We start from the raw sequence: 72,089 nt of genomic DNA, 5'->3' as shown, positions 1-72,089 counted from the left end.
CATGAACCACGTGCATTAATAAAACTGCATGTAGCTCAGACATGAAACCTGCATTGGAGTCCCATGGATCTTTTCAAAAATCTCCTGGGATGGTTGGGGGATATTGCTTCATTTGCATTCTGCTTCCTCATTTTTATATTTTTGCTGAAGTGGAAACCATCTTCTATTCATGGGTTTTCTGGCCTGTATTCATTAGTTATCCCTACTGTTTTATATGCCAAATAGGCTGTCTTCCTTCACGGCTTTCCTCATACCTTACTTTTGTAAAATACAAAATATATCCACTTAAGTTTGTGACTGTCCTGGTAACACTTCACAGTGACACGGAGACTGAAGTATCAGAAAAAAAGCTAGGTGATTTATTCCAAAGAGAAACAACCAGTGTCACTGACCATTCACGTTACAAAACAGCAAGGCCATTTGCAACAGAAATGCATGGACACTGGCCAAGTGTTGTGGTACCTTTCTCCATATCAATACCAAGAAATAACCAAGCAGTCCTGCCCTTGCCCTCTTTGAGTGTGTTTCTGTCTGAAGCATTGGTAGATGCACTGTGTTCAATAAGCGTTGCTGGCTTCTTGGCAGGCAGTCTTTGTAGGTACAGGGCTGATGTCTGATGCTAGGGAATTGGATTCATCTTCCAGGTGAATGATGGTGTGCTGCCAGGTGCCCACAGACCTCAGTGCATAACCTCTACCATTACCAATATATGATCACCTGGAGGTGAATTGAATAATTTGCATTCTCCATGTACTCTAAAATTTCTGGTTTAATTTAGGAAGAGAAGGGAGGGCTGTGAAAGAGTGAGCAGAGCCTTATCCTCTCTCCTCACCTTGCCTCAGCTCACTCCTCCTCTTTAAAATGCCTCTCATTTTGTATTGCAGGCTAATTCGTCCCAAGGTCTGCTGGTGCCTGGTTTTGCAGAAAGATGTTTTCTCTATTGATTAGGATAGCTTGATGAGGTGGAAGCAAACTCTGGAGAAATCTGTTAGAGTATAATAAGTACAGTCAGTGCCAGCAAGATCAGCAGGGGGAAAGAATAAATGCAAAGGAGGAAATCAATGTTTAGTGTAGGTGTTAAAATCACCTGATTACTAATGACACATGGCTAGTAATGTGAAAATTTCCTACTTGCAAAGGTAGCAATAAATGCATTAAATAAAACCAGATTTTTCTGAATGTTGTAGTTGTGATGTCAGAGCAGGTAGCTGAGGTAATATAAAGGAAAATAATAAATCTGAAGAATTCATAACAGATGAAATAAGACTGCTCTGATAAGCTTCAGCTCTCCTGAGTAACACAAGTAGAGTCACCAGATGGACCTTGGTTTTCTCATTACTAAATATGGTCAGATCTTTGTTTTGTGAGGATTGCATTATTGCCCAGCTTTACCACTTTTGATGATAAATAGTAGCATGAACATTGCAATTAATAGGCATTTGTGGGATTGCACATCAGAAATCAGTCTTTGCATTCATTTGTTTACTGTCCTACCACTTAGGTATGATTTTTAATGCACCCATTTCAGTGAGCTATATAGCACACATTGTGCGGTGTTCTGGCAGCTAACAGGATGTGGCCAAGGCTGGGAACAATGAGAATGCAACTTCAGTGGTGACAGGGGTTTTACAGCAATTCAGCCTCCCTTATGTCCTGTCCTGTAGAAGATTTGCAACACACATGGGAATAAGGAGGTACCAATGGAGCAGCTATATCCTATTTACCTCAGCTGACTTAGGAAAACTATCCTGTTAAGTGTGTAACAGCTTCTGCTGTATTCATAAAACTAAGCCTGTATCACAGAATAAAAATAGGAATACAGTGAGTTATTTTGTTTTGTTTTGGGTTTTTTAAAATGAAACTGGCTGTACTCTGTGGATTTTGATTCTCCCCTTCCCTTCAGATATGTTCCATGTATGTTGTTGGTTGTGTTATAGCAGTTGCGTTGCATTGTTAGACAAGCCAAATGATAGCTTGTGGGGGTTTTTTTATGTTCTGAGAAGAAAGTACATAGCTTTATAAGCAATGTTAAGTTTAACTGACAGTCAGTAGCATTCAAAGTGCAATATATCTGGATATAAAATGCTTCTTCAATTCAACTAGTTGCTGTAACAAAGTTTTATTAATAAAGACTAGTCCTAAATAACTATTCAGTTATACTCAGGAGCTTGCCTGGATTTGGAGTTGCTTCACTGGTCAGACAAGCATCTTAACGACGTTCAAAATAAGAATAGCTCAAAGCATATAGTGAGAGCTCTTCAGGAGACATTGATTTCCAACAGGTACTTGCTATGGCAGCTTTATGCAAACTGTTTTTGTCCTGTGTTTACAAGTTCTACCATCTGATTGCAGCAGGTTTATACACCCAATAAAGCATGCACACCACACACTCCAATAATGTACAGAACAAGAACAAGTAGAGGTGGAACAATAAGACTTAAGCTGCAAATGAGACTGATGTATGATAAACAAGTTTTGCATATAAAATGACAAAGCATGCACCAGATTTTTTTCAAGAGGGCTGTGTAGTTCATAAATAATCAGTAGACGAAAACTTAGATGAACATGTGTGCCTGAGATATGCATGTGTGTCACCTATTTCTGTGCTCCCAACTGGTGTGTAGAGCAGGAGGGCACGGTCTGCATCCCCTCCCCTGCTCCTTGCTGCACTGTAGCAAGCACCCAGATGTGACTTTGTTTCACCTTCCTCATATTCCTGCCCCACTTCTCACACATTGCTGTGGCACCTTACAGTACTTATCCTGCTTCTGAACCCATGTGAAAGGAAAACCAAGCTCTTTTCTAAATTAGACAGCTGCAGCAGCCAAAGCAACTGTCTTGCACACAAATTGAGAGGAGGCTGAGGAGGGAAGTCATGTGGGCAGCTGCAAGGTTTTAGGTTTGAATGCACACATTTGACATTGCCAGAGGAAGCTAATGTGGAGGTACCTATATGTACGTGTTTATGTGGGTGTTCGTGTGTGTTTGAGAGAAGACAAGCACAGTCAAAAGATGCAGAAACATCACAAAAGTCCACAGAGAAAGAACCCAGTGAGTAAAAGCTGAAAGTTTTGTGTGTGATACCATCCAGAAAAACACTTAGGACTTTGCAGAAAGAAACTGCTTTCTATTTTGACTTTCTAGTGCCCTGAAGGAAATTATACAATGTACAGCCTCTTTTCAAATAAATAAGGTTACAACCATACCTGATTCATTAATCAGTTCTCCTGGTGGAATGAATTTGCAAGATCTTGAACATCAAGAGCCTGGGATGTGCATTCAGACATTGATGAAAGCTTTGAATGTATCTGTTGATAAAATAGTGAAAATTCAATGGCTGGATTAATTTGGTTGAGAAAGTTGATTGCAAATCTCATGGGACAAGGCTTTCATGTGAAATTTCTCATAAATATTACAGCTGTTCATAAGGACTTTACATAGAAACTTTTTCAAGGCTTTGTATTTTGAAATGTCCTATCTTTTCATAAACTGGAGATAGTAAAATTACATAAAGCAATAATGTTTTTTATGTTCCTTGTTCTGATCTTGCCCTCCACCACCCCTGAAAAAACTTCTTTATATTTTTAGAGTCTTGTAAGTTTAGTTGCTTCTTTTTTTTCTCATGATTACTCTGTTCAGTCTTGCTTCATACAGCTCAAGCCTTCTGTTGTCCTCAGAGATGTAGATAACATATTCCAAAGTGGTATTTGGTTTTGCAGGCACCAGAGATATTTTTAAAAGAGAGGGAAATGTTTCAAGAGGCATACTTTTCAGGGCATGCTGTTAAATGCCACCAAATTGCTGAAGTATTGTTCTGAGCTATGTAATGTTGCCAGTAACAATAATTACATAAAACTTTCCATCTGACTGTGTTAATCACTTAGAGACTTCATGATGCTCCTACAGGTTTTGATTCCTGTGCCTCTATTTTACAAAAAGAAGGCTACTGTAGACATTCATGCCAATTGTCCAGACATTCATTACATTTTCTGTTCTCACTTTTCAGATCCTTAACTACAGAGGACTAGAACCTGATCTTTTGGAACAGGCAAGAATATGACACTTCAAAAAACCCACAATGGTTATTTAAGGACATTTCCTGCTCCTGCATACCCAAAGGTCCAAGCATTTTTAACTTTTTACTTTGGAGTTAAGTGATTTCATTTTGCATTATGGCTATAACCCTGATTTTGATTCTGGTATGTTCCCAACCACTTTTGCTCTGAGCTCTTTGGCAGAAGGAAAATACTTCAGTCTTTTTCCAATTATTATGTTGTCAACTCTTATGCTACTATTCGTTCTTTATGTAGAAGAACAGTTGTGTTCTGTGACTTCATAAAGTGTTGCATACTAATAAAATAATAAAGTGGAAAATAATTTCAGTAGGTGAGCCTCCAAGACAAATATTAAGACATAAAACTGTCTTTAGAGTTAACCACTCTTAATTTCTTAAGATTCTGTTTGCCCTCCTCTGAGAGCCTTTGTGTACTGGACTAACTACCAGAATAGAGGTATTTCATGTTAAACAGCATGGTAGTAGGCAAAAAATTGTGAAGGTGAAATGCACAAATCAGCCAGGAGAAGGATCAACCCAAATTGACAGTATATATTGAGATTCTATGAGATTAGTGTCAATGATTTAAACGCAATGGCATTTTCAAGCCTGGGAGCCAAATGAATACTTTGGAAGAATGTGTGTACACAGTTTGTGCTTACAGTCTACAAAAGGTTAATGTTCCCTGATGCATGTGAGTGCTGTGTGAAGGCTGGCTGAATCTACACTCCAAAGGCATTCCCATTATGGATGAAACAAAATGTTCCCATAGTCTGAAGTGAACTTTCTCCCTGGTTGGTGTGCTTCTGGGCAGAGCTTAATTGAGAGTCTGCTGCACATGAAATGTGTGCTTTGTAAGTGCACTGGTAATCTCACAGAGGCAAGTGTTAGGATCTTGAGCCAAGCATGATGTCAGGGTCATAATTTGAAACCCTCACCTCAGCTTTAGTAAATGCTACAATAACACCAGCACATGCTTTTACATGAAATATGCTGTAGCCCAAGTGAATGAATAAACTCTCAAGACAACATGATCTGCAGGCAGTGTGAAATTGAAGCATGGTATTTTCATGCAATGCCTGCAAAGGAACTTTCTTTACTGTATGTTGTAAACAGTTTTTCCTTAAACTGCCTAAAACATCTGTTGGAAAGGTTGGTGAGGAGCTCCTGGACCTCAAGGCTTGTTAATGCTCTTAAGGCTGTTAATACTTGTTAATACATAAGGAGATAAAAGTAAGCCATAGTGCACTGACTTTTCACAGGGAAATAAATGATGATGAATTAAAATTCCTGATTTAAAACTGATTGCAAACCCCATTGTTTTATAAAATATCCATCAGTCCATGTGATACTACTGATTTACCATTCTTTTTCTATAGGCTCTGTGTACCATGATGCCAGAAAAAAAGCTAAGCAAATCAAAACAAACCAGATCTGTTCCTCTAGATCAATGTGATCGGTGTGTTTGAATGTGTAGAAGGCAGCTAATGTCAAGAATATCCAAATATAGGGAATATTCAGTATAGAATACCCCAAGTCTGTATATACATATGTATATATGTGTATGCAATATGTAGATGTAGATGTATAAAGTGAACTAAATAAGTAAAGCAAAACCCTGTTGAATTAGAATAGCAAAATATCTGTGAAAGTAGAGTGAAGAACTACACTGGTAATTAAACAATAACAATTTTCTGTGGTGAGATTTCAAACTCCTTGTATCATTAGATTTTTTCAGTTCACATGAATATGGATGCTCAGTCATTTTTAAAGTCTTTGAGACAAGAAGTGGCTCAAGCTTCTCAGTAATTTAAGCAAAATGAATCATGAAGTGGTAGCAGGACAGCTGAGAAGGTCTAGGAGCTGAGTGTTAGTAAAGGAAGTGAAGAGCTGACAGGTGATGTGAAGAGCATTGAGGGCAGCAAAATGGGGAACTCACAGTGATCTTCGTGACCCTTTCAGTTTTCCTGACACTAGAAAATCTGTTTCTGTTGGTCTCACTATGTGGAAAATGTATCACACTATCTTTGTAAAGACAGTTTGAGAGACTGCTTTTTTTATTGGTCATGTTTGACTGAAGTTTCAGCAGTACTGGAAGGGTCTCAAAAATATTTTTGTGTAGATTTGTAAAATTGTCTCTCAAGGTTTATTGATATGAATATTGATATGCATGTGTCTACTTAGTTGCTTATGGGATATATCTCATGCTGTTGCATGTTTGCTGCTTTGATGGTATATCAAAAATATCCTGGAGTTGCCTGTTGTGTTTATACTGACAGCAGTTGCAAGCACAAATGTTTTCACTTCACAGTATTTTTATCATGAATCTAGCAATATGTGGTGTTTTCATCAGAGACTCAAAATCTTAAAGGTTTCTGGAAATCCTCTTTTGTTTTTGGCATATGTTCAAAAGAGACTGGAAAATACAGTTTTGCAGGAAGCTGAAACACTTAACACTTTCATACCAAAACTAATTTTATTTTTCAACTTGGTTAGAAGTCAGGGCCCTTACATGAAGGTTGATAAAGTCAATGCTGTTGGTAACCACATCATTTTACGCCGGCGTTCCCTCCTTCTCCAACTATTCCTGGCCATGGTTTTATCATGCTTTTGGGTCATTTATGGTATCTCTAGTCAGGGTTAGACCCCTAGCTTCGTGATTTTCTACGGAAATTTAATGGATTGTGAGGCATTGGTAAGGTCTAGTGAGATCTGGAAAAGTTTTTAGCTCATGGATCCTTACCTGATTTGAATGGTCCAAAATCTGGAGTTTTCAGGGGGTATGATATTTTGTATTATATCTAGCAGAGATCCACTCTGCTGCTTGCTGAAAAGGTACCTCTTGGTGGGAACAATTGTTGGGACACTGTCAAGAGGAATATTTTGTTTAAAAAAAAATATCCGAATTAGGCTATCAGTAGTTATAATGCCTTTCAAAAAGCCAAACAGTTTTGTCCCTAATAAAATTTAATAACTAGATATATAGGCTCATACTGTAGGCTCTACAGAGAGACCTGGACAGGCTGGAGCCATGGGCTGAGGCCAACTGGAGGAGTTTCCATAAGGGCAAATGCCGGGGGCTGCCCTTGGGCCACAACAACCCCCAGCAGCGCTACAGGCTTGGGGAGGAGTGGCTGGAGAGCCGCCAGTCAGAGAGGGACCTGGGGGTGCTGATTGACAGCCAGCTGAACAGGAGCCAGCAGTGTGCCCAGGGGGCCAAGAAGGCCAATGGCATCCTGGCTTGTGTCAGCAATAGCGTGGCCAGCAGGGACAGGGAAGGGATCTTGCCCCTGTACTCGGCACTGGTGAGGCCGCACCTCGATTCCTGTGTTCAGTTTTGGGCCCCTCACTACAAAAAGGACATTGAATGACTCGAGCATGTCCAGAGAAGGGCAACAAAGCTGGTGCAGGGTCTGGAGCACAGGTCGTACGGGGAGCGGCTGAGGGAACTGGGGGTGTTTAGTCTGGAGAAGAGGAGGCTGAGGGGAGACCTCATCGCCCTCTACAGCTCCCTGAAAGGAGGGTGCAGAGAGCTGGGGATGAGTCTCTTTAACCAAATAACAAGCGATAGGACAAGAGGGAATGGCCTCAATTTGCACCAGGGAAGGTTTAGACTGAATATTAGGAAGCATTTCTTTCCAGAAGGGTTTGTTAGGCGTTGGAATAGGCTGCCCAGGGAGGTGGTGGAGTCTCCATCCCTGGAAGTGTTTGAGAGTAGAGTTGACATAGCGCTGAGGGATCTGGTGTAGTTGGGAACTGTCAGTGTTAGGTTAATGGTTGGACTGGATGATCTTCAAGGTCTTTGTCAACCTTGATGATTCTGTGATTCTGTGTGAACATGGAACAGATGTCAGATTAGAAATTCAGTGCAGTTTTTAGCTGATTTGTGTTTGTAACACAGTCTTCAAGCACTCAAAGTTACTGACAATGCATGTTCACCTTATGACATTTTTAACACATTTTTGTGTTAAAAGATCTGTGTGTACTCTTCAAAATATCCCTATAACAAGCTTCTTCTTGCATATTACATGAAATTTATGACAACAGAACCCACAGACTTTTCCACGGGCTGAAATCTACAGTACAGCAGGCGTTCAGAAACTTCAGATCATATCAGGTTAGATTAGCAGAAGATAGGATGTAAAACATAGTCCTTAGCATACTTACCTCTTCATTTTGCACTTCCTGCATACTGCATATTACTTCTCTCGAGTGTCTTAAACTTAAAAAAATGGAAACACCAGCTATAGGTTACTGTCGTCAAAAAATGAGAGGGTTATTTCTGCAGGTCAGGAACAGTGATTTGTTATTAGTCAAAGCAGAAGGCACTCAAGGCTGAGTGAAATAGTTGAGGAAAAATAGATGTTACCTTCATGTTCTTGAAGGAGACTTGCAGGGGCTCAAATAGGCTGATAGAAAGTTGTAGGAAAAAGAAACTCCCTCTTTTACTGACGGTGACAGCTGCTACAGTCTCCTGCAGGTAGTCTATTTGTTTTACTGTTAATATCTGTGAACTTTGGCATGGCACATGAACTTCTCACACTTTATGTTGTACGAACACAGAATAAAACGTAGACTGCTGTGCCACAAACTTTGCAGATACTGGAAGGATTTACTAAGGGGTGAAGTGTGCTGTACCTCAGATAGAAGCATTACCTGGTGCAAGGTAAGGGTTTGTGCATCACAGGATGTACTGCTTAACTCTCTTAAACCTCTGCAGCTTACCTATTCATATGGGAAACCACTGGTCCTTTCTCAAAGGAACTGAATCTAGTAGGCATATAAAAAAATATTTAATACTCTGACTTTAAAAAAGCAGGGTTTATATAGAGAATGTAATGGTATAGTAAAAGAATAGTATGACCAAAAGATGAATTGGACACAAATAACCAGACTCGGCTATTTTAACTACTACAACAGCTGTAGCCAGAGGCATGGTGAGAAATGAATAGTGAACTTTATACATGTCCTAGAAAGGACAGTGCAGTGACACTTGCCTGTGAGGTTGCTGGGACTGTTTTGTCATCCCCTAAGACCTTAAAGAGCACTGTGGATTTTTATTCTTAAACATTTGACTTCTGATCATTTTGAAAGTATAGAAAGTCTTCGGTACTTTGCTAACTGGTCAGATGAGTATTATGAAGTTGACCAATGCTGGAAGACTGTATTGTGCATCCACCCTCACCGGGATGAATTTAATAATGACATGTTATGTGAAAAATAAAAAAACCTAGACCTCTAAGAAGTATCCCCCCTGTCTCTGATCAGCTCAGAGGAAATACTACATTTATCGCAGACAATGGATTATTATGGATACTTGTAAAGATGGACTTTGGTTAATGTTGGAAAAAAGCTCTTTTGAATGAAATTAAGCTTACAGAGAAAAACTGGATTGCTGTTATCCAGGTTGATTCTTTTCTCCCCCACCAGGGTATAGCACTTTGCATCTGACTGACGTGGCTTTGAACTTGTTTATTACATACATATTGCAAAGTCAAAGCCACTGAATGCAATATTTTAAAGGTAATGTTTCCTGTCCTTTTACAAAGGACCTTGCAAAATCTAGCACTGTAACAATGCCTAGCCAAGTCTTTAGCAATATAATGAGGGTTCAGCTATCTATTTCTTTGTATTTTAATAAGGATTCTGTTTGGTCAAACATTAAAGCATGGTGGCTGTAAAAAAAAAAAACCACAAATCTGTTAGAAAACTGCATATGGCAAAGTTAAGTATAGACCTTGAATATTAATGAAAAGTAAGTAATAGAAAAGAAACTGAAGGTACATACTTTGTTAAATTAGCTAGGAGAGACTTTCCATGTTTGTTAATGTGAATTTTTTTTACTTGCCTGGTATGTTTATGTGTTTATGGAATGTGTACTCATTTCCAAGGCAATAGTCAGGCAGAAATGAGGTGACAAATAATGGAGGTGTAGGTATTCATGTGCTGGAGAGGAGGACAAAAGTTTGAGATCTCCAGGCAAGTGTAGGTGTGGAGGGCTGAGCATCCCTGCCTGTGGAGCTATAGAGTTGCAGAGTCACTTGGGCCAGAAGTGGGGAATCACAAAAATCATCGAATGCTCTCCGGTAAGGGCATTCCCTGCACAGGATTCAGCAAACAGCGGTTTTGCATTCCGCTTCTTTAGTGCATTTATAGACTTGCAAAGCCTTAGCTTTCTCCCTTCAGACTTTTCATCTCCAGACTGCAAAGCTCTGGCCTTTCAAGTCTTCCCTCTCAGGGGAAATGCCCTTCCTTTTTACGTGGGCCAACAACTTACTACTTTGTCAAGCCAACATTTTATATAGGAGAGAAATGATACTCTGTCTTTCTTCGTACTTTTCCTAATGATGCCTAATATTTTATTGTCTGTTTTGACTGCCACTGCATGAAGAGCTGATCATTTCAGGGTCCTGTCAGCAGTGACCTCATCATCTCCTTTCTATGCCCTAGTTCAGGGTTCAACATGGATTTGGGGTCAACATGACTTAGGTTATTTTTGCCTAGATGCTTGATGTTTATTCAGACTAAAGCTCGTTTGACATTACTTTGGTACATTTTTTTAAAGTCTTTCCAGAGTTCCTTGCCAATGGGATGGCATTTCACTACTTCAAAGCGTTTAGTAGCTTGTTTAGAGATCACCCTCTTTATTGCCTTTTCTAGGTCTTTGCTGGAGGTGTTGAATAACCTGATCCCTGGTGGGATCCTGCTCCTGACATGTCTTCTCCAGGACAAGTTACCATTAAGCCCTGTGCTTTGTTATTTACCCTTTAGCTAGCCCAAAAGACTACTTCCTCCAAACCCCTGGCAGATATGCCCCTTAATGACCTTTTTTTGCCCCCTGCAGAAATCTATCTTGATCTCTTCAAACACATGCTGTTGTGATTTGACCCACCTTTACACAGGCAGGTGTGCTCTTTTATTTTCATTGCTTTGGATTCCCCAGGTGTGGATCACCCAAACACAGAGTAAGTCAGGGCAGAGCTGTCTAGCTAGCCTGGCTGCTGCTGGAATGTGTGTTCTGTTGTCTCTCCTTGACAATTCTTGGGAGTGTGACCTCAAATGCTCACAATATTTAACAGTGCCAGCTAATAAGTCTGACAGCATCTCAGGGTTTAACATTGCTGGAGGTGAAAGGACTAGGGTTATTATACTCTTCATGATTAGGTCCTCATAAAAATAAGTGGAGCAAACTCATGGTCCTTTTGATGTACAAAATTGTTTAGTTTCACCTATGACTATTTTTATCTTTCTCTTTTATTACCTTCTTTCAAGAATGAAGAAGCTGGACAGGTGATTTTTCCATGTCTATTATAGGTATATAATATAAAGTAAGCTTAGTAAACAATTGCTTTACAACACACTTTTCCTCCCATTTTCTACAAGATCGGTTCTCTGTGAGTGTGACAGCACAGGACTGCATAGAGAAGGAATCTCAGGTGAGCATTCACTGTGGAGTCTGAGGAGAATTTAGTTTTTTTTATTGTAAATGTAGCTCTGTGGATCCATGCACTTTTGCCCGTTGTACATCTGACAGGTTTTCTGCATGTGAATGTCATGTATGTGCACACTACTGGCACACCACCTGCAAGTCTGCTGACGGATGGATGCTGAATTGAACTGTACTTTGAAAAGAAACGACTGTAAATGTCTGTTCTAGTGTGAGCATCTGTAGTTGCTGGGATGCCTGCTTCTTCTTTGTGACTAACACCTTGACATCTAACATGGAAGTGGGTTTCTCTGGGGCCTGTCAAACTCCTTTCCTCAGTAGTGGTTCCAAAAGACCTTGCAGTGCTGGAAAAGGGTCAGACCTGGTGGGGGGATTAGGAATGAGTCCTCCATGGGCTCATTCAAGAGAAGTATCCTAGTTTCTGCACCTCATTTTACTCACTGGCAAAATAATTACAGAATCTGGTGGTGAGGGCTTTTCTTAGATGAAAGGCAAACTCTTGGATAGAGAACACAGAAATGCTTCTGTTGTAGAAGACATTGGCACAGAGGCTCCTATCCTGTTTCTCTGTTGACCGTATGACTCTTTCCACGCCAGCTTCTAGAAATGGCTTAGTACTGTTTTGAAATCGTTTTCAAAGAGTATTTTATGGAAGACTGTCAGTGAATGAAACATCCAGAGGCGGTATCTTATTTTTGGCTTCCTGCCATTTCTGGGTGTGTTGCTGTCATTGCCTGCTCGCTTCTTCGGGTGAATGTTGTGCAAGACAGTGCTGAAATGACAAAATAAAGCTTGCTGTGAATGGCTAACTTTTCTGCATTTATATTTATCTGGAATATTTTTCTCTGTTAATAAGAATTAGATTCCATATTTCCCTTCTCACTTTATTATGTAAATGCCAAGATAAGTTTTTATATCAGTACTAATACATATATTTAATCATCCATTTTTTAGTAATGAAAATTATAACTAGCCTACCTATCTTCAGGTCTTCATTCAGTTCCTAATGCTATGGTGTGTGAGTTCCCATTCATAAACTGAAAGTTTCAAAGAATGTCTATCTTTATTTCTACCAGCATCCTCCATCAACTATTAAGCACATTTTCCCCTTCTAGTTTGCATTACTGCTCTTTCAGTGGAAGATGATAAGATTTCTAATTCTTAGCAGGTGAAAACTGTATTTCAAGAATGAAAGACATGCATTTCTGCCTAATTAATGACTCTTTTTTATTACAGTAGGTAGAAAGGCTATAGAAGACAGTCTTCTGAATTTATTTTCCAAGGTGTGTGCTTTGGGTTAGACATTGACCGAAAGAAGGGGATATTCTTGACCATAGCACAAATCCTGCAACACTCAAAACTTCCGCACTGAAAGAAGATACAAGAATCCATTTACTTTGACTGTAAGCAAAAAAGTTACTAAGAATAAGATTTTCAGTCCCAGTGTGTGTCCTTCATGCAGATGATATGGCTGTGGTGCATGTGAGTAGATCTTAAGACTTATTTTGCAGTCTGGACTTGGGCATTGCTAGCAGACCTTTGAAGACTATTCACTCATAATCCTTCTGCAACTATTTTGTGACTGGTGCTGAAGCTGTGAGAGGCATGGAGTCATGGCAGTGAAGCAGGGAAGGGAGGGTCTGCGAAGCACATGGTTTAGAGAAGGTTCTGGGCATTAGTGTGGCCCATAGGATGGCTGCCATTAGGATGCCAATAGGATGGACCATTGTATTGAGACAGAAGCTTATCCAGGTTCAGAGGCAAAAGGATTATCCAGGAGCCACTTCAGTCATCCTTTGCCCCAGACTCTGAGTCTGTGCTAGGTCTCTGAAGACACTTGAGGTGTTTGAATGCAAATGCAAGCAGCAGAGGTGTGGAAAAGGTGGTGAGGAAGTACTTGAGGTGGGCATGCAAACAGCATAGTTTCTTTCACTGGCATTAATTCATTGAGAGTGTAAATAAGATATGATGGTTCAGTCATCATTTAGAAACTGAACTTGCAGCTCCCAACTTGGCATGTTCAGAATCACCAGCTGCCATTGCTTAGTTCAATCTCTTACTCTGCAAGTTTTTCCCATCCCTGTCTTCAGTTTAACTGCTTCCTCAAGAGATTTATGCAGTCAAGGTGTGTTAGACTTGCTGCATTCTTATTTACCTTATTAGACATATCAGGTTGGTCCGGCATGGTGAAACTTTGGCCTAATAATGTTTCATTTTTTCCCCATTTTCCATGCATCTTCACTTATTTAACTATTTTCACCTCAAAATGTAGCATGTCGGTGAACACGGAGCATGGCATTCTGAGATACAGGTTTACTTCATATTTTCAGGACATGTCACTAATAACACAAATAGATTTTTTTAAATGCTTGCAATTTTATTTAAGATTTTTTCCAGTGAAGACTTGTTAATACACTTTCCTTCTTTGCAGTGACTATACAAAAGTGCTCAAGCTCTTCATAGAGACCTGTTTTGGAATAGATTTAAGATAGAAATCTCTTCATTATGGCCTTTATGTACAGTTGCTCCTGCCATTTCAGTATATACATACTACTCATACATTACATACATACATGATGGTGTATGCATCCCTGCTCTTCATACTGGAGACATGGCAATTTATAATTTTCTAAAATTGATTAGGTTTATTGTGTGCTTTTCTTTTCTTTCACCTTTAGGATAAATATGCCTGCTACTGTGACAGAAATTTATTGAAAGTGACAGAGACACTAGAGACACTTAAGAGGTTGCAACTGTACTTTCACTAGACATAAGTAGAAAATATTCACCAAAAAAAAGGCAATTAGATCATAACTCGTATGTCAACTTATACTGCATATACTATGCCCAGCAGTTAGCTTTGCTGCCAGTACAAATCTGCTCGCTGCTGCACAGTTACACCGGCGCATTCTTGCTCTATGAAATTTTCAGGAGTCCTTTAAAAAACAGACATTCAAGTTAAAAATATTTTGAAGATTCCTTAGAAAGAAACATTATCCCATAAGAGCATCTTACAACGGACAGTTTCTTGTTGAATACTGCTCCACTCTAATGCAAAGAGCATCTTACAAGAGAGTTTCTTGTTGAATACTGTTCCACTCCAATGCAAAACCTTTCATTTGTCTTAGACCCACTTTCAAGCAGTGTTCACATTGCAATGAATGGGAAGGGGAGGAAAAAATACGTGTAGTGTTAGAGCTAATCACTTCCTCAGTCAGACCCTGCAAGAGTCTGCATATGTGGCAATCGTTAACAAGTTTGGGGAATAGTGCATTTCTGTGTTTCTCAGTGAATTTAAGTCCCAGTTGTGCTACAGTGCAAAGGTAGATTGTGGCTTGTCTTACCTGCAGGAGAATTAGGTGACCTCCTCCAGTTCCCATATACAGATTTCATGTGCACTGGGCCACAGGAGTGGGGAAAAACTGAAATAACTTTAGCCTACCTGTGCCACCATTGTCAGCATATCTTGCTTGGTCACTTGGGAGCTGCTACAGGGGGTTGTTGCTGCTGTAGGACCAGCAGGCCCAGAGCACACATCTGTAGAGCAGAAATTATTGGGTGCTTCTTAACTCTCCAGCTGTTTTCCCATTAAGTTAGAACAAAGTTTGATTTCCTCTTTATCTATGATCTGTGTTAACCATGTCATGGGTTGGATATGGTGTAATTAATAAGGTACCCAAGATGAAGCTGCTGTAAATATTTCTGTTAATCAGAAGAACACTCTTGTCCAAGCTATGAGATGACTCTGACAGTGTGTTTTCACACTTACTGCATGTGAAGCACCCTTTGTTACTGCCCACAGGAGGTCTGCACATGGAAGAGCTCTCTCTACTGTGATTTTGGGAACAGCTGAAAGAAGAATGTTGCCTTTTGAGGCTTCGGACATACAAGCCTTGCCACATGGGCCTGCTTATGAGAACAAACAATAAAAAATTTCTATGTGAGACTATCTGTAAATGTTAGTGCTTGATTTTTTTTTTTTTTCCTGGTCTTTTTTTCCCTTCTTCCATAGTGGGATGCATAACTTGAGTTTTGGGGCCATTTGGAGCCAGGAAGAAAACTGCCTCTGTTTTAGGAATCATTCTCTATTGCATTTCAGACCATTCTTAGCTTATTAAAGACTTAAAGGACATCTGGGCTGTCAAGGAGGGGGTGATAGGAGGAACAAGGAGATAAGTACAAGCTAAATGGCAGGAGAGACTTCTGCACAGGCTAGTAAACAGCCTGGGGGGGATCAGGATGGGTTTCTGTAGCATGATAATGGTGACCAGAGAGAGGTCTGCAAAAATGAGATTTACTCTGGAGCCCAGATAACATTATTGCTTCTGATAACAAAGATCAGATATTTCAACCACTTCCTGCTATATACTGTACAAGCACAACAAAAAGAAAGTGTAATTTGTGAATTGAATAATCTTGATTTCTTTTCTTCCAAAGCTGTTTAGGCCAAAGCTGCGTAAAACAGTCAGTTCTTATTTGAGAAACAAACCATATCAATTAAAAAGCCCATTCTCCAAATGACAAAATAGAATCCACTGAATCAACAAACTTGAAATATCAACACATCACTGGCTACTGATTTTGACTGCTATTATTAGACCGTGATTGTTACTGATGGGGTCTTTTTGCACTGTAGCTGTAAAGAAAAGTTGGTAGCCATACACACCCCGTGAAAACGTTGTGCTAAGTTTTTTGTTTGTTTGGTTTTTTTTTTTAATGCAAAATGTTAATAAATAAAACATTATAAAAGAAAGCTAGAATTAGACTTCATAGGCACCTACGGACACAACACTGGTAACCCCTGGTGTTTCATGTTCACACTGGTTGTCCCCAGCTTTCTGCAGTTAGCATGCTGTGGCTTAGCTAGTGTCTGAGGGATCAGGATTCCCATGATTTAATAATTGGCTGAGATTTTTATTCCTGTTTCAAACAAAAGGACAGAATTCTTGGAGTGTTTCAATCCAGATACTGTGACCTAGTAATTTCAAATCACTCAAATGGCTTGTTGTGAGGTAGTAAAAAAATGATCCACCTTTTCATTCTCACTGTTATGGGGCAATTTCCATCTTCCAAAAAGGAAATGAGCTGCCAGGACTGGGAGTTGTTCACTAGGGCAGAATGTATAAATACAAGACAAATTTAATTTATCTCTGTACCCTATTTCTCTGCTGTTCCGTAAGCATATGGGGGGAGGCAGGGCAGTGAGATATTACCAGGATCCAAACCTGCCCTACTTTGGGTTTTTCTTTCCAGATCTGGGTCATTTGTTCAAAACATTCTTAAAACCAAAAAACCAAATAAAGTCCAAACAAAAATCAATACCTAGGCTCAGCTCTAGTGTCTTCCTGTAAATGGTTAGGTTGAAATCCAGTAGCAAATTAAAGTGTTGGCATGGCAAGAACATGCTTCAAAAAGAGTTAAAGCCAACCATAGTGAAGGCAGAGCAGCACTCTGAATATGCAGCAGAGCTGAGAATATGACTGTATATGCAGAAACAGAGACAGCTCCTGTCATGCTGTTTCCATATGTTGATATCAGTATTTCATGGGGTTATGAAACATACAGAAGCTATTGATTTCAGAAGATGTTTCAAGGTACCTTGATCAAGTCCTTAAAGAAAAAAAAAATTAAAATAATATTTCTGAAAGAATAGACTTTGTTTAACAAAAGGCAGGGACTTTTCATCTACACTCACCTGGAGTGTGGCTGGGAAGGAAAGTGTTTCAGTGGCCTTGTGATACATAAATGTCCACCATCAAGACTGGTCTTGGCTTTGGCAGCTCTACTGCACCTTCACCTTTCAAAATCCCTGTCATGAGCGGAGCTGGGAGCCCAGAGAATTGCAACAGTTCTGTTGTTCCCTCAGGTTAAATTAAGGTGAAACAACACACTGGTTAAAATGTTTTACTTGCGGTAGAAACAACTTACACTTGGAAAAGGATGACGAGTAATGTGATCTCTTACAATCTGTAAGAAGGAAAGGGGAAAGGGGGTCAAAGAAATCCAGCCATCACTCATGGATTCAGCATTGTCTCAGGTCCGGTAATCTTGGGTGGTGGGTGCACACACAGCAAAATTTTCTGTCACCTTATGTTCATCTTATCAGATAATTAGCATAAGAGACAAAAAGAGGCAGGTATTCCACAAACTCATTTCCCTGAGAGATGAAGAAAGAGGTGGAGCATAGGTTCTGCACGTACACTGAGGGGGAATGGGGTGCACCAACCTCCTCATCCAATTGAGGTCATGCTCACCCTACCTTTGTTTTCTTCAGTTCTCACAGATTTTTGCTGACTTCTTGCTTCTTGAGCAACCATCGAGCTTCTGCATCAGAAATGCTCACCTCTCATCAGACCTTACCACCTCTTCAATGGTGAAGTAGTTAACAAGGTCTGCATGGTATTGGGTTTACACCATAGACCCACACGGTACTGAATGGAGCCAGTAATTAGCCATCCTTGTGCTTGATAAGAAACATTTTGTTTCACTCAGTCCACATTTCTCCCCTTTGAGGTTTATCTAAGGAGTTTGCCAATGCAACTGTGAGGGAGTGGGGGGTGCATCCTTCGAAATGCTCCCATGCTTCCTTAGGTGACATTCCTTAGACTAATCATAAAGGCCACAGCTTGTCTTTGAGATTTTCTGTGCTGATGAATGTTTGAGGCATTACTTCCTTCAGTTCCTTACAGTGATTTCCAATTCCCACTCAGAAAGCTTAATTCTTTGTCTCAGCAGCTGTGCCCTTGGGAAATTTTGTTTTTAAGTTCCTTTGGAGGCCTTGTGGTACAACCAGTATAGTGTGATTTTACATTTACTGAACAAGATAAGGAATACTTGAATTTGTGTCACATTTGTATTTTTATTTGCAGTAATTATATAATTTTTCTTGCCTTTTATCACCAAAGCTATTAAAATTTTTTGGTATTTACCACACTAAAGATGTAACACACAGGAAGATAAATGCAAGATTAGTTCAGAAGATTTTTGTCAGATCAACTCTCCTACTCTGTCTAAATTAGGAACCTCCTGTTTGATGCCGTAGGTAGCACTCAGCATCACTTTCCAAGGTGGGAAGCTAATCCTTTGCCCTCAAAAGGGGCACTGCATTTCCCCAGGATGGCATGCGTGTTCCTGTCAGGACTACCTGACAGAGAGTGACGCTGAGCTCAGCAAAAATTATTTCATTATAAAACTTGGTAATGAATTGTTAGAGTCTGTCTTTTTCCAACACACAAAACCTAGCCTTTGGCCAATTCTGGCAGATACAGGAGGAATTTGCCTTGAGCAGCCACAGGGGAAGCACACTTATTGCTGTTCCTGATTGGTGATATTAATATTTAAACAAATATAGTCAACAGAATAAACTGTCCTTTTTGGTTGTATATTGCTGGGAGGTGAATAATGTTGCCCTATTCTCTGGTGATTCCAAGATCCTGATTATTGAGTAGATAATACATCTGAGAGGCAAAATGAAGGAGGACATGTCCAACCTTTTGCCCCACCAAGGGGCTGCTTACCTCCAGAGCAGTCCAGGGCCCTGGCCTACAGACACAGGGATGTGTTTGGGCCCTGAAGACATCAGTGCTGTTACTTCACTTTCTCATCTTTCTTTATCAAGCTTAAGCCTCTGTATGTGGAGTAAGCTCCACGAATTTATGACCAATAAAATCTGCTGTAACATGAAATGGGAAGTGGCTTCAGATGAAAAGTGTATTACTGCCCTAAGCCTATTAAAGTTATTTGTATTATCTACTGAAGAAGGCATTTTAACTGACATCCTCAAATGCCTTTTATTGTCTAACTTCCCACCACTTTGAGGATCTAATCAAGATAACATGTGTGCTTCTTGGTATTTCAAGCTTCAGTCTACTTGTTGAAGGTGCGAACAGAAAAGAGCTGCTTTAATACTTCAAATTGGCTTTAAAACATAGGCTGTTAAATAAAAGTATGTCTGAGAATGCTTTTCCAAACTATTGAATCTGCCTTTAACCAAGATTTAACAAACCTGGTTCAAAAATCTTAGGATATGTTAGGAACAGCCTGAACAGATGTTACAGAAAAACTAGAGCCAGTGTAACACACCAGGTATGAAAAAATAATATTTAGCTAAGTGTCCTAGAAACACACCTCACCAACCGAGTTGTCCTACTTTTTTAAAAAGGCCTTTAAAAAAGCATAATGATGAAAATGTGACAGCACTTGACAGTACTTGAGAAAGCAAAGTAGAAAGGTCACAGGCACTTAGCTTTTAATGATGTAAATATTTTATTCTTGCAAATATTTAGCAGATTCTGTTTATCCATTGAGCTAGAGTGAAAAACTGTCAGGATGGCCGGGCCCAAAGAGTTGTGGTGAATGGAGTTAAATCCAGTTGGTGGCCGGTCACAAGTGGTGTCCCCCAGGGCTGGGTTTTGGGGCCACTCCTGTTTAACATCTTTATTGATGATCTAGACGAGGGGATCGAGTGCACCCTCAGTGAGTTTGCAGATGACCCCAGGTTGGGTGGGAGTGTTGATCTGCTCGAGGGTAGGGAGGCTCTGCAGAGAGACCTGGACAGGCTGGAGCCATGGGCTGAGGCCAACTGCAGGAGTTTCCATAAGGGCAAATGCCGGGGGCTGCCCTTGGGCCACAACAACCCCCAGCAGCGCTACAGGCTTGGGGAGGAGTGGCTGGAGAGCTGCCAGTCAGAGAGGGACCTGGGGGTGCTGATTGACAGCCGGCTGAACAGGAGCCAGCAGTGTGCCCAGGTGGCCAAGAAGGCCAATGGCATCCTGGCTTGTGTCAGCAATAGCGTGTTCTGCTGATTAAGGATACCAATTAAACTCAGACACCAGAGTGAAAGGAGTAGGCGTATTTTACTAGTGATAACCAATGTAACAGTGTAATACAGAAAACATGCAGTAAGAAAAAGCAGAACAGTGCACTTAAAGCAACAAACAGGAAAAAACAGGGTAATGCATTAAATCATTACTACACGAGAGAGAGAATGGAGATTAAGGAAAATACATCACCACTTGCACACGTTCCCATCACCCAGACCCGCAGTGGCTGGGCAGCCCCGGTTACAGCGAGGGTTTGCAGAGCCTGTCCCGGCAAGGGGGAAATCCTACGGGGTGCGTCCACCCATGGGTGAGGCTGCCAAAGTCGCTGTGAGCGGGTCCAGCCTTAACTACCAGAGATCGACAAGCCAGAATAGCTGGCACCTTTGTTTTGAGCGGAAAATTTCTGGTTTCATTCTCCTGTTGGATTCCACCCAAAGCCTGGCCAGGGCTCAGGGGGAGAAACCAAGGGAGTTTCTAACAAGGCCAGATACGTGGGTTCTCAGCCTTGAACAAGGCTGAACAAGGGAAGCTGGATACATTCTCTCCTCACTACTGATTATATTTTGTCTAAGCTGCGTCTCTCAGTAGCGAGTTTACATACTTTGTTAATGATTACATAACAAGTTAGCAGCTGCAGCTTGGGGCCTGTTGTTCAGACTGCAGTACTTCAATTCTTTAGCACTTTTTTACATCAGCATAAGTGTGTTGTTATAGCACAATGGTTTCAGTTATAAAATGTACAGGATTCATCTATAGATCAACTCTGGCTTGGGCCGGTTGTCCAAGCCTTAGCACTTCATAGCCAGCAGGGACAGGGAAGGGATCTTGCCCCTGTACTCGGCACTGGGGAGGCCGCCGCTCGATTCCTGTGTTCAGTTTTGGGCCCCTCACTACAAAAAGGACATTGAATGACTCGAGCGTGTCCAGAGAAGGGCAACGAAGCTGGTACAGGGTCTGGAGCACAGCTCGTACGGGGAGCGGCTGGGGGAACTGGGGGTGTTTAGTCTGGAGAAGAGGAGGCTGAGGGGAGACCTCATCGCCCTCTACAGCTCCCTGAAAGGAGGGTGCAGAGAGCTGGGGATGAGTCTCTTTAAGGAAGTGAGAAGTGATAGGGCAAGAGGGAATGGCCTCAAGTTGCGCCGGGGAAGGTTTAGACTGGATATTAGGAAGCATTTCTTTCCAGGATGGGTTGTTGGGCATTGGAATGGGCTGCCCAGGGAGGTGGTGGAGTCCCCATCCCTGGAGGTGTTTAGGAGTCAGGTCAACATAGCGCTGAGGGATCTGGTGTAGTTGGGAAGTGTCAGTGTTGGGTTAATGGTTGGACTGGATGATCTTCAGGGTCTTTTCCAACCTAGACAATTTTGTGATTCTGTGATTAATTCTGTGAAATGAAAAGGTGGGGATATGAACACAACAGTGTGTGTGGAGCAACAAAACAGAATAAAAAATGCTCTCTATCTCAGTCAAATACCTAAGAACATCAAAGCAAATCTGCAATGTATTACAGGGAAGGAAGCAGACTAGCTGCCTGTTAGTGCAGCAGAGGCATCTCTTAAGTCTCCCTTTTTATTGTGCTGGCAGACATCTATTCTTCCTTAGATTTACCTTATTTTAGATGAATATAAAGAACCCAGAACAAATGTCTTTGAGAATAAGTGGGGTAAACTGGTACAGGTTTTCTCTCCCTCTTTCTGTAAGTTGTGGGTTGCAACAAATCACCTTTCTGATGCAATAAGGCACTCAGATGAAAAGCCCTTATAGAAGGTGACCAAAGGAAAAAACAAAACACCTTTTCTTTGTGCTGTTGTTACAGAAGTGGTGGGAATACGACCAATACTTCCACCCCAGATCTGACTGTTGACAAAAGCATGAAATAGAAGGGCCCCAGGGAGGTCTGTGCCATCCCAAAGTCTACCCCAGTCATCTTGATGTGGCCATCAGATGGTCAGGGGATGTCTATCCCTGAGGCAGGTCTATCTGTATCACAGGTGACTCACAGGCTTTCCTGCAGCTGAAATATCTCTGTAGCCCAAAGAAGGAATGGAAACCTGGCAACCATCTGAGAGGGACTGGTGGCTCTGCCACCAAAAATGAGACAAAATGAACTCATAGGGACCTCTGAGCTTTGCAGAAACTTTCAGTAAGATTCAGAGGTTGTGTGTGTAAGCCTCAGATGCATAACTGGTACGGTTATGCTGTGCAGCCTCAGGATATCAGTTGAATTCAACACATCTTGCTGATGATCAAGAGAGTTTTTGCTGGAAATGTTGTAGCCATTTTTGGTGTATTCTCAAAGTATTTCATGCTATAAGAAAAAGCAAACACTAACTTGCTTTCTTCTCTCCTATTTTTTGTACTTCTCTATCTTGGTGTGAAGATAGCATTATCCTGAGTTTTGATTTTCCTCATATCACTGACATCTTCTGTGATAAATAAAAATAATATGTTATGGGTAAATGCTTGCAAAATGGTGATGAGAATTCAAGTTAAAGAACAAGAAACACCTATTTTGGGACTCTAATTCTAAAGATGTCAGCACAGGCAAGATCTCTATATGTTTCAAAGAATATTTTGTTGCTATTTCCTGCTACTTTGTATCAGTTGAGTTATCTACGTAGTTTACTTACAAATGAAATACTGAGTGGCAGTCACAACTATTGGACAGTCATGGCTGGATAGAACATGTATCTCCAGAAATGTCGGTGGAATTATTCTACTTTTATATCTGAAAGGGCAGCCTGTTCGTAAGCAGGTAGAGAAAGGGAAACAGAAGAGGGTGGAAAGTGAGCACAACAGATCTAAAAATCCTGCTGTTAGAGCTCAAGTTTGTGTCAGGTACAAAAGCTGCTGGGTGGGATGCCAAGAGATGTCGGGTGTGAGCTGCACACAGTGGGCCCTGGGACAGGGCTTCCGAGCAATGCAGGTACAGCTGGATTTGGTTCCTGAGGAAGAGCACAGAGTAACTCCTGCCTTCATCAGAGCAGCAAAGTTAGCTTTGCGTCATCAGAAGGAAGGAGGCTGGCAGGGTCGGCAGGGGCTGAAGTGCTGACCTGAGCGTAAGAGAGTGTCTCTCAAATAATCCCAGACAAATTTATTCTCCAGCCCACATAATTGCCCTTCCCATCCTTGCTGGAAATTGCCCTCCTTCTGCTTCTGTTTACCACCTTGTTCCTCGCACAGGTGCACTGACCTCCCAACTCCCTGGATCTCTCAGGTGGCTGCTACAAGTGCTGGTTGGAAGGAAGCTGCTACCTCCAGATTTGCACTGGGAAAGGAACAAGGCAGTGCTGAGCTGGCATGGAATGTGGCATGCATGCTACAGGAGAGGGGAAAAAAAGCAGGGCGGTAGCTGGACTTCACGTGTGCTCTGTCATCCCATGCCCCTGCACTCTACCTTGGCCAAGGGACAGAGGCCTTGAGGTTGTGAGAAAAATCATCAGGACTGGTTTCCCCAGTGTCACACACACACACACACACATGCACTGCTGAGGCGGCTCTGCCAGATCCAGCTTCAGTGCTGGCATTTCTTCTCCTCCGCTTGGAAAGGACCCATCTTTGGCAGATGCTCAGCAGATGGACACTGGGTTTGTCTAGTTTGGTTAGCCAAGGAGGCTGAGGGGTGACCTCATTGCTCTCTACAGCTTCCCGAGGAGGGCAAGTGGAGAGGGAGGTGCTGGTGTCTTCTCCCTGAGATCCAGCAACAGGACCTGTGAGGATGGTTCAAAGCTGCATCAGGGAACTTGACATTAGGAAGCCTTTCTTTACTGAGAGGGTGGTCAAACACTGGAACAGGCTTCTTAGAGAGGTGGTTGATGCCCCATGCCTGTCAGTGCCCTAAAAAGAGGTATTTGTACAGTGCCCATCATACCAGGCTTTAATTTTTTGTCAGCCCTGGAGCGGTCAGGCAGCTGGACTAGATGATTGCTGTAGGTCCCTTCTAATTGAACTGTTCTATCCTATCCTATGCAAATGTCACAGGCTTCATCTAAAATACCACTTTTGGTTTCCTGAATATCTATTTGGACAATAGCATTATGAAGTTCTTTATGTCTAAGATACTCAGCTTGCCTTCTCATAAAATGTTCTACTACTGGCATTGTACATTTCGGCAGCTTAGCTTTTTACCCCACCATGTGTTGTAGAGTAATTCCCAAGAATGGAAGTACAGTGCAAAATGAAAGACATATAATGTTCTCAAGGCTTTATCTTGACCTGCATGTTCATGTTGACTTACATGATGCAAGTTTCAAGTAATTAATCTTCCTTTAACAAAGTGAACACTAGGGTCAATGAAAGAATCCAATGTAAATATTGTGATCATCACAAGTGACTGCCCCTAGTTAATGCAGCTTCATTTTTCATTATGTCAGGAAGGTTAGAAATAATTTGTTCTCAGGTCAGAGAAGGAGGTGCTGTTGGACTATTAAAAAAACCCAAAAAACTAAACAACTCCCTGGGAAACTAGTAGTAGAAGGCATATGAATCCCTAACCTTCAGATCAGCCTCAGATGAGGCACTGCAGGTTTTCCCAGCCTAGAAATTCCTCATGGGAAAATTCTTTCCACAGCCTTAACTTCCTACTGCTGCCCCATTTCAGTCTCACTCACAGTGTGGCTTTCAGTTTTTTGCTTTTTCTCATGCTAGCTGAGGTGTGCAGGTCAAACACTGGCAAAGGTTGCCTGGAGAGGTTGTGGACCCTCCATTCCTAGAGGTATTTAAAACTCAACTGAACATGGCCCTCAGCCACATGAGGTACTTTTGCCTTGGTCTGAAGAGATATCTGACCAGGGTGCCTTCAAAAACCCCTTCCAGCCTGAGGTATTTTCTGATTCTCTGTCTTGTAGAGGTGATGTACCATCTTCTTGACACAGAAAGGACATTAATGGATACAGGGCATGAGGAAAGGAAACAACTTCTGATGCCATTTTGAGGATGAAATATAGGAAAAATCAGAAATGAAAGTGAGGGGAAAATCAGTTTGAGTGAGATACATCATTACAAACAGAGATTTGTCCCTTCCATCAACCATATTCAGATATCCTTGTTCCTGTGGTTGCTCTGGACTGGTGGGGGAAAAAAAAAAAAAAAAAAAAAAAGTGAATTTGTTAAGAGAGGATAATTTTTTCTCATGATTATGTTTGCCAGAATAAAGCAATTTTAAGATTTATGAATTAGGACCTTCACATTGACTTCTTGTTTCATGTTTGGGTAAGTTTTTGGATCATTTAACTGTAGATATCCTTAAACTGTGATGCATGAGAGTCCTCAGTTTTCAGTTTACACAATTAATACTTTCTCAAGTCTACCAGGAACTCATGAAATGGTAGAATAATTTTAAGTATAATAAAAACTCTTTTCACCTTATCCCTGTGTGAGATGGGGAGTCTAAACAATCTTAGACTGATGGTGCAAGACTGGGGAACTTACCCAAAGACAAAAGGAGGCTATGGGGCTGTTCGCAAAGACATACCAGGTGCTGATAACGTTGCTAGGCTACTGTCTCCTAGCTCAAAGAGAAGCCTCCTCTGGTCCTTGAAGTTGTGGGTATCAGCAACAGACTATCCCAAACACCAGCACAAACTGGCCTGGTAGTCTGGTCAGAAGCCAGAGAACAATTGAGGCTGTGCAGAGCGACAGGGTAAAAAGTTCATCAGCAAGGAAGAAGAGGTACTTCATCTGTACGACCCCTGCCCAGAACTTGAAGAGCTCATTGCACAGGCGCAAGGGGAGGAGACCTGATTACCATGAGAAGTGAGGGGAGGCGGGGATAGGCTATGTATATGTATAGGCGTTCTATGAATATGCACTACTTTGTAACATATAAGCCAGACCGGAGCTGCAAACAGCACGCATGCTTGTGGTGGAGCGATCCCCCATGCGCCCAGCGCTGAATAAACATACCCACTTTATAACTCCAAAGTTATAGAGGGATTTCTCCGCAAGTCATATGTACCTATACAAAGTCCCCGTCAAGGGAGGCTGAAAACAGCTTTGTTGAGTGAATCTGTTTCTCTTATGAAAGTGGATTACTGTCTGGAGACAAGAATAGTTTCTCTGAGCTAATGGGAATCTCTTTGAGACTGGCCTGAGCTTCTGTGTGTTTCTTTCCTGCAGGGAAATAAAACAAAACCACACATGCAAACTGGCATAACTCCAGCTTTTTGAAAGATCCTTTGTCCCTTTCAGCATCAAAACCAGGATTGTGCTGACAGTATCACTGTGAGTTTTTGCCTATTTATTAGCTAAGTGTGATCATACTTGTCTATGTCACCAAAGTCAGGCACATTATTTTCTGTAGACCTGCCTGTTTAGTTTTCTTAGGCTATACTAAATTAGCAAATAATGTACATATACATAAGAAAACAAAGTGAGAGAAATTACAAAAATGAAGATGAATATGTGCCAGGAGAACGTGCTGTCAACCTGCTAAGGCAGATTAGCAGCTGTTTTGCCTTCTCCTCCCCCACAGCCCTTGGGGGATGTACATTACATCTTTGAAACCAGTTTCTTTCCCCACCGGCGAGGTTGCTGACCTGACCCAGCTTTCACCAGGGCATGCTCAAAACATTAAACATTTAACAAGGTGATAAGAGCCCGGGGGATGAGCATTTGGGGGAAAAGGGTATGACCTCTATAACTGAGTTCTTATTTAATAAAAATGGGCATAAGGGATCTATTTTGTAGTCTCTAGAAGGGAGGGGGTAGAGCAGGCTGTATTTGCTTTTGTAGAAAGAAGAGCATGATGGGACCTGTAGTTGGATGGAAGTGATAGGTCTCTGGGGGTTGGTGTTAACAGTAAGGAGAAGTAAGGGAAATTTTTTATTAACTGGAAGCTACTTAACTACAGATTAACTCAGCTACCTGCCAGCCCCTCTCCCCACTGCTGCAAACAGTTTAATGGCAGGCCTTTCCTAATAGATATTCTTTTCCAGACCTTTTGTAAGAGACAGGTTTCCTGCACATGTACATCTACTTGTAGAGATATGAGCACTTTTCTCTTAGACTGAATTTCACAGTATTTAATTGTCCTTCTTAGAATTTGGGGAGTTTTACTGAGTCTCAGTATCTAAATCAGTGCAAATGCTTGTGGGTTGTTAGAAATTTTAATCATATTTTTAGTAAAATTTTGGGTGAGTGTGATCTAAAACAGTGTTGGAAAGAACATGCTTGCTTTTATCTATATACACACCATATTTGCAAAATAGATACCTATACATGTAACAAGTACATTGGAATTCTTTTAAAAATATTTATTAGTTACTTAGATTTTGCACTATGGTGTTTTGAGGGTTTATCATTGTTTTGCTGATTAGGGATACCAATTAAACTCAGACACCAGAGTGAGAAGAGCAGGCGTATTTTACTAGAAATAACAATAATATTACACAATAATACAGAAAACATACAGTAAGAAAAGACAGAACAGCACACTTAAACAAATAGGAAAATACCGTGTAATGCATCAAATCATTACTACTTGAGAAAGAGAGCAGTGATGAAGAAAGATCCCTCGCCCCTTGCACACGTTCCCATCACCCAGACCCGCAGTGGCGGGGCAGCCCCGGTTACAGCGAGGGTTTGCAGAGCCTGTCCCGGCAAGGGGGAAATCCTACGCGGTTCGTCCACCCGTGGGTGAGGCTTCCAAAGTCGCTGTGAGCGGGTCCAGCCTTATATACCCAAAAATCAGCAAGCCAGAATAGCTGGCACCTTTGTTTTGAGCAGAAATACCTGGTTTCAGTCTCACATTAGGTTCCCCCAGAGCCTGGCCAGGGCTCAAGGGAGAAGCTAAGGGAGTTTCTCTGCTTATCTGATGGGATTATGCACAAGGTCTCACATCAGGTCTCGGGGACAGACACCTGCTTCCATGACTCTGTTGTTCTATTCACATGCAAAGGAAGGGGAAGACACATTGCAGATAGCTACATCCTCCATGCAAATTTCATTAAGGATTCCATCCCGGGTTAACAGTTTCAGTTCAGGGCCTGTTGCTCAGGCTTCAACACTTCCACTTTTTACATCAGGATAGGTGGTTTATTGTAACTTAGTATAATACCTGTTGGCATAATGGTTACCAGTTATGAAATATACAGGATTCATCTATAGGTCAGCTCTGGCTTGGGCCTATTGTCCAAGCCTTAGCACTTCAATCATCTATAGCTCAAGTTTTCAAGTCTACAAAAAAAGACCCTCTCACTCTATTTCTGTGAATATTTATGTAATTCTCATCAAAATAAAACAATGCATTAGCTACGTGTTCCCCGAAGAGAATGTGTGCAATTCAATTACCGTTAGAAACAGGGTAACCCTTTTTCTGATTATGCTGACATAACTGGGTTCTCTGTCAGTTTTTTGAGACTTGCATATGCATCAGCTGCTGCTGCCATCCCAGTTCCTCTGCAGTGATGATGACAAGGCATGTTGACTGACTGGGAGGTGCAGGACACACTGATGTGCCCCTGGTCTGGCTGATGGTGTGAACAGGGGCATGCCGTGGCATCGCTCTGCAGCAGTTACAGCAGACTTTTTGACCCTCTGAAGCTTTTTCCCCCCCCCTTCAGTGCTTGCGGTACCTGCTTGAAACACCTTGCATGCAGCTGTAAGAGATCAAAATTCAATTTTTTCCCTTTCCTTTTCTGAAATGAAAATAGGGAGTATTGGGCATTCATGGGGCACAGGCACAGACAGGACACCTGATGTTTGTAGTGCAGAGCATGCACTAAATCATGCAAAAACTAGGCCCTTGTATGTGTTTATTGGTACTTAGGAAGGGTGTAAGCTTGTTTCCATGGCTGTTTGCTTGGTTTTGTTTTTTAATTCTCCACTTTGGCAGCTATTTTGGTGCAACTAGGAGTGTTTGGAAACCCCTTCCTTTACCAGCAACTTTAACACCAAAATTTTTGTACCTGGAAGTTTTAACTTCCTATTGGCTGCCAGTTTCTGTAAGTTTTTATCTCAAATCCTGTGTATACTATGCATTACAGTTTAATGACTTCCTTTTATGACCTGTCTTCACAAAACAAACCCCTGTTTTTAGTAATGTCTGTGATCAGTTTCCCCACTGAGTAATTTAACAGGACGTTACAAAAAAAAAATGAAGATAGTCGTAAACACAACAAAGTGAAAAAAGCTTGCATTATTTAGATCCAGACATGAGATTCTTATTGCTGCTTTGACTGTTTTGGCTAGAGAGAACTGCTAAATTCAGCTTTTACTGATTTTATTTGGAAAGTACTTAATGGTTTGGGCTGGTGGGAATGAATTTGAAATAAAACTAGTATAATTTGAAAGCAGTAAAATTGCCTAATGTACACATGGTTAATGTAAATTTACAGAGAAACTCTGCTTAAAATAAAGTTTTGTTTCAAATCAGGTTAACGCATGAAACATTTGAGGAGCAATTTTAATTGCAGTAAATATTTTTTCTGCAAAACCCCCTGCATTTATAAGATGTTTCCAAGTATATACATACATGCTCTTAATTTTGTGCTATAATATCTTTCAAAGTATTTCTTTCAAATCAAAGAAAGACACTGTTAAAAATGAGATAACTTTCATAGAAAAGATAACAAACATTTCAGGGAAAATAGCCATTCAGGAATAAACAGCTGGAAGCAACTGGAAGATGACAGACTCCTCAGTTTGTCATTTGGGATCAAGTCATTGGGGCCTGTGGGTAGGCTGGGGCTTCTGTGGCCGAGTCAATGATTTTTTATCATGGGCTAGGAACAAGAGTGACATTTACTTCAGAGGATTTTCATCAATGAAGTATCTCTAAGGGCAGTTGCTGCTGGTAAAAGATCAAAGGTAAAATCCAATGATGCATAAAAATAGCAGTAATGGACAAAATTCCTAGGAGAGAAAGGAAAAATTATGCCACACAGGTCTATGTACAGTCAAGTGCCATCAGTTCTCTTTCTGCTGGGAGCTACAACTTTTCTGAGCCAGTAACACTGATGCTGACAGAAATGACTGCTTGGGCCAGCCATGGATGTGGGAAGTCAGAGGTTGACATGCAGTAGCAGTATAGCTGCAGAATGAGACCTCAGGCAAAGCAGGAGGCCAACTAGACAGTGCAGAAGTTTGAATCACATGTGTTTAATTAGTCCATTGTGTCTGACCAAAGCAATCAACAATCATAAGTGTGTCTATTATTTTGCTGTCATGTTGCTACAATGCATCTTCTAGCTAGCTGTGAAGGTGTGGCACATCCTTGGCATTTGATTGCCAGCAAGAAGTCTATGCTGCCTTACACGTCCATTTAAGTATTAGACTAACTGACCTGTAACTTTTTACAATGAGGGTGGTAAAACACTGGAACATATTGCCTAGGGAGGTGATAGATACCGCATCCTTGGAAACATTCAAGGTTACTTTGGATAGGGCTCTGAGCAACTTGGTCTAGTTGAAGATCATTGTTCATTGCAGGTGGGTTGGACTAGGTGACCTTTGAAGATCCCTTCCAACCCAAATCAATCCATCATTCTGTGATTCCTGTCACTAGAGAACAGTTAGGCTCATCCCAGCTACACACCCAGCTGAGCTTACGTGGGGAGAAAAGAATAAAAAGATGGGCCAGGGGCTGTGATCACACACTGGCCTGGCACTGTTGTGCCTGATGTTTTAGGCCTGAGATAAGGACTGTTTTTGTGAAGCCATGAAAAAGGCATTAGAATGTCTTAAATCTAATCTAGTTTGGAAAAAGCAAGATTAGCAGCAGGGCATGTCTTTAAGTTGAAGCATGAAAGCTTGAAACTGACAGACCCTTTTGACTCTCCCAGTTGGGCTTACTACTGCCGGCCACTATGTCCAAACACAGCCTCTGATCAGCTCGGAGTCATGTCCATCTGTTGGGATAATAGTGGCATTAACTCACTTTCTGCGTGTTTGAATAATACGCAAACACGTTGTGCTCCTCCATGCAGGTGGCATACGCCAGGGCAAGAGGTGCCTTTTATGGGCAGCCAGGATAGCCCTGCATGGGACATCTGTTCTCCAAGAGGTCCGCTGGGTCTAACACAGAGCTTTGTTCATTTTGGCCACCACATCAGGGAAGGGGCGAAGCCTGCACACATGTCTGGCTGCTAACAACAGTGATTGTTTAGGGAGCATCTCAGTGTGCCAAAATACATATTGTAGTAAAATACTGCCTACAAATCTTGCAGTGTGCAAGCTGTACAGTATATGAACAAAGTGAGTCACAGAAAGAGGCATGTGGCAGATAGCCAGGAAAGCCTTGTGCATTGGTCAACCAGAATTCAGATAAACTTGCAAAGTAATTTGTGCCCGCTAATATGGAGCAAAATGGAAAATAAATACTTGAGCCAGGGTGCAAACAGCACAGGTTTTGTGAAAGGTGTGTCAGAAGTGTTCCCTGTCTGCTTGTGAGAATGATTATTGTGCTAGCAGTGGGATTGCAAATGGGTCACAGTATCCTTACTGTCCAAATTTAGTGCAGCCAAGAAAGCATGAATAGCATCACCAGGCATCCCCAACATGCATATATGCAAGAGACTACAAACGGAGTGGTATAGTGTAGTAGGAAATGTGAGGTCTTGTGGCATGCACCAAGAAGGTTTTCTACAGTAATTGAAGTGACGTTCATCTATAAACTTGCTTACCAGATAGCCGGTCATTCATTTGCCTATAGTCTGCCTCTGCTAGCCAAATTCATGGATGTTGCTGGATGACTTTATGGCTTCTGTTCCAGATCTGCTTAAAGCTGATATGTGTATTAATCTAAATAAACCAGACAACATATTCAAGTCCTTATTAGATTATGTAGGTGGTGTTTTTAAAGTATAGCAACTATTCTTCTATAATAATTCTTTAAACCTCTTTAAGTTTTAGGAAAAAAAGAAAGACTGGTGTTTTTTATTGCCTGGAAGAAGCAAAACACTGTATTTTCACTGTAGCCATGAGTTTCCTAGATTTATTTTGTTGTCATTAAAAAAAAAAAAATCGCAAATGCGTTTTCTCCTGGACATTTGAAAAGTGAGGCACAGCATGTAGATGAAAGTGTAGGCCTAATTTTCAGGCACTTGTTTCTTAAAATCTTGATCTACTGTTTGGACTGTTTTGTATCACTTACTGGGCTTGCAGTCAGCAAAGCTTAAAGAAGAAAAAAACCAGAAGGACGAATTTTGAGACTGAAGAAACAGCTGCATCGGTTGTCTACTGTGGCAAAGCTAAGCAAAATACCAGAGAGGACCAGGTAATTGAATAAGGCAAATGCATATGAGGCTTAAGCTAAATGTACCAGACACACATGAATGATGCTATTGTATTATGCTGCTGGTCTGCTAGGAAAACATAATTTAAAAGACTGTGGAATTCTAAGGTTTAATTTTGGTGTAAAAAAACCCCTCAATACATGAAAGTTACTATGATTTGATTTAGAGGATTTAATACATATTCCTCCAGAGCAAGTCAACTAATTTTTAAGAGCACACTTAATTATTCTTTACTTCAGCACCCCCAGTGATGTTTTCAAACAGGGGTAATATCTTGGGTGTTCAGTGTGAAGGTTTGCTCCAGTAGGTCCAAGGTAGTAACATCTCTCTTAAACAAATACCCCTTCTAATAGTCTACATTGATGGCTTCAGAGACTGCAGCATTTAAGTTGTAGAATTTTGTGTCCATACTATGCATCAGAGTGAATTTACTAAAGTGAATTCTGGTGTGAGACCTGTGTTTGTTTTTACAAATCTTGTTAATGAAATGATTTATGCATAGTTAACTCCGAAAGGATGGAAAACTTCAGCTGAGTTTTACTCAAGTTCTAATGTGAAAGAAAAGTTTAGGAAAATCCAAGAGAAGATCAAAGATGATGGGTTTTGTCAGGGAATATAGGCCAATGCGTCAAGCAATCATAACACTTTTGGTCCAGGTCTTATGTTTTATCCACAGCTAATGCCTTAGACTACTGCAGACTAAAAGGAGCAAATATGCCACCAAAGGCAAGAAATAGCTTTGCAAGTAAACAGCTTTCAGATGAAGAGAGCAATAGAAGTGCTCTCATTTTGGGGCTTTGTAAAAGAGTCTCCAGCACTTACACACTTGAGTTTTAGCACATCTGTTAGACTTCCGTGGTGCAAACATTTTATGCAGCAAGTATAAAGAATGTATGAGAAGTTTATCTCAGAATTCATAGATTTTGTTTGCCCTAGAGTTAGGAGACTGGACTGCTGTGCCTTGAAAAGAGCACATCATCACTCCAGACTTGAAGAGCAGGGCTCCCTGGACTCTTTAAACATGTGAAGGTACTTCACTAGCCTTATAGCACTTCAGTTTATATCATATATCATATGATATTCAGTTTATATCATATATCATATCCTTACTGTAGGACTGCTGGACAAGCTCATGAAAGGGAGTCCCCTGAAGGTTACTAAATATATAGAAAACATCTCTATTTCAATAAATGTGTAAGCTACGCAGTGTTGGGTGCTGGGAGAGTATGTGGGGAATGCCTCATATACTCTTTGTCTGCTCTTCCTTTCGCCATAGGCATCATGTTCTGACCATTGTCAAAGACCAGGTTCCTCTGGCCTCTCCTGCTGTGGCACACTTGCAGCCTTAAACTAACAGACACTTTGACTTTCTTCCTTACGGAATAATCAGAGTGTGGTACAGGGTATGAAAGAAAAAATGGTGAAGGAGTTTGGCTCTAAAGTAGGTCACCCATGGGCAAAGCTGGATACCTTAGAAAGGGGTTCTCAAGGTCCAGCAAGGTCATTAAGGATTTACTAAAGCTAATGAAGGATGGATAGCTTGAAGCTCCCTGGAGATGGTTCACGTTTGTCATCATGGGATCCACAGACCTGAGCCTTCTCCTGTGGGAGATGATTTTAATCAACTGAGCAGAAGTCACTGTTTCTTTGTCAAACAAAGTGGGAAAGCATTAGTCAATATTTACAGAATAGCCTTACAGTTAAAACATTTGGTTTGAAAGTGGGAGACCTGAGTTCATTTCCTCATTGCAGCCAAAGCATTTAAAAAACACATTGATCTCTCCAGCCACGATAGTGTTTAAACTATTAGTTGATGGGACATTTTTGTTTGGAGAGATCCTTGCTACTGAAATAATGCCCTTCTGCAGCAAGAACGCAAGATTAACTGGGCTGGAAAGTGAGAGCATGATTATTTCTGCCCGATGGTTATGCTGTTTATCTGGGGCAAAGGAGTTTGGCAAGTAATCTGAATATTAATTATAAGATCAGAATCACATAATCTCTATTTTTTCTGGAAAATCTCACTCTATTTTGTGAGGAGTGCAGGTTGATGGGTATGTGGGAGGTATGTTTAAGGCTTACCTGGAAGCCTTAAAGGATGTCTGTTTGGGGGTTTGGTTCTCCATTGGAGTTGAACCGGAGATCACAAAGAGCTGCTCACAGCAGTTTTTCTCTTCAGATGTACTTGGTGCCTGAGGAATTTCGAGTCAAACAGATAAATGTGCCCAGCATTGGGGAACAGTAGAGGCTAGGTTTTCAGGATCAAAATTTCAGCCCTTAAGACCTATATTCCTCCCTGTCTACATCAGGGTAGAAACATGGAAAATCAAATGCCCTGCAGATGGTTTTACATGCAGGTCTGATTCCTTTCATGGTATCAGAGACACTGATAAGCTGAAAAAGGTCTTGTGGTTGTACAGAGGTTGCTCAGATCTAGAAGCAGGGTAGCTGTGTTCACACAGTCCTTTCTGTGGAGCCTGTTGACTTGGGCATCACGTACCTTAAGCACAGCTTCTTCGCATCTGGACCCATGTTGACAGGCTTGCAGAGCTATGCATGCACAGCCTGTGTTTATCAGTCTGCACCACTTTCATTGTGCAGTGTAGGCACAGTCACAGACTTGTGTCAGATTTAGTTATTACTTTGAATTTCCAAAGGCATTTAGGTGCCTAATGACCACTGAAAACAACATTTCAATTATGTATGTATTACTCTAATAAGCGCTAGTAATGCTGTAAGAGAAAAAGCCTGCAGAAAGCATAGCTGACGAGGAAATTAGGGCATGCAATAACTCTAGACAAATGTAATATTTATCAGAAAAGAAAATGAAATTGAATGAGTGAAACAAACTAAAGAACCAGTCCCATATTTCTCAAACTACCTTTAAAAATTCTTCATGAGTATTGAGGTAGCTGCTCTTGCATGAAAGAACTACCATCTTCTATTCCCCAAAGGATCAGAAACAGGAAAATTTGTCATACAGCTTTTTCTGTCTGCACCATTTACTAGTACAGACTATGAACATTACAGAAAAATAATATCAGAATATTACCAACAATTCTTACTAAAAAGTATGGCTGACCTCCTTTTTAGTGCACTTGAGTAAATGGCAAATGAGGTAGCTTCGTACTGCAAAATACATGAAAGTTAAATTACTCATTGTAAGGAGATTGGGGTGTACATTTACAATTTATTAGTTCAATTCCATGTGAAGCAAATTTTTGATGCCGTATCTATTATCTGTTCTACTGATGATATTAAGGTCAAGGGAAAGAACATACAATACCCTTTTTTTGAACAATACGTCAAAATTTAAAGCTAAATAGGTTTCCATGGAACTTACTAAGAAAGTAGATGCAAGAGTCCACAGGATACAAATGAGATTTTGATAACCACAAAACTCATTTCTTAATGTACCTTGGGAGAATACATAGAAAATAACCTTTTCTTCTGAATAGGCCTTCAACTTTCAGGTCACAGATGTCATAAGCATACTCTGCCACCCCATACACAATAGCATCTTAGAATGGCATCATGCCCTGTAGCATGAAGGACGCTGCTCTTTCTCCTTCGACTGAAGCATCCAGCCAGAAGTTTTAGCTTATGATCAAAAAATTATTAATTTAGACATTTCTCAGGAAAAACTGCTTCTTTAAACAGCTGAGCATGTCTTCCAGAATACAAAATGCAGGACTGGCCTTGGCAAGCTGCGTGAACAAAGAAAAGTGGCTTTCATCCCTCTACAATGTTCTGTTATTTATTTATTCTGCGTTTGCCACTGTTTCACCTCTTTACACACAGGTACTGTAAGTGTAAATTGGCTATTTGCCACTGGGAATCTGTGAAAATCTTGTTTATTTTTCCAGAATTTTTCTTCTATTTTCTTTACTTTTGCACATAGTTTTCTGAGTTCCTTTTGTTCTTTAAACATGTATTAATACTTTTTGTGTGCATGTAAAGAACCATTGTTTAAGTTAAAAAGGAAAGGTACAGATACATAACATTTCCCCCATAATTTTCTAATAGTGCTCCTCAGTCTTGAACATCTATGCATCTAAGAGACAAAGACTGTGGTGAGTTGATGGGTGAATCCTGAACACATTATCCTTCAGGAAGAACTCACTGAAGCAGAAATGCAGTAATACTCTGTTAGCAGCCTAAATCCCTGCTGCTGGTCTAAGGCTAGACCCAGTGCTGGCACACTGAGAACTGCTGCCCACTGAACTGTTTTCCTAGGCTCTTGTCCCCTCATTGTCAGCCTAGCAGTGAGTGGTGAGACCACAGCTGAGTTAGGTTATGTGGCAGAAAACAAAGAACTGAAAATAAATGTCCACTGACCTCATACAATGAAATACCTTGTTTCTGCATGCAGGGCATATTCAGCATACTCAGAGGGCTTTTTAGCCATCTTTCTGTATTGGTCTGTGTAGAGTAAAAGACTGCTCCTGCTGGTCCCTGTTGTGCATGTGCTGGGCAGAGTGGTGGGGTCCCCCACTGTTTCCTCTTACCCCACCTTTGAGGAAGATCGCTTTCCCTGTTCTTCACCATCTCCTCTGTGCACTCTCTCTGCATCACTCTGGCTACTGGTAAAAATGCTTCCAAGTGTTTTCTTTAACTCAGCTTTCTTTCTATTCTTCTTTGAGCTCTGTTTGTCTGAGTTCTGGGGGCTGATGATTAGCCCAGGTAAATCTTGACTTCCCCACTGCATTTTGAGACATAGAACAAATTGTGCAGGCACTGGTGTCAGTCATTGGACAAGCTGGGGCTGCTCTATTGCTCCATGTGTGACAGTATGCACATGTGGAGAAACGGGACAGCTTCTGCTCCTTCCTTGTGATTTCCACCATCACTTACTCCAAACAGACATGGATTTGCTGGGAATCGGTAAAGCTGTTTCCTGACACCTTGAATTTGTAGCTCACAACCATGACAGAGAAAGGATTATGTGTCCTCATAAGGAGTGCCTGGCTGGCAGTGTTTAATGACTTCATGTTTAGCCTCTCATACCACCCTGCTGAGTCACTCATGGCAGCAGCCTATGGTGGCTGAATGGGAGCTTCTGCAGAGGGAAGGATATGCATCTCAGAGGTGGTTGGAGCAGAGATGACACAGGCCAAAACAACATTTTTAGGGACCTGGAGGGAGCAGCTAGAATTGGGGTGGGGGCAGATAGGATTGAAGAAGGGGGCAGCTCATAAAAGACTACAGAGAAACCCACTCCCAGTCCCTTCGCACCTCACTGATCTTTTCTAGTTCCTTACTGTATTTGAAGCTCCACACTTCTCAGAGCCCCCAAACCTGAGCTTAATACTATGTCCCCATTTTCAATTCTTAAATCATTACTGACTGTTTCCACCCACCAGCATCTCAAACCCCTTGAAACCCATTTCCTTCCTTGCAGAACCAGCAGCTCCGCTATTCTGGTAAATCTAGATTTTGCTACTGTAAAGAAAACTTACTTTGCCCTCAGCCTCGGTGTAGAAAATGTGATATTGTCTATTGTATTGGGAGGTTTGGGCAGTGCTTGGCGGAGGTCTCTAGCATGCATGCTAGCAATCCCATGCCGTACTCAGAGTCCCTGGAACATTTTTGTGCATTCCGTTTTGCAATCCAGCATGCAACATAGTTAGGGTCCCGTAGTGGTTTTTGGCCCTCCACCAGACTGTTTTAATCATGTCTCTGACACTAAACCAATGATCATACAAGTCTCAGCAGATGCAGGATCAGTTCTGGTACTTTTCAGGTTAAATACTATGAAGTAGAAACCCTCTGCTCTGAAATTCTGATGTTGCTTCACTGTCTTCTGTTTGGGGCTTGATGCTGATACAATGGTATTTTTGTCATACCACTGTCTGAGCTGAGACACAGGGGACTTAAGCCATACCACAGTTGAATGATGTTTAATTAAACTTGGGATAAGGAACACTGAAAGATAACATTCTTGTATGTTTCAGTTGTGGTGAGAAGGCCTTTTATGCCAACCAACACTTGATCCCCACCTTCAAAGGAGTATTTGGAACAATTCCTGTCCCCTAAAAATGAAGAATATCCTCAGATGTCTTTTATTCCCACATTTCTTCCCTCTCCCAACACCAATCCTTATCATTCAACTTGAATGCATTTTGGTTTTGAATTTGATCCTAGCTTGGACTGTAAAAGCAAGTCTTCTGCTACGGAAATTATTTAACTGATCAGATTACTTTCAATCAATGTAGGCTGCACCATTGTTTTCCTCATATTCAGTTAGTGTCTTTAGTAAAATGTTAGTAGCATGACAATAATATTAATTACCAATCTGCTATCTAAATGTTACGATTTAAAGACAAGTGCCTGCACATCAGTGTTGAAATGAAGCAGCTACTTTTTCAAGCACTAGTTTTTACATTGTTGAAAGGCCTGGTGTCAGGGTTTGTTTTGAAACACCAAGTAAGAGACCAACAGAAAAAGCCTGCTCATCTCTATCCCTTTTCCTAACTGGCTGGGCTTGAAAAAATATGTGCAGAATACACAGTACACGTTTAATACTCTCCCTCCCTCTGCAGGGACTGTTCATGGGCTCAATGGTATAGCTTTACCAAATGGGATTTACAGACCTAATTCCTCACAGATTCAGGCTCCCCATCACATTTGCAGTAGATACTGCATTTGTAGCAGCTCTTCTTCCAAGAACGTGGAGAACAGTGGGGTCTGAGAAAGGAATTGGAGAGGGGAAATTAGGGAGATTGCTGTCTCATGCTAATGAGTCAAGATACTTCCTATTCACCTGGCTTGAAGGACAGCATTTTCTGGGCTAAATGACTTTTAAACAGGAAGCTGCTCCAAATGATCCACTCATTTCTAGCTTTGCCTGCTGTGCAGTGTGATGGCAGTAAGAAATAAAGTTATAGTTTGGCTTGGTTAGGCTGCAGTCCAGCTGTGGATTAGTCTTCATGAACATTTTATTGATTTGTAAATCTGAGTGCTGTGCACTAGTCCTTGTAATATGTATATAGAATGTTGTACTGTGTTACTTATATCTCACCATGATCCCAGCACTGATAGATGCTGTAACTGCCATTGGGGAAGACTTCAGTACAAAGGACATCTCCAATTTCAAACACATTCAGCCTTTAGTCAATAAACTTCTTCAGCTTTAGCTTAAAAAATGTTTGTAGTAGCATATTTTGGCATCACTGCTTTTAAGAAAAAAAGGTCCTTCTGCTTCTTGCATGGCACCGCTTGTCTCTTGAGAAACATTGCTCCAGAAGGAAAATAATTTTCAACAGATAAGCACTCCCAGAAGTATTTATTAGCTATCAGCTTACATAAACCTACATGTAAAGGACACAGAAATCCCACTTCCCACCTTGCCTCTCTCGTTTGTTTATGGGTTCCCAGGCATACTAATTATACTTCATTTGGCTTTGCCCCAGAGACTCCTGAACAAGAGGGGCAGAGGCTGCTCAGTTCAATTGCTGTGGCTTATATTTTGTACCCCTGAGAGCATCTTTAATTAATGTGATTGTTAACCTCAAGCAAACATGTCAACTTCTCCATCCCAGAGCCATTTATGAGTGACACTGCCACACATGTATCACTAACGGAGATACAGTTTGCTGGCTTTATGTAAATAAAGCTTTGTAGTTGTGAGAACTTAGTTGTGGGACTTGAGTGATTAAATATAAAGACACACTGGCACGGTGATGAGCTGCTAAATATGACATACTTCTGTTTCTTTTATCTGTTTGCAAAGCTGAAACCCTGTGGAGTGGTTTTTGTGAAGGCTGTAGTGATGGGAGCCGGAGAAATTGCTGAAGCTTGCCTGAGAAGAGCAGTTTGGAATGATTTTTGAGATTTTCACGTTAGCTTTTGTTCTAGTTTTCAATAAAACAGTTCAGGCACATGCTTTTTTTTTTTTTTTTTTTTTTTTTTTTTTCCCCCCTCTTTCCCCATGGAAATTACATCCTGGAGTCAGAAAAATGTTTCACTGACCATCAATATTGATACAGGATTGCAAAGCCTCCTTGTGTTAAGAAAATGACGTATCTTAAAGAAAAATATATTTGAATAAAGTATATATACGTGACTGAGAAATGGAGAAAGAAGGGGAAAAGTAGGTTTTCCAAGGAGCTTTTGGGAAGCCAGTTTAGAGAAATTTGTGACAGAATTCCCTAACGTGTATGGCTTTTAAGACGTCAGAGAAAACTTCTGTTTAGTACTGCTTTCTATAAAGTTCTTACAGATTCATCAGCTCTTTTTGGGCCAACGGTTCAAAAACTCTCCTTAAAATTATATCCTATGTGGTGTTGTGTGGCTGATGACTAACCTGGTTTGTAAATGGTAGCTATACATACAACACTGACAGGAATACCTACTATGTGTCATGTGTGCGTGGAAAGCAAATGCTCTAATATTCTTATGCTTGTATTTACAAATGTGGAGGGCTTTTTAAGCGTCAAGGTAAATTTAAAAATTTGGTCTTAAGAACTTCTATTCAAAAAGCGATCTGAAAATTGCAGTGGAAAAAAGCTTCAGCCCAGCTGCTCAGCAAGACTGCCTTGTATGAATGGCACAACACTGGAGGCCAAGAGGGCAAAGCCAAAAATACAGGCAGCACCATAGAGGTAAGATAGAAGGCAAGGCAGCTTAGAGAAGTAACATTGCTAATCACTGCCTCTCAAAACTTTTTGAAAAAACATTCTGGTTTATGTGGTGAGATCTGAGCTGGCTGAAACTGTTTCTTCATGGCAAGAGAGCAAGGACTGGGTGTAATCACTGACTGGAGGTATAAACACTTATGTCTCAGCCCTGCCAGCATGCAAAGCCTGCTAGCAATTCCCTGCCTCTTGTAACTACTTACAGTCCATAATTATACCCATTTCTCACTCTCCTACCCCTGAGGGACAAACCTGCTGCCAGCTACCTGATTCTTATATTACTTTTGCAACCTGAGTTTTTTGTGACAACCTGGAGTGTGTGAGATGTTATCTTAAAAACCCCACTACGAAGATAGAATTAGTGCCAGATGCCACCTTTTGGGGCTATGGCGTGTGTTAATTTGTCCTGTGTTAGCCAGCTGGCAGCTCTGCTGGCTCGGTGACATCCAGGGATGAAGGACAGGACATGTGGCTCTCTTTCCAGAAAACAACGAACATTTTGGCTGTGTGGGTTGTGGGTTTTCAGAATCCCATCCTCATGTTTTGGACAACTTTAAATGTGGCAAAGGAGAAGGTAACTTGTTTTTCCCAGATTTTTTTTCTCTTGAGTGCAGGGGTGCTTACAAAGCATGGCCTCTTGAAGAATGAAGCAGCTCTGATAAAATAAAAGCAGTATGGCAAGAGTGAGCCACACAGTGGTAAAGAGCATAGGCATGCAGGCCTTCCATGCACCACTGTCCCCTGTCCTCCTGAGACCCTGTCCCAAGCCCTGCTGCTGAGGCACCCTCTTACCTGCCTTCATCGCACAGCCATGCCTCCCTCCACTGAAAAACTGCTCTCCTGTCTTCACTGCCTGGCTTCTCTGCTTCTTGGGAAGAGGGAAGGCTCTGGAGCCTCCTAAGCTGCCAGAGAGACATTTGTTAATGCTGTTTAGAGAATCGACATGCAGGATGAGGCTGGGAGAGGGCAGAGGCATTGTGTCCCATATTGAACCCAGGATGGTTGTAGTGGGCAAGAGATGTTCATGTCCTGTGGTGTCATATACCAATGGTCAGAAGATGTTATTTAATGATGTTGCCACTGACTCACTACAGCTGCTGTTGACTGATTGACTGTACATTTTCTTTTCAATTTCTTAGATATTAATTCCTTGCTATTTTCTTCTTAGATTTCTTCTCTATTCATATGAATGATTCCTCACAAATGAATGCTGTACAACACAGTAAAGGGTATGGAGTGGTTATATATATGGTATTCTGATAGCACAGTAATCCAGCAGAGTCCATGGGTTGGATCCATCCATGCAGCATCCTGCTGTTCACCAGTGAAAACAGAATAGCTATGCAGGTAGCGACCACTGCCTAAACCAGCAAACGCTTCTTCTCATGATCCCCCAGGAAATCCCAAACAGATCCAGTACATAGCTGGTGTGCCTGTGTCACCCTACTATTGAACGGCACACTGTCATTGCTTCTGTTGAAAACAATCTCTGTGAACACTTTAACAGAAGGATGTTTGCCAGGATGTAAATAGGAAGATAGAAATCCTCTGGACCAGAGAGTCTCCAGCTCTGTTGAAGGTGTCAGACTGTTCAGTGGGTCTGATGGTTCATAGCATGGTCCTCGTTTCACGTGTATTCCCTCTGATGCATTTGGAGAGAGCAATGCAGACAACCCCTTTCAACTTCTGTTTCACTAACATGCAAAGCCAGTCTTGTCTAGGGTCAGGTCATAACAGAGTCTCCTAATTTCTCTCATTATCCTATTTCACTCCCTCTGAGCATGAATGACTCAGATATGCATTGTACCCCACATAAGGAATTGTAAACTGGCATGACCTTCCCCGTTTCTGGTGGAAATGCTACATCTAGCACATCCTGGTGCTGCCTTTGGTTTGTCTGTGACTGTGTTACGCCTGTGACTCACTGCAGTCCTCCCATGGGCTAAGATGTACCTACGGCCTTCTCTTTCTGAATCACTTCCAAAAAAAGGTCTTTACCTTGTAGCAGAACGCTGTCATTAATCCCCTGTATATGACTTCCTGTTTTCAACTATTAATTTTCATCCTACTTTTATAATTTTTTCTTCTCAGAGTTCTTTCTGTATGATATCCCAGTTCTCACCTGCCTTGGCAATGCCTTCCATCTCTGTTGTCATTACAGCATACCTCTTTACATCAACTTACGCTGTCATCAGGTTTCCTCCACACAGTCCTAATTTTTGTAAATGATCACTATTGAAAGTTTCATACAAGGTGCCAAGATCCTTAAGGAATTCCAGCACTGCCATTCTCCTTCAAACCTTCCCCATTGCTGTATCTTCTAAAACCAGCTGCTTTTGTGACTTTATAGTAACTTCTGTAATTTTCATCATTCCTAGCTTCAATGCTTTCCTGCATAGACCTATTCTGAGTGTTGCTGATGTCTAGTATAGATTTTGCACGCCTTTTTTTTATTAGCAAATCTAATAATTTATCAAAATACATGTTGAGTCTGTCATAATGTCTCATTGGTAAACATTTATTACTTGTACAAATCTGGTCTGTTAGAGGAATGGTACCTTACCTTGGAGACCTGGCCAAGTCACACCAAAAGTGCAAATAAAAGCGACTTTTTTTCTGCTTCTTCCATACTGCCATATTGCGGGCACATGACTTGGCAGAAATAATGTGTGGATCTAGAAAGCTCTCAGAACAGAATAAAGGGGTTTTCATTAACATGGCAGAAAATTTCCATGAATATTTGATCACATAAAAATAGGCTTGTTTTGCTGTGTTTGCCTTCCTTTTGTGTAATATCATTGCAAATATTCTAACAAACAAATTTGCCGGCAGCAGTAAGAATGCATTCTAAACAAATTTGAGAATATTCACATTAACACGTTTTGGACATGTAAACATGTATTCTTGCCATGAGTCTGAGTCCAATCTTATTTTTAGCAACAAGACTGTAATAGTCTCTTTAGAGTTATGTTCACTGGAATATGAAAACAGTATCATGGCTTTTGTCCATGGAAAATTAACAACTTTTGTATTAAGAATATAGCTTATACAACAGGGAAGTCAATGTGTATGTGGCAAGTGCTGCTTGCCAAGAATTATTTATGTAGAGTCACAGCTGTGGTCCAGAAGAGTTCTGGAAAAAGAATTAATATAAAAAGATCAGAAACTAGGTAAATACAGCCTTGGGGAAAAAAGATGCTAATTATAATAAATTATTCTGTCCGCTGTGATTCTAAGCACTGATATGTTCAGTAGGGGAAAATTGTGCTGGGAAGAGAGTTCAGATTCTGTTTATGTCTGCACAAGCCAACATTATTTCTCCCTTTGCAACAAAGTGAGTCCAGAATATGCAAAGGAAGTAAGTCCTTTGTTGCAATTTCTGTTGCTCAGTTCCTCAGAGGGTATCTCTGATAAAGTCCTTCATAGGTACACCACAGAATTATTGTAACTATCAACTCTGCTATCAGAATGTTTTTAGTACAAGTAGCAATATTCTCTGATAGTAGTTTTTAGCAGCTTGAACTCTGGAGACCGCAGCATACCATCAAAAATACAGTGTTTTGGGCTAGCAGTCAGAATAGAAATCTTGGAACACCATTTTGCGTTAAGTTCATCTTTTCTGTGGGTGTCCATTCCATTTCTTCAGATTAAGAAGAAACTTAGTATAGATACTTACATAGATTTTATTAAAATAATTGTATCAGTTCTATGCTTATGTTTAAATTTAAACTACATTGACTGTTTTCTGGTGTATCAAATTAATGATCACTAGATTCTGCGAGTTGACTGCTAAAAAGAAAACCAAAAATGCCTCTTCAAAATATCTGAAATAGTTTGGTAAGTATTTGCTAAATAAAAACAAATATAGGACTTGAAATTCTTTTGTCATAATTTTGAAAATTTTTGTCCCCACTTAGTGGGGCATGTAAAGTGTTGGGGGGCAGAGAACATATCTCTGTAATGAACAATTAGGCTGGATTCTCTCTTTTGATGGTTTGCAGTTTTGCCTGTTCAGATGAATGGATTGATATTTTTGTCAGTATTAGTGTAACCCTGTTAAGAAAGCAGTAAAACACATACAGTATAACTTTATGCCAGCTTTTCACCCTGTTATACAGTAAAAGAATGCCTGTTGTTAACAGTCTAAGAACAATGTTGGCCACTGTTTGAAGTTTAGTCACTCTACCGGTGGCATGACCCCACCAGAATCATGGAGAGATGCCCAGCGCACACCCAAACGCTTTTGCTCGGGCACTGGGAAGTATTTCTGCACTGGGTGGTTTCTTTCCTTCCTTCTTGCCTGTCCTCACGCCCCAAAGGGAGACACAGGAGTCTGCGATGGCTGGATAGGCAGTCTCCTCCTCTGCAGAGGGAATGCAACAGTGTGGTTTTGTGGTCACAGGGTGTACCCCTAAGTGCGTCCTGGTATAACTCTGGGTTACTGTGAAGTGCACATAACCACAGAAACACAGATGTTAAAAGCAGATAAAACTCTTTAAGGTTGAATAGTGATATATATTTTAGCAATACTTCAAAAAGCAGAAAGTAGTTGTAACTGAAAATCAGAAAAACTGACTGAAAGCAAGCCTGTACTGTCCCAGTTCCAATTTAGAAACGCTGTCATTGCACACTGCTTAACAAAATATTCACCTGCTTGGAAATCACATCTCTTAGGGCTAGTTTTGGGCTTCCAGCACTTCTCCACAAACTCACAGGACTGGCGGAGGTATGTGTGACCTTGTCACTGTTTTGTTCCTAAGCATATGCCACGCACATGGTGTTCCCTATGCTTCCACCTTTACCATGGGGCTGCTAGCTGTGTCAGGGCACCCTTGGTCGCCGGGGCAGCCGGCAGCACCAGGGTCCCCATGAACAGCGGCGGCGCCTCTGACGGGTGGGAATCCCTTCCCCAGCCTCCGTTGCCTCCAGCTCCAATGCCGGCAAATGCATCCTGGCAATTTTTTAAAATACTGAAACATTCCCCTCGTGAGACCTCTTTCAGGATGGGTTTGTTTAAAGCTAACCTGTCTTCACCATCAAATCTCCCTTAAGCTTCAGCGACTAAATTCTGTCTTCGCGCCGCTCGGCGTTCTGCAGTGTCTGTCTTTGGTGGCGGCGGCTTTCCCCTCTCCCCGGGGCGCCGAGTCTTGCTGTGCTTGCGGAGGCAGGTGTCGCCGTGCCCCGCTGACAGTTGTCTCTCCCCCCGTCGCCGTTCTCTTGGTGCTGCTCTCCCTGACATAGGCGGGGTTGATACAGACGGGTCAAGCTATTGCAATTCAGCTATTCGGGGATCTCCCTCCAGGGTTGCTTTCTCTCCTTCCGCCTGCCGATTCAGCTTTGTGATTAATACTATTCCTTCTGAATTTCTCGGGGAGATTGAACCGGACGAACCGGCCTGCGCCCGACGCTCCCAGCGCCTCCTTTCTCCTCGCAGGCCCCCTCCTCATTCCTGCCCTCCTCGCCCCGCCGAAGCGGCCCCTCCCGAATCCGTCGAGGGCTGGCGGCGGGCGGCCGCCTGCCCCGGCCAGGACGCGCCCTTCGGAGAAGCCGGGCGGCCTCTGCGCAGAAACCCCGGCCCGCTCGGCCGCCTGCCGCCGCGCAGGACTTCCTGCCAGTAAAGCCAACCCGAGAAACCCCGCCGCGCCGCCGGGGCAGGGGGCTTCCCGCCGCCGGCGTGTCCCTGCCGCGCTGCCCCCGGGCGCCTCCCGCCGCTGCCCGCACAGGCGCCGCGGGAGCCGGCAGCTGGCAGGCCCGGCGGCGGCGGGGCAGGGAGGGCCGGCGGGGGACTGGGGGATGTGGCAGAGCCGGCGGGGGGGCTGGCGGGGCCGGCAGGCCCGGCGGGGGACTGGGGGATGTGGCAGAGCCGGCGGGGGGGCGCCGCCAGGATCACGAGGGGAGAGTCCCGCGGGAAGGAGTCGTACCTGCCCCCCCCGCCCCCCAATGGAGGGTGATACAGCACCCTTGAGCTTGGATGTTTTAATTTTAATTCTTTGCTCGAGCTCAGTTTGGAGATGTTTTCTGTTATCGCAGGGTGATAGAGCAATTCTGGCTGCAATGTTCTGTTCTGCTCTACCCCTGCCCTTGAATGACAGTTCTAAGCAAAATGGATTTCCTTTGTGCTGCTAGTAGTGACTGCACGTTCTTACACATCATTTATTTACACCACTTTTACACTACTATAAGGCCCTTCATTTTGATGGCTTATTGCTCTTTTAAACCAATTTAAGATAGGGAAGAACTGAGCTGCTCTCTATTCCTCCAGCAAATCTCCAGATAATTGCCAGTACTAGTACAATATCCTCTTGTACTGGTGTAACTTATGGGTATAATAATCGATTTTAAAGAACATTTTAAATGACAGCGTAGCTCTGTTCATCCAGATGGCCTGCAAAGACAAATTACTATGTTCTTGCACATCTATTGAAAATGTACTCTTCACTTACACTAAAGGCAGCTGGGAACAGGCCACACACTAAATCCAGGCTCTTAGTTACTCAGATATACAGCCTGCCTCAGCCATCCACTTCCCACTTACCTGAGACCAGTTTTCCCTGGGAGCTGGCATGTCAGAGCATACCTGAACGTTGGAGCTATTTAAGGAATTGGTTATTCCATAGGAAAATGAAATCATAGATGTATATGAATTATCATATATATCTGTGAGTTTATACTTTCTGTCCCCACTCTTTTTTATGTCTTGTTATGCATGCCTGGCTTACACACTTCAGGAAAGAAATACATAATTGTAATTATATGTAATGAATATAATTGTCACTTGTCTGATTTGTGTCAAGATTCAAGTATTCTTCATCTGTATGCTTTAGGTTTATCTGCACATTTCAGGAGGATAGTTTCTTAAGGTGGTTTATGGTTCATTGTACTGAAGTGATTTAGGGTTTGCCTTTGAAAAAGCGTATCTTGTCAATGCTAACTGCATCACATAGATTTAGTCTGTGCAGAGATGAACTGAGTTGGTAATGTCCAGATGATAATCATGTGTTGTTCCAGTGTTAAATATTCTTTCCTGCACTAGTCCTTCAGTCAGCATTTAAAGAACCACTAATTCAAGCATTGGAATTGAAAGCTGGCTGGTGTAGCAAACTTGACCCAGGGTTGTACCAGGTTAGGCAACATTTGTCCTGTATAACAAAGCAAAGTAATATCATACCGGAACACGATTGTATGAAACAAGATAGAAGAAAGAGATGCCCATCAGCTGAACCTGGAGTTTTCTGCATGCATGTAGATAGCTAGCCTTGGAGCACACTTCACTGCAAAGAACTTGCCTCACAGTTTTCCTTTCTCCCAGTACTGGTCAGAGGCTGACATAGCAAAATAAAAAGCTGTATCACATCCAAAGAACTGCCTTTTGAAAATCATAGCTCCTACCAGCTCCAGCATCTGAGGGAGGGGGAAGTCTTCCTTGATTTGTGCACAGTGCACAGCATTTGAAAACAATCAGTAAAAAGGGGAGAAATAAAGAATACATGGTTTTGCAAAGTACTTGAGGAGATAGCTACACTGTTGGGTAAACACAGAAGTTTAAGGAAATGAATATTTAACTTCCTGTATGCATCAAAATACCACTGACTTCAGATAACAAGTATATGAAAAGCCAATTTTATATATTTAGCAAGGCAGCTGTATACATTTAAGGGTTATATATTCAGTTTAGAACAACTAATGCCTTTACTAATTTTTCAGACTAATTTGTGCACAGGAATAGGAGTTTCTCTATTCCTGTGTTCTCTATTAGCTGCACATAAATATGGGACAATTGCATGTAGAAGGCATGATCATACATACTTTTTAGAGAAGACCAAAAGAACCACATACATTTTAGTCCCTGACATGCTTTTTAGATATTTTATTTCAAAATACAGTAACTTAGGTTTTCTCAATACTGATAATTTTCCTCTTCATAATGTAGACTATAGTTTGTATTGAGTAGCTTTTTTATTATTATCATCCTGTAAGGCCCTAGCGATTTTCATTTGACATATACAGATCTCTTTAAAATAGACTGTTCCATTGAAGGAGGCTGAAGGCAAGCAACAAGTGGTCCCCTCTTACGTAATAGTAAGTGAAAACTCTGAAAGCCAGCATTTTTGCACCACTTCTTGGTCACAATGGAAGGTCAGAGCACTGACTGTGTCATAGTGGAGACTGACTGAAAGCAGCAAGCTTGATGGATGAGAGTGGGGGCAAGAAGTCAGACACATGGCAAAAGCATTAGCGGATAGTGAGAGTGAGCAGAGAGGTGTGCCAGCTCCAGCCAGCTTTGAACTGCTCAGGTGGTGAATGTGGAAACTGTGAGCAAGGAAATAGGTTGCTGTTTGTTTCCATACTCTAAACGTTTAAAGGATCACACGAAGTAATTACCTGGTTTGTGTATGCTGTTTTCTGTGGCAAATCACTATCACCTGGTTGGTCACTCAGTTCAACATCTATGTGGTGCTATTCAGAGTAAGTGATGGTCCAAATAACTCTCCAAACCATCTGAAGATCTGTACATGTGATGGATACATATAAAAGCCTCTAGTGCTGAAGCCAGGGTTCTGGCTTCTCTTCTGGATTTTGTTTGACATAATGAGTGCCATTACCGTCTAATATTCGTCTATATGGGAGACTGTCCATACTCCTTTCATAAAACTTTGTTCCCTATGGTTTTGCCAAGCCTTGGGTTGCAATTTGCATAATTCCTGATTGAAAGGAGTGACATAGCAGATGCCTTTCTAATTTTGGTTCCTTTTCAGATAATTTCTAACTGAAAATCTTGTTGCTGTTCCCAAGAATATGATGAGGAAGGTATATTTTTCTACGTAGAAATTAGAATCAAAATCTTACCAGTGTAGATAAGACCACACTTTGGAAGAGAGATTTGTTATGTGAAAGCAAGGGTTCCCTTTCTGTGAGGGATCATCCCATGAAGTCTCCTCTAATTTTTTCCTAAGCTTAGCAACATAGTGAAGATTAGTTTGGCTGATGATTTTTTGAAAGAACTGCACTGGCCAGGCTCTGTCCTGAAGCTTCAAGGCATGATTCCTTAGTATGGGTCGAAGGTATGACCAGAGCAGGGAGGCCTTATCTCTGCATACTCTAAATGCTCCCTCTGCTGGTGCTTCCTTTGAGGAAGAGGAAGAAATTTCCTGATTGAAATTACTAGGTGGGGTATGAGTCCTGGGAAGGGAGGAAGGCAGGAGACAGAAGTGTGAGTGGCTCATGGAATATATGGCTCATAACAGAAGGGAAGCAGGAGTCATGGAGGATGAGCTGAGGTTTGGCATGTGGCTACACAATGGCAAGTGCGTACTCCCCAGCTGGGGACTGAAACTCAAGATGTGAGTCTTGATAAGACTGCTAGGAAATTTCCCATTAATCATATTTTGCCTGAGGATCCAGTTTTGGACAGTGATGTATCTCAAAATTATCAACCTTCACTGGAAAATTCTTAATGTGATTAAAACCAATCATCTGAAAAGTGAAAAGTTGTTCCAGCAATGTCATGCAGTCTTTGTAACTGTGTAAACCTCTGTAATGCAGCTTTTTGAACTAATACATACCTAAACTGACTTAAAAAACACCTCAGAGACTGCTGTGGGTTTCTTCACTTGAATGTTTGAAGGTAAGGAAATGTTAGTGTATTGGGGGCTTCTCACCCAACTTCATTTTAACCTTTTTTAAAACTTTTTCTCTGTTCATTTCCCTGGGGAAAAAAGAATTTAGATGACTCTGTCACCTCAAATGCACAGGGCCTTGGATGTGCTTGTGTGATTAACCTTAACAGTAACATTTCATAACTCTGGGGTACTCTACATTTTACTGAATGTCACACAAACCCACTGTTTCCTAAGATGTTTTAAGATAATACATTTTTTCCCTTTTTGTCTTAAACAGTAAACCCACATCTGCACATGAAAGGCTGGGCCCCAAGGCTGAGCTGCAGCTGGGGCTCCCAACTGGTCCAGATTTCCCTATTACTGTCCCAATGTCTTGGTTCTCTGGCACCCTGCCAACAGTGTCTGAAAGTGGCAGTGCTCTTACCATATCCCAGCAACCTCATGTGGGTGTTCATGTCAGCCCAAGTGATGGTCAAAATTTTATGCAAGGCTTTTAAGAGGAGGGAAAACGCCTGTTTCTCAAGACACCTATAGCAGTGGGATTGCTTAGGAAAAGAAAAGGCATCAATGTACATGGATGGGTGTCTGAAATTGAGCTGTATGTCCTCTGGACCCTCCAAGGGTGATGATAACACCCATGGATCCTCTGTACCATTACCTGGCAGGATACTCGTGTGCTGCTGCTCCCCCTGAATGTGCATATTTGGATGAACAGAAGTGTGTGAGCAATTGGGTGAGTAGAACGTGGGAGTCATGAACCTGTGGCTACATCAGGGAGCTTGTCAAGTTAAAAGAAGATAAAGGAGTGTTTGAAAATGAACAGGACATGAGCCAGCAATCAATAACTGCCTGAAACATAAACCAACAATTAGCGCAGTCAGAATCCGGGTTCTTGGCTAATCTAATACATGTAACTGGTCTTGAAATACGTAAAAGGCTGCCGTAAAAAACAAAGGAACAGTCTGTCTTCCCTGTCCAGGACAGTGCAGCCCTGGAAAGGCTTGCCTGGGGACTGTGGTGTGTTCATCACTGGAGGTTTTACAGAACAAGTTGGACAAACAGTGAGGAATAGACTATTTGGGACAGCGTCGGGACAGAGGGAGGGGAAGAATAGTGGCATGTCTTTATGAGCACACGTCCACTGCTGTTTTTCTGTGATACTGTGATATTGCTGTGTTCTTGTTCTTGTTTGTTCTCTTACTACACGTCCAGATGTGCCTTGCCTTTGTGCAAGGTCTGCATAGCTGGGATGTTTATGCTAAGTGGGACTTATGCCCTTTACAGCAATAATGGAAGTAAAATTTCGGCAGGTGTCTACTGAACACCAAAACCCTCTTGAAATGTCAGTGAGCTGTTTTAAATAATTTCTGGAGTATACTGCATGTATTGCATGGCTTGTTCCTAGGTAGAGTAATTCTGCCTCAAGTCAGCTTGCAGGGAAGTGTGAAGGGCACAGTCATTCTCAGTCTATCCTAGTCTTGTCCTCAGGATCTGTTTGTTAGGAGGAAAGCAAATGCAGGTCCCATGCCACGAACACAATATAGAGATGTGTATCTATGTGTGTTTGAATTTTTTGTTCAGTGGGCCATGAGATGTCAGAGATCATATAGCAGCTACCACGCCTACCTGACACAGAAGCAAGATACCCTTTTCCTCTTTCATGCTGACCCTTCATTTCTGATTTGTGATACATTGTGAGCAGTATAGGACACATTGCATTGTTATACCTGTCGCAAGCTACAGAATGTGTCCACAAAGTTCTTCATTCTCACTCAACAATCCCATTTAGTGGGATCAGTCAGACTATTCACATGCTTATAGTTAGGCATATGCCTAAGTGTTTTGTTGGAGGTAGGTGTGACCTACCTCCAGCAATTTTCCAATATTTTCAGTGTGACAACAACTTGCACAAGCATCATTTTACTTAATAAAAATTAAGTGTGGAGCAAAGCAACTTTGGTAGCACATACCATAGCAGTACTTATGTTGCAATTCCACTATTGCAACAGGTGTTCTAGTTTGTTAAGACCGAGGGATCAATAACTAAATTTACAGAAAAGCCAGCTGCTTAGTGGTTAGGGGTTGTTTTAATGTGTCAAGTACTACTGCTTTGGCCAAAGCTGATCCTCTGAAACAGTATCTTCTAAAGCATACCAGTAACAGCCTTCTTTTTCTGCAGTCTGACTAAAAGATAAAATAAATCTGCAAAGAGTATTCTGATACATTGATCTCACTTAAACGTCTCTTGCTCCTGAAGAACAGTAAGCCACTGAGCCCTGTAGAATCAAATACTTTCCTATTAGCTCTTCCATTACAAGTTATTCAGTCAACACATGCATGAAAAATCAGCAATTGTCCAGGATGTTCTCTACTCCATTTTTAAGTCCCCTATAATTTAAAACAGATGACGTATACAAGACATGTACAAATTATTTCAAAGCGATTATGGACCTTGCTGAGAACATGCTGGTATTGCAATTTGTGCCACAGTGCTAGTCCAAAGCCCAGAACACATTAAATGTAATGGCTTCAAAGTTCTTCAGGTGTAGTTGGGGCTGTGTTTATGTGAGTATGTGCAGATGTATTTGTGCCTGTGTTTAAATAAAAGCATGTTGTGGATTACCTATATTTTGACAATGTAAAACGAATGTTTTTGTGAAATTATAGGTCAGCAATAAGGGGAACACTTGGTAAGAGTTACCCAGAAATTGCATTTAGAAAAGAAATAGGATGCAATACACATCAGAGAAAAATTCCTTGACATTTGGGTAAATAAAACTGTAGCTGGGTTTGATTGCATAGGTAATCTGTTCCCAATGCTTGTCTCAAAGAGGACTTGCACCCTGCTGCCGTGGAACTCTACCAGGGAGGCTACGTGGCAGCATGTAAACCTCACCATGTGCCCAAGGGCTACCAAAGGAGGACAGTCTTGCCTGAGCTGTCTTTGTTCCTTATGGTGACTGCTTGACTATCAGTCAGGTGCAGTGCCCAGTAACAGCAATGGGAAGCCTTGTTTGACTTTTTGACTTTGATGCTAGGGTTGATCTGGGAAACAGCTTAAGTTGAATGATGCAAAAGTGAGGAAAAGGTGAAATTAATGAAAAATAAATTAATTTTAAAACTTCCTCCAATAAAAGCTAATAAATGGGCTTAAAACCTCCTCAAGCCTAGTAAGTGTTTGTTTTGGACTTTAGTGTAGGGCACAGTTGTGCTACTACTCAGGTTAGCAGCGTGAAGAGACAACTAAGATGTGACCCATGCCTAGTACAATGGAGTTCAGATTCTGAAAAGTTTGTATTTTTGCCTGACAAATTCCTTCACAGATATTTAAAAGGATCTTTTTCTGAGTATTAAGAACAAAGCTGTAGCTGTGTTTTAGGAAGAAACTCATAGAAAAGGAAAATTCTGGCTGGAATACCTTCTCTTTGTTTCCCTCATGAAGTTCAGATGTGTAATACTGTTGGATTGCAGTTACATAGAGTTGTCTCAGCAGTAAAATTCTCCATGACATTTTGCACTCAATAGCACACTCAACATCTTGACATGTCATTGAATTCAATAAGTGTGTAGTCAGAAATTTTTTTTTTTTAATTACCAATTACCTATCTTGAAAAGTAGGGTGTTTTGTTTTGTTTTCCATAGGTAATGTGCTACAGGCGTATCTATATGATTTATTCATTTCACTCACAGGGAAGATAAATTGCCTGACGTTTGGTTGCATTTCACCAAATGTTAGATTATGAGAGATGTTTTCACAAGAGCAGTTTAGAGATTGAATGCCAATTCTACAATAAAAAAAAGTTTTGATGTTTAAATTTCCATCACTAGGCTTAGGTGTATGTTCAAACAGGAGCCTTCTAAATACATTATTCTTGACAGTCAGTTTCTAACTTCATGGTTATTCTATTCCAGAATATGTGAACTAAACCCAAGTACACTGCTCTGAACTCTTTTCCCTTTTGTCAGATGAGTGTGATATTACTAGAAGTTGTAATGAAGGAAGAGCACCCTAAACTTGGGAGCCATCATGCCAAGGATAAGAAGAATAAAGTTGACCATTAGAGGAGACCTTGGGCAGTTTAAGTCATCTATGAAGGTCATTCAGTACCAGATTCCACCTCCTCCAGACACGCAAGAAGAAAAAAAAAAGTGCTTCATCTTTCCTACTTAATGTTTCCTATCCCAACTATTCCCCTTTTTGGAGCCTTTTCCAGCTCCCAGTGCAGCTCTGCAACTTCTGTTCAGACTAGCTGTGCACTGAATGGGTGCTCCATGTTGGAGCCACTTGGGGAGCCACAGCTTCCCATAATTTACCATTCTTCTCCCTACAACCCATGACCAACCTTGTATTTTTTCCAATATTTAGATGTCAGTTTCCTTTCAATACAGCTACTAGTTTAATATCCTGGAGCCAGGATGAAGAACATCAAGTCCTCGTAGCAGTTGGTTCAGCTGTAAACAGGTTCCAGGGTTCCTTTACCCTGTCTATCCTACTTCAGCAGATAAGACTGCTTATGTTTCTGCTGCTGAGCACTGGCTCTGTGATGAGGCCTCCTCACATACAGCATTCCCTCCTTGCTTCCTGCTTGCCCAGCTGAGGGGCTGAGCAACAATTAGCCAAAAAGACCTTTGCGCTTCTCATGTGCTACTTTTCCCATGGCCTCTTCAAAACTTTCTGTGGTTGATTTTTTGTCCACAGAATATGTTCCTCTGATATAATTTTGGAGTGCTAAGTGAAGATTCCTTACTTAGCCTACATGAGAAGGAAGTCATGACCAGCCATGGCAGATGTCATGCAATATTTTTTAGAGTGGGATTTTCCCTTTCCTCCAGTGACTGAAAGGTGAAATGACTCCTGCATCAAAGAACTGAGAGCCATCTCCATGGGGTGGCAGGCTCAAGAGGCATGATGACCTAAATTCCTGACAGAGACTCCTGCACAATGCATCCTCTTCCTTGGGAATATGGTGAGGCAAGACTAACCTTGCTCAAAGACAAGTGCTCAGCTCTAAGTCAGAAGACAAATTGGGAAGCTGAGGACTAGGAAGGGGTATCTGAGATAACTCACTGTGAGAGGATGTACCCTTTATCTAAGATGACTTGGTCCTTGAAGTGCTGGAAGACCTGGGACTAGATTCATCCAGATGTTTGTGAAGCAGCAGCTGTGATGGTGTATACTCATGACATTATACTCATGACGTCTGCCAGTTCGGAAGTGCAGCTTCTGCAGTGGTGCCTGGCTGATGCGTGTCACTCATTCTCTGCTATGTCGGAGCTGGTGTGCTTTTTCTCTGCCCTCATGCTGACTCCCCTCTAAAATTATCGTTGTTCCTTTGTACACTTCTTCCCTTATAAAATTACTTGTGTTCTTGTCTCCTGTTTTAGACAAGGCAAGCCTAAGCAGTGAAGAGCAGAAGGCTTAGCTAACTGCCTGTGAAAAGTTGTTGTAATCCATGCCAGGGCCATGGAGGACATTTGTGGACATCTCTATGAACTTTATCCATTCATTTATGGATTTTATGACCAGCTGTTTGTCAGGAATGGTGAGGCTGTGCACTTAGAAACACCCGTACCCTGTAAGGCAACGTAGCATCCCATCTTGCATTTCTGCTGGTGACAATGCCAGCTCTAACCAAGGCTCATGGGCATTCAGCAGTCCTGGCAGATGAGGGTCATATGCAGTGCAGAAATGCTTATCCTGGGGTACAGCTGTGTCATCATGAAGCTGGAATGCACCGTATATGCTTTCCACTAGCATAGCTGTGAGCAGAGAAATGTGTATACCATCAACGGCACCTGCCCCTCTATGGAGTGGTTCAGCTGTTGTGATAGCTGATGAGCTAAATTTAAGATTTGCACATGCTTCATTCTATTTAATACTTACTAAGGGGAGTTTTCAGGGGGAAAAAACCAGCTTTGGGATCTACGTATATGCAGAGATTTAAAATATTTTTTTCTCCTTTGTGTTTATACTTAGCCGGATCTGAAGTCACACTGTTTCTTTAAAGTAAAAATCCTGTTGTATTATGTATTTTTCCCTTTATTACAATATATAATGTGACTGAAAACAAAGCTGCAAGTTTTACATGATACTATTAGTAGTATTCCCTTCAGAATTTCTTTCCTTGATCTCAAATATACATGGCCATAATTACATTTTTCAAGACATCCAAAATTGCAAGGGAGCAGGTACGATCTTGTTGAAAGTTAAGGAATCCAAAGCAGCACTTTTCACTAGATTTAATTCTTTCGTTATTTCCTAAGAGTATAAAAACTGTTATGACCACATCTTTGGAAAGATATTCAAAGCATCAGAAGCATATGCTAAATGTGGTTTGTTAATCATTTAGGGAATTGAGATACTGCATATAAGAGACATGTTTTTATCTTGAATCTGTGCCAAAAAGCCTTCTTCAAATTCTTTTCCAGCTCTGGCAAAGCATAGCACATCATCCCACCACAGACATTTTAGGAGAATTTAAATACTGTCAGGAAAAACAGAGGACTTGAAGAAACCTTAAAGCCACAGTACCGATATTATTTTATAAATTACAATCTCCTTAGCCGTGTGTGATGTTACTACTTGTGAGTAAGATATGCCAGGGCATTAGTAATGCAATAAAGCCATCTTTCAAAATAAAATTACAGAATCACAGAATCATCAAAGTTGGAAAAGACCTTGAAGATCATCCAGTCCAACCATTAACCCAACCCTGACAGTTCCCAACTACACCTGATCCCTCAGCGCTATGTCAACCTGACTCTTAAATCCCTCCAGGGATGGGGACTCCACCTCCTCCCTGGGCAGCCCATTCCAACGCCCAACAACCTGTTCTGTAAAGAAATGCTTCCTAATATCCAGTCTAAACCTTCCGTGGCGCAACTTGAGGCCATTCCCTCTTGTCCTATCGCTTGTTACTTGGTGAAAGAGGCTCATCCCCAGCTCTCTGCACCCTCCTTGCAGGGAGCTGTAGAGGGCGATGAGGTCTCCCCTCAGCCTCCTCTTCTCCAGACTAAACACCCCCAGTTCCCTCAGACGCTCCCCACACGACCTGTGCTCCAGAGCCTGCACCAGCTTCGTTGCCCTTCTCTGGACACGCTCGAGTCATTCAATGTCCTTTTTGTAGTGAGGGGCCCAAAACTGAACACTGAACTGAAATGAAAGTCATGTTGCCACTTTGTCATGCATCCCTCTGTATAGTGTTGTTGGAATTGAGATTCCCCTCCATGTGTCTGAGAGTAAGTTCATTCAGGTCAGCTGATATATTCCAGGAGTCTTTTCAAGCAGAGATAAACTTCAAATTATCACTTTTAAGTCTCATGAGATGCAAGTCAAAAAAAAAAAAAAACAAAAAAAAAAACCCAAAACCAGAAACTGAAACTGCTCTATTTGACAATTCAAGCAAGAAAATCTCTCAGTCACTTATAAACTTAATTTCCAGGGAGAGAGGATTTACTTCCAAAAACTTAAAGAGGGAAGGATATAGAGAAGCAGACATATCTGTCCAATATTCTATGAAAACAAATGTTTGCAACCAGCTAAACCCTGCCTCTGGGGTCGTAGTAAACAAACAATGGTCAGGATGGTGCCATGCTGACTAGCTAGTGTACCAGAGCAGGTATTGTATATCAGCAGCCTGGCAGTGTCAGAGCCAAGTTAAAGTAGCAGGAATTTAGCACTTCACAAACTCGTGACCCCAAAAAAGGCCGCAGTGTGTGTCAGGAGTGTGTTATGATGGACTCTGAGCAAGGATGGGGAGTTGGCAACCTCCCGTGTGCATCATGACAATTCTCTGCTTGGTGTGAGAAATACTATTTGTGCTGTGATAATACTTGAATAGTTCATAGGCCTTTTCTTTCTTGAGCAGAGTAACCAGATGTCTTCTCTTTCACCTGGTTTAGAGAGACTTAAGATGAGCTTTTATTTCAGTGCTTAGAAAATCTTATGTACATGTTTGTCTGATACAGATGACGACCTTTGTTTTTCTGTAAGTAAAGATCTGCATTGTTTTCTGGCTTGTACAAACCGACTATCATCCCAGCATAATTGCGTAGCACTCTGTAGAGTGATTTACTCCTTAAAACAAGTTCTACAATAAGTCATAGTAATATTACCGTTAATGCACAGGGCAGTTTCTGCTGAACCTGGCATGAGTGCTGCCGAAATGTTACCTGAATTCACGAATATAGTTGTGGCTCTTCACATTGCACTCTGGATTTCTGAAGGTGAGGCATTTTAAGTTACCTGCTCTTATGTTTAGGTCCTTTGATTTACTTAGTTGTATTACAGTTGCACTTGAGAGAGAGAGTTTACATATGTTTGATGACTAGTGGGTACATGACAACAATCTGTTAGGACCCAGCATGAGGTTTTCAAGGACTGTTTTCAGTCATGTATTACTAATACCTTTGTAGCTGTCACAGGGAAATGATTTAAGACAGGCAAGTGTGAATGGCAGAAGAGCTGTATGCCAGCTATTATCTGTTATGCAAAACCCAAACTTTTCCTATTCCTACAAAACCTGTTTGATTTTTAAAACCTTATTTGCAGTCACAAGTTTCATGCATTTGGTTTTACTAATATTATACAGGATCTAAAAATAGTCTAAATAATTTAAATAATGCTAAATAATTGATTGTTTAATAAGATACTGACAGGTTTCTCAGTTTAGTCTTTTTCATGCATTTTGCTGTTTCAGACAATATGAAAGTATCATCTTTGTCTTCAACAGCTAAAGACAATGGTCACTAAATATGCTAGAATCCAGAACTTGGTGCCACATAACACGGATAGCAAAGGTTTCCTTTCCATTGTCTTTTTGCTCCCAATTGCTAAAGCATTGTGTTCCCATTTACCATTCTCATTTTTCTCCCACAGTCTTCAGAATTGTACTGCATGTACCAAGCATTACAGATATGGAAAACCAAAGCATTAATCAGTCACATTAGTCCATGCAATTTCATACATCTGTAATATGAGAAGGTAAACAGGTCCCAGGACACAATTGGGAACAGTTCCACAAAAGCGGTGCTGAAAATGCAAAGCAAGAAAAACATGTCTTAGCATTAAACAGCTATGCCTCTAGACTGTTGACTGCAGTATAACCTCTTGTTTGGTTCTGCTGTGGGTCTGGGCCAGCAAGTGCAGGAACACACTCAGTACTCCTCTTGTGAAAGAGGATCTCAATTCCTGGTAGGGCATGCGGCACAATGCTCTTGAGACTTCCGTGACATTTCTGAAAAGTGTCCACAAGCACAGCCTGTTCCCTCAGGACAGACACTACCACCCCCAGCAGGGTTCCCCTCTGCAACCTGCAAAAAGACCAGACAGCCAGAGAATGAACTCCATTCTACCTTAAGGCTATGCATTTGGGAGAGAAGAACAGAGAAGAGAAGGACTAAAATAACCAATGTCTAAAAAATCTCAATGAAAATTTACTACTGAGAATTCAGGATTTAGGATTTCCTGGAGTCTTCATCCAAGCACAGATCTGGTCCAGTAGAAACAGTGGTCTGAAGCATGTAATTTAATTACTGTTTTGCTATGGTGCATGGTATTATACTGTAGAAGAGATATAGTAATAGGATGGAGGGAGGGAGAAGAAGATGGAAAAAACAGGCAAATGCACTGTAAAGCCCCTAGTAGACTCTCACTGGAGTCAATAGAAAAAACTCTCCTCATAGAAAGTAAGCAAATGGCTGAAAGCAGTGAAGTAAAAAGAAATTTCTTCCAGTCAAACTTAACCAAATAAAATCAGTCCTGCATTTTTCCTTTTTATCTATGAAAGGTAACTTTTCATGTTGTCTTGGCAGGTTTTGAATTCCTAATATATTTTTGCTTAATGCTGCTGAGATTGGAATTCTTTTGCCCCAAAATGTGGAGTCTGTGGGACACTGGTGTTTGGTCAAGGCAACATTAACTCAGTCTTGTCAAAAAGTGGTTTACTGGATTTCCACTGTATTGCTTCACTTGAGATGCGGAACTTGACTGAGCAAACCCTTCACCTCATGTGACCTAGATAGGATGTGGATAGTCCTTGTATTGTCACCCATTTAGAGAAAGAATTTTTGTAAAAGCAGTCCAAAGACCATATTTACCTGCTGTAGCTGCTGAGTATTTTGCTGTTCCCCGTGAATAAAAGTTAATGTTATTTATCCTTATAACATCTGTGAGGTGATTCTTAATTCATATGGATGAGGTCTTTTTTTGGTTAGCAAAGTAAATTTGGCTTAAAATAGGAACACAGAACTATTACCATGAAAAAAACCCAAACCAGCTTCATACAAAATCCAGTTGTATAAAAGGTTTCTAACCAAAGACAGACTATGCTGGAAGCTCTGTAATTGCAAAAGTAAACTTGGTCTGTGCTTGAAAAAACCCAAATTAACAGTCAAGCCAATGTCTGTAATATAAACAAAAGTAACAAGACTGCTTTGAAGAAATTAATCCTTAGCCAGGGTTATGAGCATCCCCTATTGTTGAACAGTCTAGCAGGACCGTAAAATCAGGATTTGCTATTATTTTTTTAAAAAAACTTTCCACTGATTTTCTTGTAGGTTTTGCATATATAATATTTATAATTTTAAGAGAGAGTTTGAAAGTGTTCTTTACAAACCGAAGGCTAGACTTCTAGACAAGTTTTTTTCTGAAAAGCAGTGGAACAAATCATAACACAGACATACCTACAACATTACAAAGTCATAAATAATATATAGCATGAAATTTTCAAAATTATGATTTGTAACCAGGCTTGCGCACTTGTGAGAACCAATAGCCACGACAGACTCTAAGTACATGTTTTGACACATAATATCCCAAAGGCAAGCTAGAGAGTTATGATAAGCACTGAAATACTTGGGCAATGATAACCAAAATGGTGGTTTTGAGGAGAGAAAATAATTGCTAAATGAAAGGAAGGATTAAGTGGGATTTCAGAATCTGTGTTGGTTCTGCTACTGTTAAGAGAGTTTCATATATGATTTTAATGACGGAATGGGGCATTCATCCAATCTTTTCTGAGACTGCAATTTGGGATGTCCTTACAAACATACTCCCTATTTTTTTAATGCTGAATTTCAATAAATATATGGACTAATAAAGGAATCTAATGGAGAGAAACACGAATCATCTAAAAATATGAACACCAGAAAATGAATGGCACATTTGGATTAGTTTAGTCTGGAGAGGAGACTGATATTAAACTTCAAATGTGCAAGGGATATTCAGGTTAGAAGAAAAACCTTTAAGTGGAAGGTTAGAATATGAAGGATATGAAATCTATATTATTGTAGGTCTTTAAGGAATATGTCAGATAAACACCAATTGGGAATAAAATTAGTATAGCTGGTGCTGCTGTAAGCAGAAGAAATTTGATGTTCCCCTTTTTATGATTTTTTGAAAATATTTTTTTAAAACATTTTGAAGAAGAGTGGCCTTAGGGAAGGAATCTTTTATTTTTTGTATATTGTAGGCATATTTTCATTTTTGTCTGCAATAACTGGGACATTCAGATTCATAGATTCCTAAATAGTATGAGTAGTTGTTGAAAGACTTGTACAAAAACCTGACTTCCATTGCAGTAGGTGGTCTGTCCTGTCGCAGCAGGGCTGGAAAGCTGATGCACTCTGGTCTCATGCAATGGTATTATGGCTGTCACTTTAATTTTTATGGCCCCTTCTGAAAATAGCAGTTAGGACATAGGACCTAACTAGGCATGAATCCTACTGGGCCAACAGCCATGCCTTTCGTGTCTTTGTAAGACAAAGGATGCAGGCAGGATGCCACAGCCAGCTAGAAGAGATTAGAGAGCACATGAGCTCCTGTGTGTGTGAGTTCTTCCAGGACCACATGTACTCTGCATGTATGTGAATAAAACTGTCCTTAGCTGTTTTACGTTTAGTTTTCAAAGTGTGTGCTTTGTGGATCAAGATGGAACAGGAATTATTAAAGAGCACTGCTTCCATTGTCCTTTTCACAAAATGTACTATAAAATACAGAGAAAACTGAACAGCAACTTTATATTTCTCACTTTTTCTTTTCTCAGTCCTTGTTGTAACATCCTGGTCTTAATGAGTTGGAAAGTGATGGAATGCCAAGATGTCAACACTCAGTCAAAATTGAAGAGCAGAGAACTTACTGCATCCATTTAACCACAAGGTTCAGAGGTAGCCTCTGAGCAAATCTTGACCTCACTGGGGTAATCTGCAGATCCCCTCTTAATGAGGCCAATAATTTAGCCCTCTTAAGTGCAACTGCTTAAATATTTTCTAAAGGACTTTCAGCTGAGGACACAAACTCTGGGTCACCTTGCAGCAAATTAATTGCTGCTACTTACTGCATATGTCATAAATGCAAATATTTTTAAATAAAGAGAAGCTATATTACTGCTAAAGGTGACAGCATCGACAACAGGCATAGAGCCTGGCTGAAATAGGCTGATATGAACCTACTGGTATTCAGAAGATCAGCATCATTTTACTCTGCCTGTCTGAAAGTGCTTATCCCTACTGTGTGGGTGTAAAAGCAATTACTCATGTCAAAATTTCAGCTTATGTGGTCTTAACTGATTCATATGGCTCCCTTCAGAAGGTAACTAACTGTAACTGATGACTTACTTTCTGTATGTGCATATCTATATATGTCTGTAAAAATCTATAGACACAGCAGCATGACTGCTGCTGACTGCAGAGTTCTGAAGTCTCTGCCTACATGTTGCTCCATGGAAATCATGTTAGAATGAAGTTCTAAAAAATCATCTTATTCTGATTTTAAAATTACTGTGAGCGGTGAGAAAAATAATATGGCTAAGAAAAAAAACCACTGTCATTCGCCATCTTTAAAATGTGTCTATTTTACACTCTTAAAATGAGCAGCAAGGTGTAACTCTACAGAAATACACTATATATTAACAAGCTTCTTGATTTTTTGGAGTCATCTACATTTCAATGAAGAACTCATGAAAAATCACATTCTAGCCCTTTGTTGTACATGGTGGCCAACATATTTTGACACGATTCACTTTCTGTCTCCTAAGATTATTCTCTAGTCACAAGTAAAACAAACCTACACTTTTTTGAAGTATGTGACAAGTTTCAGTTTTCATGTCTGTTGATGTGGCTGGCAGCAGATCACTGTATTATATTTAAAATGCTTAAAACTCTAAATAAATGTGAAGTAAAGGTACTACATAAATAATGACTATTTCTACTGAGTATTAAACAGTGTTAAAATAGAATATTTTTGAATATTTATATAACATTTGGAATGCAATATTTGAATAACATAAGTAGTTGAAAAGCATAAAGAGATTCTGATCGATCATAACTTCACCTTTTCTCCTGTGCTTATTTTTCACAGAGGCTGCAGTGCACAGAGACCACTCACGTAGCATTTTCATGGAGGATGCCACTGACTGCTCCATGCAGAAGAAAAGCGTTGTCTGGTACTGGATACTTGGCCCAGGATACTCACTCAGGGGAAAAATGAAGCATCTTCAAGGCAGAGGAGAGAAGTCCTCAGCTGACTTCCAAGCCTGGGCAGATATGACATGATGCTGTCAAGAGCCCTCAAAAAGCAGGGCCCCTCTTTTTCTTCCCAAATCTCTGCCACTCTTTATCGTGTCCCAGATGTCCTTTCACAGCTGCCCAGTGCCACCTTATTCATGTTTGAAATACTCTCAATTAAAAGATTAGTGATTAAAATGAAGCCCCCATTGCCCATATTACTCCCAGACTTTACACTACTCCATCTGCCCATTCCTAGTCCCCTTCTTGTTTTTAAAAGACTCCTTAGCATCTGATCTTGTCTTTGCCAGGATTCCCCAGTGCCATCTGCTTCCTTCCTAGATGATCAGTCCCACCTGGATCACTGTTTTCCATATTCAAAAATCCAACACATTTTCTAAGCATTGTTTTTGGAGGATGCTTTTGTGATTCTCTACTAAAGTCAACTCCTATCAGCTTCTTCCCACATTGTCAAGGCCATAGAAATGACACTGGTCCTTAGATGGTCTGATGTATTCCCAGATCTGTGGGACCTTTGTGACAACAGCATATTGGTCTCCCTCAGGCTATACAATCACATGATGTGCTATCATTTGTTTAAGGCATTTAGATTCTCCTGCAATGACCAAAGACTAAAGTAACACCTTCTCAAACTCAAAAGGATCCTTTTTGTGGAAATACTTTGTGTCTATCTTAATTCTTCCAACATAAAAATATTAAATTTGTGTTATATTGCTTGGAAGAGTTTTCAAAACATAACTTTATATTTTCCCTATTGGGCTCCAAGTTATCTTCATGCATGTTATGTTTGTAAAGGAGCAGTAAGCAGTGTAATGGTCTTCCCTGCCATCTAAGTCAGGAACCCAGGTGGGTGACTTGCAGTACTCCTGCTGCTCCTCTCTCAAGTGAAATGTGACCTGCTGTAATTTTCTGTGTCTACCTGCCTTCCCAGGAATGATCTGTGTCCTTTTTTCAGTAACCTGGACTGAACAGTAACTTGGACTGACCATATACCTGGGCATAATACTGAGATCCAGGAGATTCATGCCTCAACACCTTCACAACACAGCAGTGGGTGAAAGTCCTCCCATGGAGCCCACCACGGGCTCCCTGCTCCATATAGAGCTGCACTAACCCTGCTTTAGACAGCAATTTGATCAGAGCAAGAAAAATCCAGGAGCATTGTAAACCTGTTTCTCTGCATTTATACAGCATACACATAACACAGGGCAGTAGCTTTCAGTACTGAGCGTCGAAGAGTTTTTCCCCTTTAAGGTCCAACTCTGCAATACCGGAAGAAGGTTTTTTTCCAAAGTGTGTAAAATGGGCTACCAAGTTTGAGACCAATGAGTACAAACATCTACAAAAACTTAAAAAAACCCCTAACCAATTGAGTTTTACTCAGATTTTTGTATGACTCATTACTAGTTGTGAAATCGGTCATTGCAAATATGGTGAGTCTTCAAACTCGGAAATATGTTCATTCTCCTCAGGTTACTCTTGATGTGATCTGAGAGTGAGGTGGGTTCATAAGACTCATAGAAAGGTTTGGTTTGGAAGGTATCTTAAACATCATCAAGTTCCAACCCCCCTGCCATGGGCAGGGACACCTTCCACTAGCCCAGGTTGCTCAAAGCCCCGTCCAGCCTGGCCTTGAACACTGCCAGGGAGGGGGCAGCCACAGCTTCTCTGGGCAACCTGTGCCAGTGTCTCACCACACTCACAGTGAAGAATTCCTTCCTTACATCTAATCTAAATCTGTTCTCTTTCAGTTTAAAACCATTACCCCTCATGCTATCACTACACTGCCTGATAAAGAGTCCCTCCCCATCTTTTCTGTAGGCTTCCTTTAAGGCTATAACAAAGTCTCCCCAGAGTCTTCTCTTCTCTAGGCTGAATAACCCCAACGCTCTCAGTCTGTCCTCACAAGGGAGGTGTTCCAGCCCCCTCCTCGGACCTGCTCAAGCAGAATCACCTCCCTTGACCTGCTGGTCGTACTTCTGTTGATGCAGCCCAGGATGCATTTGGCTTTCTGGTCTATGAGCATACACTGATGGCTCATACTCAGGTTTTCCATCCAGTACTACTCCCAAGTCCTTCTCTGCAGGGCTGCTCTCAATCCACTCATGGCTCAGCCTGTATTTGTGCTTGGGACTGCCCTGACCCATGTGCAGGACCTTGCACTTGGCCCTGTTGAACTTCATGAGTTACACAGTCCCACCTCTCCAGCCTGTCCAGGTCCCTCTGGATGGCACATCCCTTCCCTCCAGCATGTTGACCGCACCACACAGCTTGGTGTCATCAGCAAACTTGCTGAGGGTGCACTCAACCCCACTGTCCATGTCACTGACAAAGATATTAATCAGTGCAGGTCACAACACTGACCCCTGAGGAACACCACTCATCACTGCTTTCCACTCAGACACTGAGCCGTTGAACACAACTCTTTGAGACCATCCAGCCAATTAATAATTTCAGTAGAATATCCAGTGGAATAATTTCATTGTGCTTCTAGGTATACAGGTGAAAATTACACGTTCTTACCACATCACTGCACTACACTCTCCTTACCACACTCCCACCTTCCAGTCTGGCCAGTTTTGAAACTATGTTTTCCTTCTCTGTGAGTCTTAATGTAACATGCATATTGGAAAGGGTAAAATATTGGGGAGCAGATCATGTTTTTTTGTGGGGTTGGACTCAGCTCTGTATAACAGTTGAGCTTTCAGGCTTTAACAGAGTTGAAAAAAAGCATCTTTCCTGAAACAGGGTGGGTAGGTCTGTGGGTTGCATCCTTATATGGAGAAGCAGCAGCTTCCTTTGAAAGAATCACAAACTGGTGATGGCTTCTCCCTGGCTCTCTCTCAACTCTTGCACAACTCTGATGAATTGTAGAACATTTTCTAAAGCATGCAATAACTTCAGTAGAACTCGTTACAGCTGTTTGTGTTTTTTTTTGTTGGTTTTTTTTTTTTTTTTTTTTTTTTTTGTCTTCAAACACGGTTCAGTCCCCATCAAGCTGAGTTCTTCTAAAAATACTGACCTGTGTTCTTGATGCACAGAGGAGTACAGGTCTGCTCAAGTGGACAGCAACATTTCTGTTTCATTTAATATAGGCCTGATATTTGGGTTATAATTGGACCACTAATTAAAATCAGTGATAGCTTCCAGCCTCCTTGTCCATTTGTTTACTGTGGGAAGCAGATTCTGACCTGAAATTACTCTGGTTTTGTGTTTCAGTTTGCCACTGCTCTGTCAGATATGTACTGATGAGTCACGATGACTTACACCAGGCTTCTGTAAGTGCTTTTGTATTCTTGTTTCTCCTCCTTGACTACTCTCTGCTTGAAGTCCTCAGCAAATGTCATTAATGCAGTATTCTCCCTCCTTCTTAGCTCATTAGGTAGTGCTGATACTCTGGGAAGTGGGAAGGCTGGAACAGGTGACTAATTACCCTGAATGTACATGGAGGGGATTGCTGGGAACACCTGGATTGCTCACAAAATTACAGGTTGCAAGTCGTTGTGTATAAAGGAGGAAGACAACATGAACAAGCCAGGGATGAAGCCAGTAGCACTGCTTTGCTCTTCTCCTCCACAGCCCCTTAGTCATACTGCTCCTGAACAGTGGTGTAACAGAGACATAAGGGGGCGCCCCTCCTTTCCTTCCTCTCTTGTCCTCCCTTGGGAAAAAATTAACCATGCTGTGCTCTTACTGACTTCAGCTGAATGCCTGAGTATCCCTACCTTTTTAATCAGTGGAAAAGGGTAAAGATATGATGAGGAGGCATAGATATAGTCTGAACATACTTACTGTAATCTGTGGAGGAAGCAGAAAAGAAGAGTCTCTTCAATGATGCTTGTGTTGTTATTATTTCTGGAGCTGTAACAAGTTGATAGTAGCAGTGAACAATTAAGAGACCTTTATGTGGGTAAAATGCAGATGAATCTCAGCCTGAATGATTAGGTTACAGACTGAGGATGTGGGAAGTTGGGTGCTCTGCCTATTTTCAGAGGTAAAACTTCTCAGTGCCAAATTCTCATAGATTTGAGGTCTGTGCTTTGTACATAATCACTCTTTCTCCCGGACTTGCAAATCACAAAGTGATTTGTTACATGTATTTTCACAAGGTGGGGTGAGGGCAACAAATGTTTGTGAATTTTTGCTACCAGACATATTGGCTGGCTTAATTGTGGGAAGGAAGCTTATGTGCATCATTTCTGCTATGTTTAGGCAACACACTGGCTACTTGTATATTTCTATGACTGCAATGTATTTGTGTATTGGCAGTGCTTGGAGGTTTCAGCAGTATATCCTTCTGTTTAGTTTGGCCTCCATGGAGATGAAATGATAAGCTGTGTTTTGGTATATATGCATTTGTTGAGTTTAGCTCAAAGCTGAATCTCTCATGGGGAAGCATACGTTATTATACCGCTGACCTCATGGGCATAACATGACTTCAGGCTCCTAGAATGATTGGGTTTCTTTTCAAAGAAGGGTAGGTTTCCTGAAACTGATATTTTGGCTATACTTGAGAGAAGGGAAATGAGCAACTCTTAGGATACAGAGGTACTGTTAAAGACATAAATGCCTTTAATCCCATTTTGTTTGCATTCTGATGCTGGGAAATCAATTGTTTGTGCTCTTAAGGTCTGTCCACAAGTGCAAGATGTTATTCTTAAAAGTACTGAACTTTCCTTGTGTCAGAAGACAGCAGCATATTTAGGGATTTTAGGGTTTTGAAATCAATACGGAATTTTGGTAAATATACACATTCAACGGGTTTCAGCAGTTCCTTCACTTAAAATACATTAATTCATTGCTTTCCACCTGGCCCATCTCCCCACTGCTTTCTGAAATGATCCACTTCTCTGTTTTTAGTATTTAGAGTCTGTTGGTGAACCTTTTTACCCAACCCAGAAATATGTAGATCCCACTCATATGAACAGAGTGGCTAGCAGTCCTCCTCACATATGTAATCCTGGAAGTAGAGGGAAAGCTCTTGCTCTCCCTCCTGCTTGCATTATCTTGAAACAATTTTAGTGTGGTAGCTTTTCCCTCTTTCTCTCTTTCCCTTTTTCCCTGGCTGTTCTGTTCTTCTGAGTTGCTTCACACAACTGAACTTGATGCTTTGAATGATGAACAGTCAGCATTTTATTTTATTGTGAAAGTTTCACTGGTTCAATACAGCATTTTATTTATTTTTTTTTTATTTTGACTAACATGCAATTTCTGATTCTATGTTGTAAATTTATTATACTGACTTCAGGTTGTAAGATCAAGTTCAACTGTAGTAGAAAAAAGCTTTTTTCAGTGATCTCAATATGAAGAGCAACAGGTGAAACTAGTGTAAAAATGAACATGCAGGTGGAAAATAGAGCAATTACCCTAACTCCTTTTAACTTTATGAGGAAGTGGAATAAACCGCATAACCCTGATGCTATGAAGTAACTGAGCAGACACCCAGGAAGAGAAGTTCACAGGGATGGGAATATTCTCAAAATTCAGAGAATGCTCTTGAATTTGTGTTAGTCATCAAACCGGATGTACTGAGCCAGCTCAGAAATCAGTTAGCCAAGAACTGGCCTCTGAGAGCTGTGAAAGGTGCTTGTGTATGTGCATGCATGTGTGCATGCATGTAAAATTGTCTGGCTTCATTGTGGCAAGAAGTTTCCTGTTTGCTTTTGAAAGTTTTCCTTTTATGAAGCATCCAGCCGCTGTATTTTTTTTTTTTTTTTTTTATTTCACAGAGTAGGCAAGGGGAAAAGAGGGAGACAGGGGGTGTTTGTACTGTTATGGAAGAGATGATCTGTGGACCCAGGCTTTCTTGTGGCACTACCCTTGTTCCCAGGACCACAGAATGAGGAAGAGTTGGAGACTGTTTGAGACAGTGCTGATGACTGAAGGAGGTGCTCAGGCACCCCTCCTCATGCATGCCAGTACTGACAAAACAGCATGATTAAAAAGTGTTGTTACTGTCTTTTTTTTTTCTTTTTTTTCTCAGTGTATATTTATTGAGCACTGGCGCAGTGTCTCTTCTGTCACCTGAACGAATGATGGAATGTACTTTGAGTTAAAACAGGATCTATTCTCCCTTTTTGAGTGTCTACATGCAAAACCTCTTGCTAATCTAACTGGTTCAAAAATGATCTTGTACAATTTTTCTCCCTGCTTTTTAGAAAGGCAGTCTCTAAAAATCAATTAACTCCTTAGAAATATTGCTCTGTAGTGCTATCTGCTTTCTCCATCACTTTAACTAAACATAAATGCAGATTTTCACTACATATATGTTGATACATAAAAATATTTTTTATTAGATAAAAATTTTAGCTTAAAACATCTCAATTAATGCAAACACACTGAGCCTATCTGTGCATTCCCAGCCATGCACTGTGCCCTTAACATCTGCTGGGCTTCATTTAAGTTATTATTGTCCATATGGTATGGCCATGAAAGAATGACAGATCAGTGATGTAACTGCCTGCAATAGCTGCTGATGCTTGCAAACTGTTCACTCAATGAAAGCAAGAGATAAGTGATTATTCAGAATCATGTTACCGAGAACAAATCTCTTCACTGAGCACTAGCTTAATTACTTTTCTAGTGTATTAATTATGTAGCTTTGCCTGTGGTGTTCTGCTGCAACTCAGGGCAAGCTGTCTCACAGCAGTAGCAGGCAAGAAGAACCTAGCAAGCGAAGAAGCTAATTCTAAGTAAGTGTAAAAATCTGCTTCCTGACATGGGGAGATGCTGCAGTTACAAACCTCTGACACCAAACTGCTGAATAAAGCTGTGCTATGACTGCAGCTCTTGAGTACATGAGAGTAGAGATGATATATAAATTTCTGATATCCTGGAACCTATTCAAGTCATGTCAGTAGGGACATCATCTTTCCTCTTAGCCCTTGGTCTTGAAAGTAGTTACAGAATTTCCTTGCCTAACTATTTACTGTACAAATTAAGTATTTTCACAGAATCACAGAATTGTCTAGGTTGGAAAGGACCTTGAAGATAATCCAGTCCAACCATCAACCCAACATTAACAGTTCCCAACTACACCATATCCCTCAGCGCTATGTTGACCCTACTCTTAAACACTTCCAGGGATGGGGACTCCGCCACCTCCCTGGGCAGCCCATTCCAACGCCCAACAACCTGGAATGAAATGTTTCCTTGTATCCAGTCTAAACCTTCTCTGGTGCAACTTGAGGCCATTCCCTCTTGTCCTATCGCTTGTTACTTGGTTAAAGAGACTCATCCCCAGCTCTCTGCACCCTCCTTTCAGGGAGCTGTGGAGGGTGATGAGGTCTCCCCTCAGCCTCCTCTTCTCCAGACTAAACACCCCCAGTTCCCTCAGCCGCTCCTCGTACAGAATCACAGAATCATCTAGGTTGGAAAGGACCCTGGAGATCATTTAGTCCAACCGTTTGCCTAGCACAGTTCCCACCTACAGCATATCCTTAACCTCTAAATCGACCCTACTCTTGAACAACTCCAGGGATGGGGACTCCACCACCTCCCTGGGCAGCCCATTCCAACGCCTAACAAACCCTTCTGGAAAGAAATGCTTCCTAATATCCAGTCTAAACTTTCCCTGGTGCAACTGGAGGCCATTACCTCTTGTCCTGTCGCTTTCTACTAGGCTAAAGAGGCTCAAACCCAGCTCTCTGCAGCTTCCTTTCAGGTAGTTGTAGAGGGTGATAAGGGATATTACAATATAACACCATATTCCCTCAGCCTTCTCTTCTCCAGACTAAACAATCCCAGTTCCCTCAGT

At 41.3% G+C, this 72,089-nt stretch overlaps 1 long non-coding RNA gene across 1 annotated transcript; it reads right to left on the bottom strand.

Moving 5' to 3' along the window:
* Nucleotides 1-30,038: 30,038 nt before the first annotated feature.
* LOC141973579 (uncharacterized) lies at nucleotides 30,039-42,048 on the bottom strand. Its single transcript, XR_012635548.1, has 3 exons — nucleotides 41,982-42,048; nucleotides 31,942-32,059; nucleotides 30,039-30,172 (listed from the first exon to the last, which is right to left on the bottom strand). It is a non-coding gene; the product is annotated as an uncharacterized LOC141973579 (long non-coding RNA).
* Between the last annotated feature and the right edge of the window lie 30,041 nt (nucleotides 42,049-72,089).

Source organism: Athene noctua, chromosome Z, assembly GCF_965140245.1.
Source record: "Athene noctua chromosome Z, bAthNoc1.hap1.1, whole genome shotgun sequence".
Taxonomy (NCBI): Eukaryota; Metazoa; Chordata; class Aves; order Strigiformes; family Strigidae; genus Athene; species Athene noctua.
The sequence above is the reverse complement of the archived record's forward strand: the minus strand, read 5'-3'. Positions and strand labels throughout refer to the sequence as shown.